This window comes from Nicotiana tomentosiformis, chromosome 10, assembly GCF_000390325.3.
Source record: "Nicotiana tomentosiformis chromosome 10, ASM39032v3, whole genome shotgun sequence".
Lineage (NCBI taxonomy): Eukaryota > Viridiplantae > Streptophyta > Magnoliopsida > Solanales > Solanaceae > Nicotiana > Nicotiana tomentosiformis.
The window spans coordinates 24123342-24195430 of record NC_090821.1 but is presented as its reverse complement, the minus strand read 5'-3'; the positions used below and the strand labels follow the sequence as shown (position 1 = coordinate 24195430).

Genomic DNA, 72089 nt, shown 5'->3' with positions numbered 1-72089 from the left:
ATAATGAGTTACAGAGTGGTTCGCTCGGGCCAGTACGGCACCGGGTGCCAGCCACGCCTCCCCAAGTTTGGGGCGTGACAAAGTGGTATCAGAGCGAGTCGTGTCCTAGGGAGTCTACAAAGCCGTGCCTAGTAGAGTCTCACTTATGGGTGTGTTGCGTGCCACATTTATAATTGAGAGGTTATAGGGCATTTAGGAAATATTACCCTTCTTCTGTTTCCAGATCGTGCCATAGAGCTGAGTCGTAAGAAGTCAGTATGAAGCTTTTGCCAGGTTTTGTATGCACCAGAGGTGTAGGTATTACAGTAGAGCCTTAAGGCGTAATTTGCACTTATATGGAAGGGAAGTTATGAAAGAAACAGAAGATACGATGCAAGATTGAAAGATTGAAAGGTAAGTAAGTTAAATGTGAAGAAGATACGAGATACTCAAGTACAAAAGGTTGTGAATAGTCGAGACTTCAGATAGAGGTTGAGTTTTAGTTTAGTTAGAGAGGAAACCCAAGTGAAAATTTTGTAAATCCCTAAAAGTTAACATTCGAGGACGAATGTTCTAAAGTGGGAAAGGATGTTGCATCCCGTACTTTTCTACAGAGGATTTGTGACCATAAGACCCTGTAAGTTTAACAACCTTGATACCGTTAGATATATTTTGATATGGTATTTATATTGAGTGGAACATTTTTGTTAAAAGTTTGGAAAATATGATTGTATATAGTTAATATTACTACTTTCGAATATATTTTAAATTATACACATAATATGAGGAAGTTTATGAGATTTTCTTTATTGTAAAGATAGAAATTATTTTCTCACAAGAAAACAAGGTTATCTTTTTACCATTTTAAGAATTAAGCGTAAATTTTTCTATTTGTATGAGATTAGGAAAATTAGAAGTTGAGAAAATATATATATTTTTACACGGATATTTTAATAAAATAATAGTGTATGTATTTATTTTATATGGTACCATATGACCATAATAGTATGATGTATAAAGTATATCAAAAATAAGTAAAATTTTAAGTAATTTGAGATAATTCTTAATTATGCGGGTAATTAGTTAATTACCGTATAACGGGGCACTACCTAATTACCTAATTAGTGGATAAAGATTTAAAATCCCCACCCACCCCCCACGTGGCAGCAAGCCACTACTAAGACATATGACTCTTACTCATATTGTCTTAGGTGGCCATCTAAAGTAAGACTCATTAACAAGTCTACTTACGTGTAATAGTAGTCTCTTAGTCATAAGTGTAGTCTCTTAGTCATAAGTGTACTTCATGTAAGACATTACAATTTGGTTTCACTTGGACATTGAATAATCAAGTGAGAATCATATACCTTTTTTCTAAATCAAATTCAAAACGTTCTCAAACCAGACACTTCATTTCTTAAAAATTTCCTACAAACGTGAGCTTTGCACATTAACTACGAGACACTACAATTCAGATGTGAGCTTTGCACATTAGCAAGGTAAATGCTTACAAATTCCTACAATTTCTTATACACCCTATAATTAGAAGTGAGAAGTTAGCAATTCTTATAAGTTTATGATTATGTGAGAACGTGATTTGTGATTCTTATAAGTCTTATAGGTCATTTTTGATTAGATCAAAACGTTAGCAATTTATCACTTCCTACAAATTTTCAACAAAGCTCCTTGCAACCAAATAATTTCAACGAGAATTATTAGCACATAAGCAACGTGAGATTTTGTGATTCTAAAGGAGTACGGTGCAACTTTTTCTAAAAATATCATACGGATTTTTCCCCTACTCCAGGTATGTTAAGGCTATCCCTTATTTCTTTTGGCATGATCCATACGACACAAACGAAACAAGAAAATACACAATTTCCATACATGACTCTATTCATAGAAATATTAGAGATGCTTATATTCTTGATTGCCCACGTATTATATTATTTTACCATCTGTTCATGGGTCTCAAAAATACGTAAGTTGGTAAAGTTTATTTCATGATATTAATCAGAGGCATAATGGTCTTATGACGTATCGAGAGATTTTATTATCGTATTTCATATGCATTTCATGCATTAATACATGCACATTGGCCCATGACCAGATGGCGTTATATGCGCTATATATATATATATATATATATATATATATATATATATATATATATATATATATATATATATATATATATATGTATATGGGATATGGGAATGGTTATGGTGTTATATACGCCCCACCACCTGATCAGCTGGTATACGTTGATAATTTTGCCCACAGTGGCCGAGATGATATGATGGGATGCCCTCAGAGGCCTGATGATGTTATAAAATATGTACCTATGCACGACATGACAATCATACGCATATGCATGACACTATAATTATTTCATTATTTATAGTGTTATCCAGACCTACAGGTTGAGTCATTTACTCTATATTTCTTCCGCATCTGTTATGTACTTATTTATGTGCCTTACATACTCGGTACATTATTCGTACTGACATCTCTTTTGCCTGGGGACACTGCGTTTCATGCCCGTAGGTCTCGATAGACAGGTCGAGAGTCCTCCAAGTAGGCGATCAGCTCAGCGGAAGATGTTGGTGCACTCCATTTGCTCCGGAGTTGCTTGTTTGGTTAGTATAATTTAGACGTGTGTTGTTTGGTATGGTGGGGCTCTGTCCCGACCCTTACGAAGATTATGTATTCTTATAGGCTTTGTAGATAGAGGTTCATTTTGTACAGTATGTCAGAGGGCTTAACGGCCCATATGTATTCATATTTTAAGAAAAATGGTTAAGTGATACAGTGTTACCCACTTATAGTTATACATTATGAGTTGTGGCCATGTTGGCCCATGATAGTTACAAAAGGAATGATTTCAGCCAACTCGACCTATGTATGTTCTAGTTTTGGTCTAATGATAATGAGTTACAGAGTGGTTCGCTCGGGCCATTATGACATTGGGTGCCAGCCACGCCTCCCCAGGTTTGGGGCATGATACCCGGATCGTAAATCAATTTTGGAGAAGTATTTAGCACCCTGTAACTAATGAAACAAATCATCTATTCTTGGTAGTGGGTATTTATTTTTGATTGTGACTTTGTTGAGCTACCGGTAGTCAATGCATGTCCTCTGTGATCTATCTATTCTTATTCCTCACAAAGAGAACCGGTGCGCCCCAAGGCGACACACTCGTTCGGATGAAATCCTTTTCTAACAAATCCTTCAACTGTTCCTTTAGTTCCTTCAATTCTGATGGTGCCATTCTGTAGGACGTAATAGATATAGGCTACGTGCCTGGCATCATATCAATCCCAAAATCAATCTCTTTATTTGGCGAAATCCTAGGGAGCTTATCAAGAAAGACTTTCGAAAATTCTTTCACAACTGGCACTGACTCGAGTGTAGGTGCCTCAGCATCGGTGTCTGTAACCCGGACCAAGTGATAGATACACCCCTTGTTAATCATCTTCGTGACCTTAAGGTAAGAAATAAACCTACCATTCGATACCACATTATCCCCCTTCCACTCAACAACTGGCTCACTTGGAAATTCAAACCTCACAGTTCTAGTTCGGCAGTCGAGCTTAGCAAAACATGAATAAAGCCAATCTATCCCCATAATTACATCAAAATCAACCATCTCCAATTCAATGAGATCGGCCACGGTGTCCCGACCACGCACCGTGACAACACAACCCTTATAAACTCATGCGGCCACAATAGACTCGCCAACCAGAGTAGATACAGAGAACGGCTCAGGAAGTAGTTTCGGTTCTATCCCAAATTCCATAGCAACATAAGGGGTAACATAGGATAAGGTGGAATCGGGATCAATAAGAGCATATACATCATGAGTTTGGACAATCAATATACCTGTGACAACATCTAGAGAAGCCTTTGCATTCTGGCAACCGCTCATAGCATAGAAACGGATGGGTCCTCTTGAACTCTACGCACCACCCCTAGCTGCACCATGCCCTGCTGGTGCCGGAGGGCCTCGAGCTAGAGAGGGTGCGAAAGATGTAGCAGCTCCAGAACTGGATGGTTGTGTTGTTCCCTTGCCCGCACCCTGGCGGGATGAATGACACTACCTTTGAATATGACCCCTCAATCCACACCCGTAACATATAGGTAAGTCCATGTAGCAAATCCCCGAGTTCATCTTCCCACACCTGGGGCATAGGGGGCTCCGCTGCTGTGGGAACCTCCCTCCTGATCGGCCCTGATAATGGGGTCCCCTACTGCCCTGATTAGGCCTGAAGTGACTCCCTTGCTGCTGACTGTGCCCCGTTGGCTGTGCACTGGCTGAAGACTGAGCATGAGACTGGGTTGGCCCTGATGACCCTCCCCTTAAAGCTGATCTCCCCCCACCAAATGACTCCCCAAAGTTACCCGCGGACCGAGCCTTGCTGGCACCCTCTCGCTCCCTCCTATTCTTCAACTTGTGGTCCTCTGTAGCTTGAGCAAATGCTACCATTTTCCCATAGTTCAAGTCTGAATTCAAGGCAGTTGTAGCAGCCTCATTGATAACCAAGGGGCTAAGGCCCTGCACAAACCGGCGCACTCTAGCCTCCATAGTAGGCAACATGAGAATGGCATATTTTGACAGGCGTGCGAACTCCATGTGATACTCCCAGACACTCCTACTCCCTTGCTTAAGATTCTCAAACTCTGTGGCACAGGATGCCCTAGTCTCGACAGGCAAGAAATGGTCTATAAAGGCATCATCAAACTTACTCCATCTCGCTGGAGGGCTCCCCTCCTCCCGAGAGTCCTCCCACATCTCAAACCAAGAATAGGCCACTCCTTTCAGGTGGTAGGCGGCCAACTCCACTCCCTCCGTCTCAGTAGCGTGCATAACCCGGAGAGTCTTATGCATCTCATCAATGAAGTCTTGTGGGTCCTCCTCGAGATAAGCACCCGTGAACACCGGAGGATCCAACTGCAGAAACCTGTTCACCCTGGAACCACTAGAACCCCCTTGCTGGCTAGAGGATATAGGTGCAACATTCGACCTTTGGGCCTGAGAAGCCACTATCTGAGTCAACATCTGAATAGCTCCCCTAAGCTCCCTCAGTAGGTGTAGGAACTGGTGTCAGGTGGAGGAACCGTCGGAATGTCAGGTGGAGGAACCGTCGGAACTGATCATCGGAAGCTGGGGCTGGAGGTGGAATCGGAATGTCAGGTGGAGGAACCGTCGCACCAGAAATAAAAACTCAATTATCACCAGAAAATTCCGTAAACATGATAAGAACGATAATTTAAACAGCACCAGTATAACACGTAGCAATTTGGTATAGGAATAAGACAATATAAGAAAAACAGGGAAACATGAAAAACAAGTAAATTGGCGGCGCATAAGTACTCGTCACCTCACATATATGCCGCTCACATGAATTTCACTTAGCAAATAATCTAAGGTCCCTAATTCCCTCAAGTCAGGGTTAGACACAACACTTACCTCGCTCAGAAGGCTACTTAATTCTCAATCACAGCTTTTCCTTTGGAATTCACCTCCAAACCACTCGTATCTATTCAAAAATGACTCAATAATATCAAATATTGCTAAAGGAATCAATTATATTACATAAATTAAATTTTTCAATTATTCCTCCAAAAAGTCGAAATATCGACTCAGGGCCCGCTTGGTCAAAACCCGAGGTTCGGACCAAAATATTTTTACCCATTCACCCCCGAACCCGAATATGTAATTAGTTTTGGAATCCGACCTCAAATTAAGATCTAAATCCCCAAATTCCCGAAATTCCTATTTTCTACCCTAACACCTAATTCTACCATGAAAACTCTAGCTTTTTGGTTGAAAATTCAAGAAATGTAATGGGTAATTGAAAGAAAATGGTTTAGAATCACTTACCAACAATTTGGGGAAGGACTGACTCTTGAATAATCGCCCCTCACCGTTTGGGTTTTGAGAAAAATGAGTTTTTTGGCAAAAATCCCGTTTTGGATTCTGTTAAGTGCTGGGCGACAGTGTTCATCGCGTTCGCGGAGCACTGTCGCGTTCGCAAGATGTATGGGCTTCCAAGCCTTCTCGTTCGTGAGGTAGTGCTCACGTTTGTGTAGGCTACCCTTCCCTGGTCTTCGCGTTCGCGAGACATTGCTCGCGTTCACGGTGAAGAAAAGGCTGACTCCCCCTCCCCAGTGCCTAACGCTAAGCGTTCGCGATGGGTTTGTCGTGTTCGCGAAGGGTAACGCCCACATCACTTCGCGCTCGTGACCAAGCCTTCGCGTTCGCAAAGAAGAAATCCTCAACTGCCCAGTTTACTCTTCGCGTTCGCGAAGAAGAAATCCTCAGCTGCCCAGTTTACTCTTCATGTTCGCGAGAGTACCTTCGCGAACGCGAAGAAGGACATGCCAGAATACAGATTCTGTAGAAAAACCAGATTTTCAAAGTCCAAAACATCCTGTGGCCTATCCAAAACACACCTGAGCCCTTGGGGCTCCAAACCAAACATGCACACAAGTCTAAAAATATCATACAAACTTGCTCGCGCGATCAAATCGCCAAAATAACACCTAGAACTCTAAATTTAGCACCAATTCAAATGAAATTCTCAAGAACACTTTAAAACTTCTAATTTCTCAACTGGACGTCCGAATCACGTCAAATCAACTTCACTTCTCACCAAATTTCACAGACATGTCTTGAATATCATAATGAACCTGTACCGGGCTCCGGAACCAAAATACGGACCTGATACTAACAATGCCAAATATCAATCAATTCTTAGAAACAAATAATTTCCAAGCTTTTAATTTTCATCAAAACTTCATAACTCAAGCTAGGGACCTCCAAAATTCGACTCTGGGCATACGCCCAGGTCCCATAATTCGATACGGACGTACCGGGACTGTCAAAGCACGGATCCGGGCCCATTTATCAAAAATATTGACCGAAGTTAACTAAAATTAACTTTTAAGGCAAAAATTCTTATTTTCTTTAGTTTTCAACATAAAAGCTTTTCGAAAACTTGCCCGGACTATGCACGCAAATCGAGGAGGGTAAAAATGAGATTTTTAAGGCTTAAGAGCACAGATTCGAGTTCTAAAACATAAGATAACCTTTTGGGTCATCACATTCTCCACCTCTAAAATAACCGTTAGTCCTCGAACGGACATAGAAAAATACCTGGGCTGGTGAAAAGGTGGGGATATCTACTCCGCATATCGGACTCGGACTCCCAAGTAGTTGCCTCAATAGGCAGACCTCTCCACTGCACTCGAACTGAAGGGTAACTCTTTGACCTCAACTGACGAACCTATCGGTCTAGAATGGCCACCGACTTCTCTTTGTAAGTCAAATCCTTGTCCAACTGGACAGAGCTGAAATCTAACACGTGGGACGGGTCACTATGATATTTCTGGAGTATAGACACATGGAATATCGGATGAACTGAGGATAACCCTAGAGGCAACGCAAGTCTATAAGCTACCTCTCCCACTCTCTCGAGGATCTTAAATGGGCCGATATACCTATGGCTCAACTTGCCCTTCTTCCCAAATCTCATAACACCCTTCATAGGCGATACCCGAAGCAATATTCTTTCTCCAACCATGAATGCAATATCACAAACTTTACGGTCAGCATAACTCTTTTGCCCGGATTGAGTTGTACGAAGTCAATCCTGTATAATCTTGACCTTGTCCAAGGCCTCCTGAACTAAATCTGTACCCAATAACCGAGCCTTCCCTGGCTCGAACCACCCAACTGGCGACCTACACCGTCTACCATATAATGCATCATAGGGAGCCATCTGAATGCTCGACTGGTAGTTGTTATTGTAGAAAAACTCCGCTAACGGCAAAAACTGATCCCAAGAACCTCCAAAGTCAATAACACAGGCGCAGAGCATATCCTCCAAGATCTGAATAGTACGCTCGGATTGCCCGTCCATCTGAGGATGAAATGCTATGCTCAACTTAACCCGCGTACCCAACTCACGCTGAACTGCCCTCCAAAAGTTCGAGGTAAACTGCGTACCTCGATCAGAAATGATAGACATGGGCACACCGTGAAGACGGACGATCTCACGAATATAAATCTCTGCCAACTGCTCTGAGGAATAGGTAACTTCCACAGGAATGAAATGCGCTGACTTAGTCAGCCTGTCCACAATGACCCAAATTGCATCGAACTTCCTCTGAGTCCGTGGGAGTCAAACAACAAAGTCCATAGTGATACGTTCCCACTTCCACTCAGGAATATCTAACCTCTAAAGTAAACCACCAGGTCTCTGATGCTCACACTTTACCTGCTGGCAATTTAGGCACCAAGCTACATAGGCAACTATGTCCTTCTTCATTCGCCTCCACCAATAATGCTGCCTCAAGTCCTGATACATCTTGGCGGTGCCCGGATGAATAGAATACCGGGAACTGTGGGACTGCTCAAGGATAAACTCACAAAGTCTATCCACATTAGGCACACAAATATGACCCTGCATCCTCAAAACTCCGTCATATCCAACAGTAACCTGCTTGGCACCACCGTGCTGCACTGTGTCTCTAAGGATAAGTAAATAAGGATTGTCATCCTGTCGATCTCTGATGCACTCAAATAAAGAAGACCGAGCAACTGTACAAGTTAGAATATGGCTGGGCTCAGAAACATCTAACCTCACGAATTGGTTGGCCAAGGACTGAACATCCAATGCAAGCAGTCTCTCACCAACTAGAATATATGCAAGGCTACCCATACTAACTGACTTTCTACTCAAAGCATTGGCCACCACATTGGCCTTCCCGGGATGATACAATATTGTGATATCATAGTCTTTCAATAGCTCCAGCCACCTCCTCTGCCTCAAATTGAGTTCCTTCATCTTGAACAAATACTGCAAGCTCCGATGATCAGTGAATACCTCACATGGCACGCCGTAAATATAGTGCCTCCAAATCTTCAGCGCGTGAACGATGGCTGCCAGCTCTAGATCATGAACAGGGTAATTCTTCTCGTGAACCTTCAGCTGCCGTGAAGCATATGCAATAACCTTGCCACCCTGCATCAATACCGCACCCAGACCAATACGAGATGCATCACAATATACTGTATAAGATCCTAAACCTGTGGGTAACACCAATACCGGTGCAGTAGTCAAAGCTGTCTTGAGCTTCTGAAAGCTCACTTCACACTCGTCTGACCACCTGAATGGGGCACCCTTCTGGGTCAATCTGGTCAATGGGGCTGCTATGGATGAAAACCCCTCCACAAATCGACGGTAATAGCCCTCCAAACCCAGGAAACTACGGATCTCTGTAGCTGATGTGGGTCTAGGCCAATTCTGGACTACCTCAATCTTCTTAGAATCTACCTAAATACCCTCTGCTGATATAACGTGACCCAAGAAAGCAACTGAACTCAACCAAAACTCGCATTATGAGAACTTAGCATATAACTAGCTGTCTTTCAGAGTCTCAAGATTGATCTGAAGGTGCTGCTTATGCTCCTCTCGACTGTGGGAGTAGATCAAGATATCATCAATAAACACAACCACAAAGGAATCCAGGTAGTGTTTGAACACCCGGTTCATCAAATCCATGAATGATGCCGGGGTATTTGTCAGCCCAAATGACATTACTAGAAACTCATAATGCCCATACCGATTCCGAAAAGCTATCTTAGGAACATCGGATGCCCTAATCCTCAACTGATGGTAGCCAGATCTCAAATCAATCTTTGAAAACACCTTGGCACCCTGAAGCTGATCAAATAAATCATCAATCCTCGGCAATGGATACTTGTTCTTGACGGTGACTTTGTTCAACTGCCGATAGTCTATACACATCCTCATCGATCCATCTTTCTTCTTCACAAACAACACAGGTGCACCCCAGGGCGAGACACTAGGTCTAATGAAGACCTTATCAAGCAGATCTTGCAACTGCTCCTTCAATTCTTTTAACTCTGGCGGGGCCATGCGGTATGGCGGAATGGAAATGGGCTGAGTGCCCAGAGCCAAATCAATACAGAAATCAATATCCCTGTCGGGTGGCATCCCCGGCAGGTTTGCAGGAAACACCTATGGAAACTCACGAACAACCGGCACTGAATCCATGGAAGGAACCTCCGCACTAGAATCGCGGACATAAGCCAAATAAGCTAGACACCCCTTCTCGACCATATGCCGAGCCTTCACATAAGAGATAACCATGCTGATAGAATGGCCAAGATTCCCTCTCTACTCTAATCGAGGCAACCCCTGCAAGGCTAAGGTCACCGTCTTGGCGTGACTATCTAATATAGCATGATAAGGTGACAGCCAATCCATACCCAGTATAACATCAAAATCAACCATGTCGAGAAGTAGAAGATATACACGAGTATCAAGACTCCCAATGCTGACCATTCACGAATGATAAACACGATCTACCACAATAACATCTCCCACTGGTGTGGACACATACACAGGAGCACTCAAAGAATCACGGGGCACAACCAAATAGGAAGTAAAATAGGAGATCCCGGATCAAATAGAATTGAAGCATCTCTACTGCAAACTGAAACAGTACCTGTGATAACAGCATCAGATGACTCAGCCTCAGGCCTGGCTGGGAAAGCATAACACCGGGGCTAGGCCCCACCACCCTGAACTACGTCCCTGGGACAGCCTCTAGCTGGCTGGTCTCCATCTCTGACGGCCTGACCTCCACCTCTAACTGTCTGGCCCCTACCTCTAGCTGGCTGACCCCTGCCTCTAGCTGGCTGAGCAGGTGGTGCAGCAAGTGGTGCCGGAACCATGGCCTGAGCTACCCGTTGCCCGAGGGCAAAATCTAGCAATGTGCCTCGGATCACCATAAGTATAACATAACCTCGGCTGCTGTGACTGCTGACCCTGAAACTGACCTTGTCGACCTGAATAACCACCCTGATAACTCTGGAGTGGAGGTGCACTAATAGGAGCTGGTGGTGCACTGTAGGCTAGCTGGTCGGAATAATGCATCTGAGGGCCACGACTACCTGAGGTACCGTAGGATGCCTGGAGCGCTGAATGAAATAGTCTGGGAGGATGGCCTCTACCAAAAGTACTCCTGCCTCTAGATGAGGCACCGCTGAACTCACCGGAATGACGAGGCCTCTTGTCAGACCCCTGACCTCCCTGAGTAAGAACCATCTCAACTCGTCTGGCGAAATTAGCAGCCGCCTGAAAAGAAATCTCACTCCCAGTCTCCTTAGCCATCTGCAATATGATAGGCTCAGCAAGTCCATCAATAAACCTCCTCACCCTCTCTCTCTCTCTCGGTGGGAAGCAGAAGAATAGCATGAAGGGCCAAATCCACAAAACGGGTCTCATACTGAGTAACAGTCATACTGCCCTGCTGGAGACGCTCAAACTGACGGCGACGCTCCTCTCCCAATGTGATAGGCAGAAATTTCTCTATGAAGAGCTGAGAGAACTGGTCCCAAGTAAGAGCAGGCGACCCAGCTGTTCTGGTCAACAAGTAATCTCTCCACCATTTCTTGGCGGAACCAGCCATCTTAAATGCAGCAAAATCGACCCCATTGGTCTCCACTATACCCATGTTCCGTAAAACCTCGTGACAGCTGTCAAGATACTCCTGGGGGTCCTCTGAAGGAGCACCACTGAAGTGAAGAGGAAAGAGCTTGGTAAACCTGTCCAATCTCTATAAAGCCTCAAAAGACATGGCTGGCCCATCTCCGACCTGTGCCGCAATAACCGGCTGATCAAATCCGACTGGCTAAGCTGCTGGATCCTGATACTGGGGAGCTATCTGCTCCGGAGCGGGAGTGGTAGGAGTCTGGGCCCCTCCTCCAGCCTGAGAGACTACTGGTGCCATAGGAAATGCGCTAGTCTGGGCCACACTCTCCATAAAGCCCACCAAACGGACCAAAGCGTCCTGAAGTACTGGGGTAGCAATGAACCCCTCTGGAACCTGAGCTGGTCCGACAGGAACAGTCTAGGCTGGAACCTCCTCATCAATCTCTATCTGAGGCTCCACTGTTGGGGTTGCTGCTCGAGCCCTAGGCTGAGCCCTGCCCCTGCCTCGGCCTCGACCTCTTCCCCGCGTAGGAGCTATCACTGGAGGCTCTGGCTACTGCTCAATTGAGGAAGCGGTACGTGTTCTCTCCATCTGCAAGAGAATAAGAGTAGAAGAGTTCAATCAGTTTTGAGAAAGCAAAATCGCACGACAGAGAAGAATAGAAGTGAAACTTGTTCCTAAACTTCATAGCCTCTGGAATATAAGCACAGACGTCTCCGTACCGATCCTCCAGACTCTGCTAAGCTTGCTCGTGAATCGTGAGACCTAGGCAACCTAGTGCTCTGATACCAACTGTCACGACCCGAAATTTTCCACCGACGGGACCGTGATGACGCCTAACATTGCACTTGCCAGGCCACCCAATGTTAGAGAATCATTAAACCAATTCCTTATTTTCATTCAGTAAATAACAATAATTAACTAAAATAAAATATAATAAGTGCGGAATATAATAAAACTGTATTAATTACTACCACCCGGATCTGAAGTCACAATTCACGAGCATTCTAAAATTTACTACAAGAAATAATCTGAAAAAAATATAACTGTCTGAATGAAAGAAAATAGTAGGACATAAAAAGATAGACGGGGACTTCAAGGTCTGTGAACGCCGACAGATCTACCTTGAGTCTTCGGACAGCGGACCAATAGCAAATCTCGACCAACCTGAGCCGGTATCAAAATCTGCACAGAAAGTGCAGAGTGCAGCATCAGTACAACCGACCCCATGTACTGGTAAGTGTCGAGCCTAACCTCGACGAAGTAGTGACGAGGCTAAAGCAAGGCTCCTATAATCAATATGTACAATTTTATAGTGTATACGCAAATAACAGGAATGAAGAACTAAACAGGAAATGTCGGGAGGGGAGACATACTGAGGGGAATACAGATAAATAACTACAACAGAATGATCACCGGAGTAGTCAATATACCATGAATCAAAAGGAATAGTGAATACAGTAAAGAAAAATATACGGTATCACCCTTCGTGCTTTTACTCTCAATCTCACCATAAAATTAATAGAAATGGCACGGCATCACCCTTCGTGCTTTTGCTCTCATATCATGGCACGGCATCACCCTTCGTGCATTAACACTTACAATATGGCACGGCATCACCCTTCGTGCATTAATACTCATAATATGGCACGGCATCACCCTTCGTGCATTAACACTCACAATATGGCACGGCATCACCCTTCGTGCATTAACACTCACAATATGGTACGGCATCACCCTTCGTGCATAAACACTCACAATATTGTACGACATCACCCTTCGTGCATTAACACTCTCCCTTATCATAATACAATGCATAAATAACAACAGGGAGATAGAATAACAAGTACAAACCTTACTTCAACATTTGGTTCCATAATATCAATATCAACTTTGAAATAAAAACTCAATTATCACCAGAAAATTCCGTAAACATGATAAGAACGACAATTTGAACAGCACCAGTATAACACGTAGCAATTTGGTATAGGAATAATACAGTATAAGAAAAACAGGGAAACATGGAAAACAAGTAAATTGGCGGCGCATAAGTACTCGTCACCTCACATATACGCCGCTCACATGAATTTCACTTAGCAAATAATCTAAGGTCCCTAATTCCCTCAAGTCAGGGTTAGACACAATACTTACCTCGCTCCGAAGGCTACTTAATTCTCAATCACAGCTTTTCCGTTGGAATTCACCTCCAAACCACTCGTATCTATTCAAAAATGACTCAATAATATCAAATATTGCTAAAGGAATCTATTATATTGCATAAATTAAATTTTCTAATTTTTCCTCCAAAAAGTCAAAAACTTGACCCCGGTCCCGCTTGGTCAAAACCCGAGGTTCGGACCAAAATCTTTTTACCCATTCACCCCCGAACCTGAATATGTAACTAGTTTTGGAATCCGACCTCAAATTGAGGTCTAAATCCCCAAATTTCCGAAATCTCTATTTTCTACCCTAACCCTTAATTCTACCATGAAAACTCTAGCTTTTTGGTTGAAAATTCAAGAAATATAATGGGTAATTGAAAGAAAATGATTTAGAATCACTTACCAACAATTTGGGGAAGGAATGACTCTGGAATAATCGCCCATCACCGTTTGGTTTTTGAGAAAAATGAGTTTTTTGGCAAAAATCCCGTTTTGGATTCTGTTAAGTGCTGGGCGACAGTGTTCATCGCGTTCGCGAAGTGTATGGGCTTCCAAGCCTTCTCGTTTGCGAGGTAGTGCTCGCGTTCGCGTAGGCTATCCTTCCCTGGTCTTCGCATTTGCGAGACATTGCTCGCGTTCGCGGTGAAGAAAAGGCTGACTCCCCCTCCCCAGTGCCTAACGCTACACGTTCGCGATGGGCTTGTCGCGTTCGCGAAGGGTAACGCCCCCATCGCTTCGTGTTCATGACCAAACTTTCGCGTTCGCGAAGAAGAAATCCTTAGCTGCCCAGTTTACTCTTCGCGTTCGCGAGAGTACCTTCGCGAATGCGAAGAAGGACATGCCAGAACACAGATTCTGCAGAAAAACCAGATTTCCAAAGTCCAAAACATCCCGTGGCCTATCCGAAACTCACCCGAGCCCTCGGGGCTCCAAACCAAACATGCACACAAGTCTAAAAATATCATACGAACTTGCTCGCATGATCAAATCGCCAAAATAATACTTAGAACTCTAAATTTAGCACCAATTCAAATGAAATTCTCAAGAACACTTTAAAACTTCTAATTTCTCAACTGGACGTCCGAATCACGTCAAATCAACTCCATTTCTCACCAAATTTCACAGACATATCTTAAATATCATAATGAACCTGTACCAGGCTCCGGAACTAAAATACGGACCTAATACTAACAATAAAAAGGGTATTTAAGGAATTGCAGGCGGTGAAGGAGGGGGTTGCAGGGGGTTTGGTGGAGAAGCAGCAGAAGATGGGTTCAATGCTGGTGATGTTATATCTGCTTAATCTGGGTTCCTCTGATAAGAAGAGCGAATGGTTAGTTAAAGCAAATTAAAGGGTAAATTATGTTCTCTCTCTTTTCTGAGTAAGTCAATTATGTAATATCTCTCTTAACACAGAAAATACAGGGGTACACGATTTGTAAAACGTCCTCTCGAGGCCAATTACTCCTATTCCTGTTCAGGCCGAGTACGATCGAGACCTCCTAAGGCCCGGTACGACTGAGTCCTCTATGAGGCCGGGTATGGAGTGGTATGTAAAGTGAGGCTACCGAATCCTTTGGAGGCCGGTTATGTCGAGTGTTACTGAGATCGGGTATAGCCAAGACCTCTTGAGGCCGTACGATCGAGTCCTCTATGAGGTGGGGTATAGAGCGAAATATGATAATATCCCCCAAAGAGTGGCGGAATGTATCCACACACACACACACACACACATATATATATATATATATATATATATATATATATATATATATATATATATATATATATATATATATATATAACGGTCCCAAATAGTGGCTTGATTTTACGAAAGCTTGCATACATTCATGACTCGTGGTTATAGAGTGTATATCCCCGGTGGTTTGTCTACGGTGTTAACGTTAAAGCTTGTGCAATTCTATCTCTTATGCTATGCCCTTGGTTTACATACGTTATCCGTTTTCCATACTCAGTACATCTTTCGTACTGATGCCCTTTTCTTTGGGCGATGTGTTCATTACTACAGGTACAGATAGACCCGGTGACGTCCCTCCCTAGTAGGGTGCCCATTCCACCTGTTGGTCGATGCACTCCCCTCCGTCAGAGTAGCTTTTTAGAAGTCTATAGGTACTGAAGTATATGTTCTAAATATTTTAATACGATGGGGCCCTATCCCGACCAAGATTGTGTATATGTGTATTCTCTTGGCACTCTTAGAGACTTGAAGACAAGTGTTTGGTTGTATCTAAGAATGAGTTATGATCATGTTGGTAATAGTTGTGAAGTTGTGTAAATATTAATGTCCCTTTCCAGTCAGTTGTAGGTTCTATGGACAAGGTATTGCAGGAGAGCATGAGAGGTTTACAAGTTCTAAAGCATAAGATAACCTGGTATTTGGTTGTAACTGTTTGCTATGGATTGCTACATGAGTTATGTTGACTTTCATGTTTGCTGTTAAGAATTTGACTCCTTATGTTTTTATTTTCTTTTCACACGAACCTTTTTATTACAAAAAAAGTCTCTATACGTGCCTTGCACGTAACACTTTAGAACGGAAAAGAATTAGATGAAAAAATAAAAGAGCAATATAAGAGAATACATAGTACAATGATAAACGCGAATAATAATTAACGAAATATGTGTTATATACGGATTCTTGTTACAAAAAAAAAAAAAAAAAAAGAGTTGATTTCATGCAGCTTATGATAATATCACTCTTTTAGCTAATTCATAGCATGAACTTTTCATTGTAACTTTTACTTTTTAGTTACTTATATAAATAAAGTGGATAAGGAAGACTTTTATGAGCATATAAAAAAAATTGACATATTGAATCATATACTTTGGTTTTTGAATATGTCAACGATGTTAACCTTGCAACTAATCTACAAGTGTTATACTATTCATACTCTTATAGTTAATTTCATCTTTTTTCTCTTTCTTCTTTTCCTTCTTCTTTTTGTGTTTTTTTCCTTTTCCTCCCTCTTGTATAATATTAAGATTTGTGTGTTAGCAAATTGGTCTCCGTTAATATCATTAATTATTTAACGTTTTTAGTGGTTAATATCCATTGTGGCACAACATTAGTTCCGTTCCTTTAGTTATCTAATATCCATTGTGGCACTTGGTTAGTTCTTTTTACTCTATAGTATCTTTAAAAACATTAATGTCCTTGTATGGGATGTATTTTTATTCTATGCTTTCGAGAAAAAAAAGATTGAGAAAGTGTATTGAGACCAGTGGCGGACCCAAAATTTTATGCAAGCGGGTTCAAATATATACTAAATCCTCGGTAGCAGTCAATAGTAAAAGCGACACTAAGTTAACATACAAGGTTTACCTTGCTCCCTTTATTTTGGTTGTTAAAAAAACGTTAAAAAGAATTGCTCGCTACTTTTTATTTCGTTTCGAAGTCGCCTTGTTTTAATTTTGTTTAAACAATTACCTAGATTTTAACAGCAGATCTATTTATCTTATAAATTTTATAATTTATTAGAGCTTATTTTATAAATTTTACCTGAACAAATATCAATTTGATCTATATTAAAATATTAAACTCATAATTTATTTTGCGCTAACTATAAATCAAAAATAATATAAGAGAGCTATAAACTAAGTTAAATTAATAATTTCAATATAAAAAGTTCCAAAACTATGAAAAGAAATTAATATAAAATAAATAATAAGAGAAATAAGAACAAGCAGCAGCGATGCAATTCGATAATAAAGAGGCAAGTAAAGTAGTTTAAAATAATATGAAATGTTTCATAAAAAAAGATTGTCAAGTTTGGATTAGAATAATATTTGAAGGAAAAATCAAAAATGAAAATCATTATGTATATATACATTTATATAAATTGAATAATTTATGTATCTTGGGGTCCTTTAAAATATTCTTCTCAATAGCTCCATTCTTAAACCAAAAAACACATGAAAAATCACGATATAATTCTTTTAAATAATTACGGAAATAGAATGTTAAAGTGGTGTATTGTCACAACCCAAAATCTAACCATGATCGTGATGGCGCCTATCATATTACAAGGCAAGTCTATTCCCCAAAATATTACTACTAAACCGATTATAAGAATTTAATAAAGCATTTCAACATTTGAATTTCTCATAAACTAAATCAACTTTAAATATAATTTTAGAAATACGAAAACGAACCCCAAACATCGGGGTGTCACTAAGTCATGAGCGTCTAAATATATGAACTAAGAAATGAAACTGTCTAACTGTCAATACAATCCAAAAGAAGAAATGATAAAAGGAGTAACAAGGTCATGCGGACGCTAGCAGCTACCTTGCAATCTCCACAGATAGCCGGCCTGAACTCAACGATCGCCGCGCTCTAACTCACCTGAATCTGCACATAAAGTGCAGGGTGTAGCATGAGTACAACCACCTCAGCAAGTAACAGAAATAACTAAGGAACTGAGCAATAATGACGAGCTAAGTAAAACAGTCCAATTATTTATTTTCACAATTTAAAAATAAACAGAAATAAACAGGTAAATTCCATAACTCAGTAAATGCCACAAAGAAGTTTAACAGATAAATGCAGTAACAACACAAATAAATACAATCTCACAGCAGTGTCACTCCATCACTCATCACTCGCACTCAATACTCAAAACACTCAACACTCTGCGCTCACTGGGGTGTGTACAGACTCTGGAGGGGCTCGCAAAGCCCAAGCGCTAAGCACGGACAACTCACGTGCCATCATATCAATACCTGGATCCACACGGTCAACTCACGTGCTACGCGGATAACTCACGCGCTATGGTATCAATACATGGACCCGCACGGTCAACTCACGTGCTACACGGACAACTCACGCGCTATGGTATTAATATCCTCACAACCAGGCCCTCGGCCATCTCAACTTGATCATGTACCTCACTAGCCCCATCATCACCAACAAATAAGGGAACACAACCCACATCAAGTATCACCGCATATTAGCAAATAATAGAGACTGAGGTAAACAGGTACAATACTTTCTATGACTGAGTACAAATAGTGTAAGCATGAATAAAGCCTAAGCATGATCTCTAACATGAAGGCAAACAAGTTCAACAACAAATAAACACATAACCACAGATAATAGCCATTAGGCCTCACAGCCTCACGGGACGGACCAAGTCTCAATTTCTCGCGGTGCACGCCCACACGCTCGTCACCTAGCGTGGGTATCACTTCTAAACCATCGCGTGATGTCAAATCTCCGGATTTATACCCTCAAACCAAGAGTTTAAACTGTTACTTACCTTAACAGCGTAAAGATCCTACTCTGGGATACCCTCGTCTCTGGACTCAGTCTCCAAATACTCTGAATCTATTCACAATCAGTACAATACCATCAATATACGCTAATAGAATGAATTCCGCAAGAAAAACTATCAAATTATGCCAAAAATCTAAAACCGACCAAAACCCGACCCCCGGGCCCACGTCTCAAAATTAGTCAAAAATGGCAGAATAATAAACCCTGACCTCTCCCGAGTCTAACCACACCAAATTCATCAAAATCCGACATTATTTGGTCCTTCAAATCCTTAAATTACTCTCCAAATCACATTTCGAACGTGCTACTAAGTCCAAAATCACCTAACGGAGCTAACAGAACCATCAAAATTCAAATCCGAGGTCGTTTACACATATAACCATATCCGGTCCACTTTTCTAACGTAAATTTTTAAATTATGAGATAAAGTGTCTCATTTCACTCCAAGTTCCTTCCGGACCCGAACCAACTAACCCGATAAGGCATAAATCAATTACAAGACATAAATTGTGCAGTAAAAGGGGGAACGGGGTTATAATATTTAAAACTACTGGCCGGGTCATTACATTCTCCCCCTCTTAAACAAACGTTCGTCCTCAAACGAGTCTAACAAAAGAACATACCTGAAATCACAGCATCTGAAGCAATAGCATCTGGCCTGGCTGGGAGGGCATAGAAACGGGCCTGACCACCCCCTGATCTGCCTCCCCCTCTCGGGTGACCCATAGCTGATTGGGCTCCGCCCCTAGCTGGCTGAACTCCACCCCTAGCTGGTTGGGCGGGTGGTGAGGTAACTGGTGCTGTAATCTGAGGCTTAGTACTCCGCTGCGGAGTCCCACCCAACATCCTAGGACAATATCTCGCAATGTGACCAAAATTCCCGCACTCGAAACAAACCCTCCTCTGACGAAACTGTTGCTCCTGATGCCCAAAAGAATTACCCGACGATACCTGAGCGGGCATGGCATAATGAGAACCCTGTGCTGGCAATGCACTGAATGATGACTGACTCTGCTGAAATTGGCCTTCCTGAGGAGCACCACTGGAACCACCCTGACCACGAGGTCTCTTAGCCTCCCTCTCAGTCCTCTCCTGACCTCGAACCATCTCAATCTGTCGAGCAATGTTGACAACCTCATCAAAGGTAACCCCAGATACTCTCTCTCCCTGGTCATAAGCAATCGAAGCTGAAAACTGAGGCCATCTATAAACCTCCTGATCCTCTCTCGGTCTGTGGGAACCAACCAGACTGCATGACGAGCTAACTCGGAGAACCGCATCTCATACTGTGTAACAGACATCTCACCCTGGCGAAGTTGCTCAAACTGCCTGCGCAGCTCCTCTCTGCGGGACTCAAGTACAAACTTCTCCAGAAAGAGAACAGAGAATTGTTTCCAAGTAAGGGGTGCTGCGCCAACAGGCCTACATCTCTTGTAAGTCTCCCACCATCTGAGTGCAGCCCCAGAAAACTGAAAGGTAGTGAATGAGACCCCACAAGTCTCTAGAATACCAGCAGTACGGAGTATCCTCTGACACCTGTCCAAGAAATCCTGAGTGTCCTCTCTCTCTGTGCCACAGAAAGGTGGTGGCTGGAGTCTCCCAAACCTCTCTAACCTACGCTGATCATCATCAGGCATAGCAAGAACCACATAATCCTGTGCAGCTACAACCGGCTGGGCTAGTGGTGCCTCCGGTGTCTGAAGTCCCTGAATAACTGGCTCGAGTGTGCGAGCGATGGGAGTCTGAGTGCCTCCCCCAGCCTGAGAAGTGGCTGTGGCCGTCGAAATAGAGACCGCCTGAGCAAGGCCAGTACATGCTGTTAGAATCTGAGGCAGGGCCTCCTGAAGGCCTGGAATCACAATAGGCACAGGTGGTGCCTAAGCTGGTGCATCAACAACTGGAATCTGGTCCTGTTCTGGGACAACCGGTGGATCTACAGGTACTGCCCCAGCTATTGTACGGGCTGCACCTCTGCCCCTACCGCGGCCTCTACCGCGGCCTCGGCCTCTTGCGGCCCGAACTGGTGGCTGACCCTCTTGACCGGTAGCACGAGTCCTCACCATCTGTGAGAGAATGAAATACAGATGTTTAGTTACTAGAATATACAAAACGCACGATAAGAATCCAAGAATGTGAAATTTTCCTAAAGGTTCTGCAGCCTCTCGAAGATAAGTACAGACGTCTCTGTACCGATCCTCAAGACTCTACTAAACCCGCTCATGACTCGTGAGACCTATGTAACCTAGGCTCTGATACCAACTTGTCACGACCTAAAATCTAACCATGGTCGTGATGGCGCCTATCGCATTACAAGGCAAGCCTATTCCCCAAAATATTACTACTAAACCGATTATAAGAATTTAACAAAGCATTTCAACATTTGAATTTCTCATAAACTAAATCAACTTTAAATATCATTTTAGAAATACGGAAACGAGCCCCAAATATCGGGGTGTCATTAAGTCATGAGTGTCTAAATCTATGAACTAATAAATGAAACTGTCTAACAGTCAATACAATCCAAAAGAAGAAATGATAAAAGGAATAACAAGGTCCTGCGGATGCTAGCAGCTACCTTGCAATCTCCACAGATAGTCGGCATGAACTCAACGATCACTGCGCTCTAACTCACCAGAATCTGTACATAAAGTGCATGGTGTAGCATGAGTACAACCACCTAAGCAAGTAACAGAAATAATTAAGGAACTGAACAATAGTGACGAGCTAAGTAAAACAGTCCAATTATTTATTTTCACAATTTAAAAATAAATAAGTAAATTCCATAACTCAGTAAATGCCACAAAGAAGTTTAACAGATAAATACAGCAACAACACAAATAAATACAACCTCACAGCAGTGTCACTCCATCACTCATCACTCGCACTCAATACTCAAAACACTCAACACTCTGCGCTCACTGGGGGTGTGTACAGACTCTGGAGGGGCTCCCAAAGCCCAAGCGCTAAGCACGGACAGCTCACGTGACATCATATCAATACCTAGATCTGCACGGTCAACTCACGTGCTACGCGGATAACTCACGTGCTATGGTATCAATACCTGGACCCGCATGATCAACTCACGTGCTACGCGGATAACTCTCGCGCTATGGTATTAATATCCTCACAACCAGGCCCTCGGCCATCTCAACTTGATCATATACCTCACTAGCCTCATCATCACCAACAAATAAGGGAACACAGCCCACATCAAGTATCACCGCATATTAGCAAATAATAGAGACTGAGGTAACCAGGTACAATAATTTCTATGACTGAGTACAAATAGTGTGAGCATGAATAAAGCTTAAGCATGATCTCAAACATGAAGGCAAACAAGTTCAACAACAAATAAACACATAACTACAGATAATAGCCATTAGGCCTCACAACCTCACGGGACGGACCAAGTCTCAATCCCTCGCGGTGCACACCCACACGCTCGTCACCTAGCATGGGTATCGCTTCCAAACCATCACGTGATGTCAAATCTCTGAGTTTATACCCTCAAAGCCAGAGTTATAAATTTTACTTACCTTAACAGCGTAAAGATCCTACTCCGGGATGCCCTCGTCTCTGGACTCGGTCTCCAAATACTCTGAATCTATTCACAATCAGTACAATACCATCAATATATGCTAATGGAATGAATTCCGCAAGAAAAACTATCAAATTATGCCAAAAATCCGAAACCGACCAAAAACCGACCCCCGGGCCCACATCTCGAAATCAGTCAAAAATGGCAGAATAATAAGCCTTGACCTCTCCCGAGTCTAACCATACCAAATTCATCAAAATCCGACATCGTTTGGTCCTTCAGATCCTTAAATTACTCTCCAATAATTCCAAGCCATATCCCCTCATTTTCACTAATTACCATGGTTAAACAATGGAAAATCACCATATATACAATTATTAGGTCTCAAGTAACTTACCGCAACAAAATTCCCTTGATTCCCTCTTCAAATATCTCTCAAAAGCTCCAAGAACCGAATAGAAATGGTGAAGAATGCACCAAAATCGCGAAGCGTTCTATTTATGGTTTCTGCCCAGGTTTTTCGCACCTGCGGCTATTTTCTTGCACCCGCGCTATCGCTTCTGCGGTCCAAGGAGCTGCACTTGTGCAACTCACTTAATTCCCCAGCTTCCACACCTGCGGACACATTTCTCGCACCTGCGGACTCGCATATGCGATCCCAGGTGCGCATCTGCGAAACCAGCCCAAAATCCTCATCTCTGCATCTACGCTCAAGGCCTCGCACCTGCAGGCTCGCAGATGCGGCCATTCTTCGCACCTGCGTTCCCAGCCTTGGCCCAGTGTCGCCCGCACCTGCGCACTCCCCAAGCACACCACCGGCCTCGCACCTGCGAGGATTTCTTCCGCAGGTGCGAAAATAGCAGTAGCAGCAGCTCCAGCTGCAAATTCCAACTTCGACAAATTCATTAATCACCCGGAATCACCCTGAGGCCCTCGGGACCTCAACCAAAAATACCAACAAGTCATATATCAACATACCAACTTAGTCGAACAATCGAATTACTCAAAACAATATCAAATCATCAAATTACCCTCGGATTCAAGCCTAAGAACTTCTAAATTTTTAAATTCGGCAACCGATGCCGAAACCAACCAAACCACGTCCGAAGGACCTCACATTTTGCACACACATCACAAATGACATTACGAACCTACTCCAACTTTCAGAATTCCATCCAGACCCCGATATCAAATTTTCCACTGCCGACCAAAATCGTAAAATTTTTCAATTTCACCAATTCAAGCCTAATTCTACCAAGGACCTCCAAATCACATTCCGGACGCGCTCCTAAGTCCAAAATCACCTAACAGAACTAACAAAACTATCAGAATTCAAATTCGAGGTCGTTTGCACATAGATCCATATCCGGTCCACTTTTCTAACGTAAATTTTTAAATTATGAGACTAAGTGTCTCATTTCACTCCGAGTTCCTTCCGGACCTGAACCAACTAACCCGATAAGTCATAAATCAATTTCAAGACATAAATTATGCAGTAAATGGGGAAACGGGGTTATAATATTCAAAACGACTAGCCGGGTCGTTACATGTATAATGGGATCGGATCCCCTTTAGTACTATTTTTGTCCATTAATTTTCAATAGAGTATTTGATATGTGCCACATGGACAAAAGATAATTAATGGTTTGGATTTTATTTTATTATTCATGGCCCCTTAATCCTCTCTGTTAATGCAACAAAAAAATCAAAAATTATATTCTAACAAAGTGAAGGAATAGTATAATATCGTCCTTACTTTATATAAAACACGGAAGGCAAACTTAAACTTTAAATGACAAGAATGCTAATTTAATTTTTATTTCTTTTATAATGCATTACCAAGTATTTTTTTAATTATAATTTAGTTGTATAATTAAAATGGACGCCTCCTAAAATAACATGTGATTTCTTGATGTACTGATGGGGTATAGTTTTATTCTGATTAACTTTAATGCTTTTGAATTTATTGGTAAGTAATGAAGTTCATTATTTGGTTAAATTTTCAGTCGGAAAAGAGAATTTTAGATGAATTTTGACATTATTAAAATAAAAAAATAAAGTATTGAAAATGGCCCAATAAATAAAGAATTAGGGTAAAGTGGAATAGAATCCGGTAACTTCCGTGGTATGAAATTTAAAGGAATATTTACACTAAAAAAATTATCCTGAATAATTAAACAAAATCCAAACCATTGATTATCTTTTGTCCACATGGCACATATCAAACACTCTATTGAAGATAATACTGGAGGGGATCCAATGGTGTTTATGACTTTATGTGGCTTTCCTTTGTTTAGCACATGCGAATACAAAGAAACAAAAAGGACAAAAAAGTCATGAAAAAGTACATAGACAAGAACAATACGAGACCCAGTTTCGATCTTGCGACTATCTACATATTATGAACCCGCTTGAACCATCTGAGCAAGAAACTACCTTTGTCAAGCGGGTTCAACAGCCTTTGATTTATACGAGTTAATTTCTAAGAAAAATAATTTCCACATAAAAAAAACTAAAATATTATACGAAGCGGGTTCAATTGACCCCACTTTAACCAACGTGGGTCCGCCCCTGCCAGCAGTCCCATATTTGACTAACTCCCTAAATTTTCAAATATTTCGCCAGAGTTTCCCTTGTAACTAGGCCTATCCACCTGTCAGAGAGCCCCAGAAACACATCCTAACAGCACATACATAATCCAATGACGTAACATAATACAAGACAACACCAACTGTAGCCTCACAAATAATTATATTACCAGAACGGAACACCCTTAACATCAAATGTACAAATCATACATAATTCATAGAAAGCAACTCTTAGAATGTTTTTTTTCATAGATCACAACTTTATAAATACATGGTCATTCAAACAAATAAGGATACTTTTTCTTCATTTCTTCCTCGGCCTCCCAAGTAGCCTCTTCAACCTGTTGGTTTCGCCATAGCACTTTTACGGATGTAATTTCTTTATTTCTCAACTTTCGGACTTGTCTATCAAGAATGGCAACTGGAATTTCTTCATAAGTCAATTTCTCATTTACCTCAATAGTCTCAACCGGAACAATGAGTGGATCTCCAACTACTTTCTTCAATATAGACACATGAAACACCAGGTGTACTAATGACATCTCAGGTGGTAGTTCAAGCTTGTATGCCACCTCACCGATCTTCTGAATGATTTTGTACGATCCGACATACCTCGGACTCAATTTCCCTTTCTTACCAAATCGCATTACACCCTTCATGGGGGAAACTTTCAAGAATACCCAATCATCTTCTTTGAACTCCAAATCCCTACGACGAACATCCGAATAGGATTTCTGACGACTCTGAGCGGTCTTCAACTGCTCCTTAATGATTTTAACTTTTTTCATAGCCTGATGCACGAGGTCTGGCCTTATCAACTCTGCTTCCCCAATTTCGAACCACCCAATGGGAGATTTACATCTCCTACTATATAAAGCCTCGACCGGTGCTATCTGAATGCTAGCATGATAGCTATTATTATATGCAAATTCTATGAGTGGTAAATGATCATCCCAGCTACCTTTGAAGTCTATAACACAAGCACGCAATATATCCTCAAGCGTCTGAATAGTCCGCTCTGCTTGCCCGTCAGTCTGTGGGTGAAAGGTTGTACTAAGATTCACCTGAGTACCCAAACCTTGCTGAACCTTCTTCCAAAAATTAGTAGTGAATTGTGCCCCCCGATCAAAAATGATGGAAACTGGGGTGCCATGCAACCTGACTATTTCTTTGATATACAACTGAGAATACTGCTCCACTGTGTCGGTAGACTTAACCGGCAAAAAGTGTGCTGATTTCGTGAGTCGGTCCACAATCACCCAAATTGAGTCAAGCTTGTGCGGAGTTCGCTGTAATCCTACCACAAAGTCCATATTAATTATTTTCCACTTTCACATTGGAATTTTTATGTGCTGTGCCAACCCATCGGGCCTTTGGTGTTCGGCCTTTACTTGCTGACAATTTGGACATCTTGCCATAAAATCCGCCACATTGCTCTTCATATCATTCCACCAATAGACTTCCTTAAGATCATGATACATTTTCATAGAACCTGGGTGCACGGAATACCTAGAAGTGTGAGCTTCAGTCATAATTCTTTCCCGGAGACCATCCACATTTGGAACACAGAGTCGCCTTTGCTACCTTAGTGTACCATCATCCATGCCAAGAGAAAAGGCCATGGTCTTATGTTTATTAATCCCCTCTTTCAATTGCTCCAACAATGGATCGTTGTATTGCTTCTCTTTGACTTTCACAACAAGCGATGATTTAGCCCTATTTTGCGCAATTACCCCTCCTTCACTAGAGTCCGTAAGATGAACTCCCAAACTAGCCAATCGATGGACTTCCTTGGCTAATGGCCTTTGATATGCCTCCAAGTATACTAAGTTACCCATAGATTTTTGACTAAGAGCATCCGCCATAACATTAGCTTTTCCCGGATGGTATAAAATATCAATATCATAATCCTTGAGTAATTCAAGCCATCTTCTCTGCCTCAGTTTCAGTTCCTTCTGTTTGAAAATATATAGAAGGCTCTTATGGTCCGTGAATATATCCACATGGACCCCATTTAAATAATGACGCCAAATTTTCAATGCAAATACCACCGCCGCAAGTTCTAAATTATGTGTTGGATAGTTCTTTTCATGATTCTTGAGTTGCCTAGAGGCATAAATGATCATCTTACCATATTGCATTATTAGTGGAACATCTATATCAGATTTCTCTTTCATATGACCTCCTAGGAATTTAGGTCTCATTTATCACGTCAATGCCTCTTTGGAGGTGGGCAATCACTTCTAGTACTCTTCTCATATAAAGTATACTCATGGTACTATATACATTGTCTCATATGGCCATACCATTCATTCACCATGATACATATGCCATTTGTTTAATATTCAAGCCTTTACCCTTTCGTCATGTCACATGACAACATTACTTGAAATAAACCAAAAGAGTATTTAAACTTACCTTGAACCTCAACGCATGAGTTGGAGGAAGAACAATTTCACAATCAGTTTCATCGCACGATTCAGAATATCGAAGAAGGGTATTATTCCTAAATGTCCAAGTAGCATCCTAGTTATAGATGTGGTCGACAACACACCGATAATAAGGACTCTACTAGACACGGCTCCAAAAAATCCTAGGATACTTTAAAACCTTAGTTTCTGATACCAAGTTTGTCACGCCCCAAAATCGAGGAGCGCGACCGGCGCTCAACCGAGTGAACCCGACCGAGCAAGCCTATTAGATTCCTTCTACCCAAACTCATTCATGAATAAAGAGAATATATGTTTTCCCTAATTAAACAATAAAGTGCTCATGTCTGCAATTACCAATTTCTTACCAAAAGTTTAACCATTTTTAAAGTCTCAAATGGACAAGTAATACAACCACAACATAGCATAGTTTGTCTTTCCCAGCACCAATACACAACCCACACTATGTCTACAGAGCCTCTATAGATAAAGATGAGTGCAATGATAATGCCGGCAACAAGGCCCCGACTATACCTCAAACAGAATACACAAAGAACAAAAGATACATGACTCCGGGATGAAGTGGGGCTCACCAAGTCAGCTGGGAAGAATGTGTGCTGCTATCATTGCTCAATATCTCCTGCTATGGAATCATATGTATCCATTTAAAAGATGTAGCGCCCCCAGCAAAAGGGACGTTAGTACCATCGAATAGTACTAGTATGAAAACTAAACACTAATTTAAGAATTCAGAAATACAAGATGAATATGATGAACCAGTGCAGCAATAGAATAATATAGATAACCGTTTAAACCATAGCAAGCTTATTAAAAGCTATAATTAACATTTATAGGATTTAAGATGAGATCCTCTGTAACCATCTTCACACAAAGCGGCCCCGCCGCCTCACCCGATGTATGCAGGTGGAGGTGTAAGTATAATACCACAACTCTACTCAAGCGGCCCTGCCGCCTCACCCCAATGTATGCAGGTGGATGTATAACCACAGTACCAAGAACCTATACTAGCAGTTATGCCGCCTCACCCCAATGTTTGCAGGTGGAAATGCATCAACGATACCAATACCAACACAAAGCGGCTATGCCGCCTCACCCCAATTTATGCGGGTGGTGGTACCACAACAATACCAAAACTAGACACAAAGCGATCGTACCGCCTCATCCCAATATAAGAAGGTAGAGGTGCAGTCCCACAATACCATAATCCATACACAAAGCGGTCATGCCGCCTCACCCCAATATATATGCGAGTGGAGGTGTATCACAATCATATTCTCTATACCATAATCCCCACACAAAGCGGTCATGCCGCCTCACCCCAATGTATGTGGGTGGAGGTGTATCACAATCACAATCTCTACACAGCTTGGCATAATAACTTTCACATAAATCACGACTAGAAATTATAACGTGTGGATACATAATCCATAGTTTGGGACACATCCTCAATTTATAATACAATATGATAAGAGCATTTGAAACCTGAATTGAACATATATCTTCATCACAAAACTTATCGGAATACTCCATTTATAATCAATATCTCGAAACTTACAAGGATATTGGGAATTCCAATTCTTAAAGAAGAGTTTAGCCAACATACCTCACTTGAGCTTCCTTACACTCTAAATGTTCCAAAATTCTTAGCAACTTCAATCTATTTTAGAAATATAACAAATTGAACTAAAATTAGGAAGATGATTATGATTCTAGCTCATTTAAGTATTTTATCAAATACTAGGTGTGCATTAAGGTTTCAAAGTTCTTTTATGAAGGATTCCATCATCCCACAATCCAATATTTACCATGCTTAGTTCAACAATCGTCCTACACCCCTTGATATCACATGCATGTAAAATAAATAACTCTTATGTCCAAAAATTATCTTGCTAATTACCCATTTTCAGATAATTTTAAAATTAGGGTTTAGGGTGTAGAATATTATCTCTAGGATGAAGACCTAGTGAGCTTCCCTTCTTAATCTTCCAAAACTTGAGCAAGAATTGAAGAACAATAATTGAAGAACACCTTCTCACTCTAGGGTACTCTCTCTCACTCTAAAATATCATATTATAGCTAAAAAATATCCCAAAGAGTGTATTTAACGAAATAGGGTCGGATTTTAAAAACCCAAAAATGGAGCTCCGGAACAAGGTATGCGATCGCATAACCGATATGCGAACCACATACTGGTCGCATAATTGGTTACAAAATAGCGAAAAGAACTGTCTGTGTATGCGGTCACTATGCGGTCCGCATAACTGTTATGCGGTCGCATAATGCACCGCATAATAGTTATGCGATCGCATAGTCGACCGCATAGCTGCTTCCAGAATGGCCCTCTCCTGCTCACTTCTGCGTCCATTATGCGGCCCGCAGAGTGATTATGCAGTCGCATAATGGACCGCATAAACGCACTTTTCCGGCAAAAATTTTCCTTTACTTTTCCGTGTACTGTTCAACCCAAAAAGTCCGAGTCGCGGCGAGCAAGCTCGCCGCGAAGAATTTCTATAATCCTCAACACGTAAAAACCATTCGGCACCACGAAACATTATTTTCTTTTGCGAAATTTTACGGGGCCTTACACTTCAGCTCCTAGAATGCTGAAGTTCAGCAATTACAAAACAAACTCCAGCTCCTAGAATGCTAAAGTTCAGCAATTATAAAACAAAAATTTCAGCCAAAATATGTTGTAGTTTTATTGAGCTGAAGTTTGCCATTGCACTATGAATTGAAGTTTGCGTGATTGCCTTTGCAAGTCAGGCCAAACTTCAGGCAAAAATATCTAAAGTTTTGTTACACTTCAGGCAAAACATTCTGAAATTCAAACTTCAGACATAAATTTTTACTACTTCAGGCCCGTATGTCTGAAGTTACCCGAAAAGTGAGTACGCTTGTAATTATTTTTTGCAAAGCGGGTATAAGTTAAAAGTTGACCCAAAGACTGGGTATAGATAAAAATGTCCCTTGACAAAGTTAGCCTCTCCGCAAAAACTATAAACAGATGCTAGCCCACAATTGCACATTATAATTTGTAGCCAAAAACAAATAAATTATGTTAACTATTGTGCCACCCCGAGCCTTAGCTTTCTTATACAAAATTATAATTTACCGTTACGATAATTTCATAGATTGACATCCCTTATACTAGTTTTTAATATTACGTTTACTTTATTTATTTTAATTTTTTGTGTAATAATTCTTCTAACTTATTTTTTAGTAATGCAGATAAATAGGAGTATAAGATAAATGTGCCATTTTCTATATTAAACTCTTGCAATTGATAAATTCTATCAAACTAACGTATTTAACAAATTCTTTAAGAATAACAATCACAGTAACGGTCCAATCTATCAATAGTCAATATCGGTCACCCACCTACGACCACCCCGCCACCAAGAAAAGAGGAGAAAACAAAACCCAACAAACAAAAACATAAATTTATGGAACGTAAAGATCTGAACTCTTGAATCTTTTTCTATATAAGGGAGAGAATTTATACGTATAATTATATAAAATAGACTGTCACTATACAATTTATATACAATAGACTGTCACTATACAAAATATATACTAAATAGACTGTCACTATACAAAATTATACAAAATAGACTGTCACTATACAATTTATATACAATAGACTGTCACTATATAAAATATATACAAATAGACTATCATTATACAAAAAATATACTAAATAGACTGTCATTATATAAAATATATACAAAATAGACTGTCACTATATAAAATATATACTAAATAGACTATCACTATACAATTTATATACAATAGACTATTACTATACAAGATATATACAAAATAGACTGTCACTATACAAAACATATACTAAATAGACTGTCAGTATACAAAATATATACAAAATAGACTGTCAGTATACAAAATATATACAAAATAGACTGTCACTATACAAAATAGACTGCCACTATACAAAAAATATACAAAATAGACATTTCGGGCTATTAGATATAATATGTTTGGGTCGGAGGGACATTTCATGTCAATGGAAAAAAACATGGGCTATTAAAATTTTGGAATTTTTACCTTACTATATTATATTAGAAACTTATTAACTACTTTTCTTTATGTTCCTTAAAAATTACATTGTGTATCTATATTTACTATTTATGTACAAAATCATGATAAAAGAAAGATCTCTTAAATATAGGGATTAATTTGTAACTGTATCCCCCCATCCCCATCTATCGGCTTAATTAGCCTCCTACAATCACGATTTTCTTCCCAATTTTAAAAGATTTTAAAGTCATTCTCTCTTTCATACAAATCAACCAATCTCTCTCTCTTTCATACAAATCAAACTATTATCTCTCTAAATTATAGCATCATATATTTTTCTGAATCAATTCCACCAACAACCATTAAAAAGTTTCAGCTATTGACAAATCCATCGACATTATCTCTGAAATTGCAGGTAGAGGGGTATGCCATTGACATACCATTAAAAAGCTTCGAAGCTTTGAATTAGATATTTGGATTTTACAAATTTGTGATTTCTTTGGATTGAGTGTTCTTGAAAACGATTGAAAATATTCTTTAGGGTTTATATCTCGATTTTAAGGGAGATTGGTTAAGTTTTATGTTGGTTTTAGATAGATTTTTATATTGAAACTCGAGGAAGAAGAAGTTTCGGAATTGTATTACGATTGTATGATAAATGTATCATAATTGTATCTGAATTGTATTTTATACATCAATACCTAAGACAATTCTGATACAACACTAATACTATTATAATACAATATTGTATCATAATTTAAGTTTAGAGTTGGTTCTAGGTGGATGTTTTAGATTGAAACTTGAAAAAGATGAAGAATAAAATTGTATCATAATTAAGAATTGTATCACGATTGTATCATAATTGTATCACAGTTTGTACCTAAAACAATACATGATACAATACTAATTGAGATAACCCAAATTGTCATCTTTAAATTTAATAAGTAATTCTGTATTTTAAGACCTTAAAAAGTATCATGTATCATTCCTCGACTTGCGTGCGCAGTCGGTAAAATTTTTCGGAAAGTTTTCATGTGAAAAACGGATTAAAATGTGAAATAGAGCTTTAAAACTCAACTAAGTTGACTTTGGTCAACATTTTTAGCAAACGGACCCAGATCAGTATTTTGATAATTCCGGTAGGTCCGTATCGTAATTGAGGACTTAGGCGTAAGCCCGGAATCAAATTCCGAGATCCCTAGCCCGAGATATGGAATTTTGATGAAAAATTAGAAGCTTGAAAGCTTAATGATTTTTAAGAAATTACTGATGTTGGATTTATTAACTTCGGGTCCGTATTTTGGTTTCGGAGTCTGGTATAGGTCCACTATAATATTTATGACTTGTCTGCCGAATTTGGTGAGAATCGGAGTTGATTTGACGTGATTCGGATGTTCGGTTGTAAAAATATAAGTTTTAAAGTTTCTTGAAAATTTTCTTTGATTTGGTATCCGATTCGTAGTTCAAGGTGTTATTTTGGCGATTTGATCGCGCGAGCAAGTTCGTATGATATTTTAGGGCTTGTGTGCATGTTTGGTTTGGAGCCCCGAGGGCTCGGGTGAGTTTCGGATAGGCTACGGGATGATTTTGAACTTAGAAAATTTGATTTTTGAGTTTCTGCTATCATCTTGTGCATTGTGCTTCGCGATCGCGAAGCCATTCCTACGATCGCGAAGAGTAAATTGTAAGTAGTAAGTTTTACCCTTCGCGTTCGCGAATATAGGCACGTGATCGCGGAAAGTAAACTCCCAATGCACTGCGAACGCAAGGGACCAGATGCGATCGCGTAGAAGGAAGGAAGGCAGGAGCTAGGCCCATCAATTGTGCTCCGCGATCGCATGAGCATTTACGCGATCGCGTAGAGTTAAAAGTCTGGGCAGCCAAAATGTGCTTCGCGATCGCAAAGTCATTCCCGCGATCGCGAAGAGTAAAATGAACCTGGGCAAAAGTTGTTCTTCGCGATCACGAACGAATTTCTGTGATCGCGATGAGTAAAAATCCCAGAAACAGAACTTAAGTTCTGGAAATGGGGTTTCGACCCATTTTCAACTCTTTTCCATTTTTGAGCACGGGTAAGGCGATTCTTGGGTGATTTTTACGGGAAAATATTGGGGTAAGTGTTCTTTATCCTATATTGATTATATTTCATGATTTTATACTCATTTATATCATGAATCCGTGAATTTATGGAAGAAAAATCAGATTTTTATAAAATCTTCCAAAAACGAAAAATTAAGATTTGAAGGTCCACTTGATATCAGAATTGGACAATTTTTGTATGGTTGAACTCGTAGCGGAACGGGTGTTCGGATTTCACGAGTTTTTTCGGAATTTGAGACGTGGGTCCCACTGTCAAATATTTAAATAAATTTTAGATTTTTATCCGGAAAATTTGTAAATTCATATGGAATTAATTCCTATGATTAGTATTGAATATATCGAATTGTTTGTGAATAGATTTGAAGCTTTCGGAGACAAATTTAAAAGGAAAAGTTGTGGTTGAGTAATTGATTGGAATTTGCAAAGCGAGGTAAGTGTCGTGGTTAACCTTGACTTGAGGAAATAGAACCCTTAAACTATTTGTTATGTGTATTGCATGTGAACGACGTATAGGCGAGGTGACGAGTGTCTATACGTCGTCAAATTAATTATTTGCCTGCTTACTTAAAAAATCATAAATTATTTTAAATCATAAATTAATTATTATAATAATTATTTCTCTCCTATTCTTTGTCAAATATTAATTCTTGAATTCCTGCATTAATTGTTACATGCTATTTGAATTATGTGTTTTAACTATTATTTGACATTTAGCATATTAAATATTAAACTGCCTATTTTCTCCCTGATTTCTATAATAATTTGTTATTTGTCATTGTTTTGTTTCATAATTAAATCATAATTGTTGTATGCTTGTTGTCTTATAATTTTATATTAATTATTGCATTTATTGAAAAAATATCTTCTATAAGAATTGATTGAAATGGATATATTGGAGGATCGGGTTGCACGCCACAACAGACTTATTAAAAGTCAATATTGGAGGATCGGGTTGCACGCCGCAACAGACTTATTAAAAGTCAATATTGGAGGATCGGGTTGCACGCCGCAACAGACTTATTAAAAAGTCGATATTGGAGGATCAGGTTGCACGCCGCAACAGACTTATTAAAAGTCAATATTGGGGGATCGGATTGCACGCCGCAGTAGACTTATTGAAAAGTCAATATTGGGGGATCGGATTGCACGCCGCAACAGACCTATTTAAAAGTCTATATATATACTTGATTGAAATAAATATATGACAGACTTGATTAAAAGGAAAATATTGGGAGAGCGGGTTGCACGCTGCAACAGAATTGAATGTGAATATATTGTGAGAGCGGGTTGCACGCTGCAACAGAATTGGTTGAAATGACAATGAATTATGATTGTCGGGTTGGCTTCAATTATTATAAATGAGTTACCTGATTTATTTCTATTTATTTGTTGTTGTTACTAATATTGCGTACAGGTAATGTAAGTGACCCGCCTTAGCTTCGTCACTACTTCGTCGAGGTTAGGCCCAGCACTTACCAGTACATGGGGTCGGTTGTACTGATACTACACTCTGCACTTCTTGTGTAGATTTCTGAGTTGGTCCCAGCGGCGTGCCATAGACTTGCTCGGATTTCAGCTACTCGGAGGAGACTTGAGGTATAACTGCATAGCGTCTGCAGTTCTGAAGTCCCCGTCTATTTTACTTTAGCTGTGTGTTTATTTCCAGACAGCTTTATTTTATTTAGACCTTTATTTGTATTTATTCTAGAAACTCGTGCACTTGTGACACCAATTCTGGGATGGTATTTAGACTTTACTTCCGTATTTTTTCTTTGTTATTAACAAATTCAAAAATTATTTTAAAAATGGATAATATTATTCTAACGTTGGCTTGCCTAGCAAGTGAAATGTTAGGTGTCATCACGGTCCGAAGGTGTAAATTTCGGGTCGTGACATTAATACAATTATAATACGATATTGTATCAGTTTCAGTTTATAGTTGGTTTTAAGTTGTATCGTAATTGTATCATAATTGTGTAAGAACTTTTTTAGGATTGTATCTGAATTGTATTTGATGCATCAATACATGAAAGAATACTTGATACAACACTGATACAAGTACAATACAATCTTGTGTCAGAATTATATTAGTTTTTAGAGTAGTAACGTGTATAGGTAGAAAATTTTCAGATTTCCTATAATTACTGTGATGGATCTTCAAAATTGTATAGGATCGAAAATGTTACCATACAAAAAAAATCCATTTCTTTGGTTCAAGACTTTTTTTGTCTATTTGTATTTTTCTTGTGGCTTCTTATACCAGAAGCGAGTATCTTGTATAGAGTTTTCGAGAAATTGAAAGAAAAAATTTGGTGAAATAATATTGGAAGAAGAAGCTGCTTCCAGACATGCTTAGAAGAAAAGGGAGGGAGAGGAGTAGAGAAAAAAGGAAAGGATATAATTCAATCCCTTAATTGAAGGTGCTAATAATGGGGTGAGAGCTTTTTAAGGGGGAATACATACAGTTTGTAAAAAAAAAATAGATACTTTTTGAAAACTACAAAACTTAGAGAAAATAGATAAATAAGTTTCTATTATAGTATACATAGGAAAAACTCCCTAAAATTTTGAGGGGCTATAGAGGGTCATTTTCTCTATATCCAAGGAGTCCTGCAATGGGCCTTGATTTGACTGCTGTTGTGGCTCTTATCGTTGCTCAAATAATTGTCAATATTGCAACTGGATGTATATGTTGCCGGAAAGGCCCGCATCAATCAAGATCTAATTGGACACTACTGATATACAAGTTCATCAGTTCAGTATTTCGGTGCATTCTAGATCAATAGAGGGCTGCATTGTTGTACTGTGGCTTTTTAAGAAATCCTGCCTCCTTTTGTTTAGGAAATGGAAGCCTATACCTCTGAGTCATGACTGTAGACATTAGCTACTGCACCAGTATGAAGTAATTATTAGACCTAATAAAGCAGAATAGATATAGATGACTCATATGAAGATGGATTGATTCTTTTTCTGTGACATGTACAGTATTTGTCTTTGGTCATATCTCAGTATCTCACATGCATTGAAATGTTATTTCTCTTACTGGACACATATTACCATCTGAAGAAGCTTTATCGAGAGTTGCCTCTTATGCAGGTTCAAGCTTTTCTACTATGCTAACGGCTGCAGCACTGAATGATCAGCAGAGTATATTACCTTGGAAACTACTATTGCTATGTTGTAAAACCTGGAGTTTTTGTCCCTTGCTAGTGTTGCTCTTGGAATTGTCTATTATCTTTCCTTCAACTCCGGGACAAACAGTAACGATCCATGGCATCCACCAGCGCCAAGTTAATGGCATTGCAATGGGACTTGATCGCCCTGCAAGCTTTTGTGCATGAAGATACTTACATGAGAAGGCTGTCTACTTGATCGCCCTGCAAGAACACAGAGACATGTTTAGAACACACACAGTTTCTGTTAGCAGCAATTGCTCTATTTGTCAACTCTAACATAAAATTTCTTGTTTGTTCTTTTTTCTTTTTTTTCTTCTTTTTCTTTTTCAATTGCATCAGTAGTGATAGCATTTTTGTTAAAAATATGGCGGTCTATAGCATGTATCTTAAGTTTTCGGGTGTATAAAACATCCTTTTTGTCAGACTCTTGTATTTTATATCATAATACCTGCTCTTTTCTTTCTTTTCTAGTTTTTGAATTTTGTTTTACATGGAAACAACCTCTCTTCCCTCTCGGGGTAAGATGTGCGTACACACTATCCTCTCCAAACCCAACTTGTGGAAACTCACTAGGGTTTTTTTTGTTGTTTTACGTATCAATGTGTAAATAGAGAGAACGTATCAATGTGTCATATTATAAGATACCTGAATCTGTAGAAGAAATTTAAGAGAATCCTTTGGTAAATAGAGGAGTTGAACCAAGGATTCATATGTACCACGAGCAAAAAAACATACTTCTGAATCCATTAGGACGTACATCAATGTTTCCACCAACAAACAAAATGATCTATGCACAACCGGCCAATACCTGCATATATTACACTACTCTCAATGGCTGTAAACTACTAAGCCAATTAAAATCTGTTGAATCCTCTATGGATCTACAAACCCCAAGCTGGAACTATAACCCGTACACTGTAGATATATTCCCTACATTAGGATCTAAATACTCTACATCCAGTCAATCCTTCCCTTGGAAGATGAGCCAATGTTCCATGAAAGAGTGGTGTTATCTACTGTGAGAAAATTTTGAGAACTAAAATAAAAAACTAGGATCAGCTGGACAGGATCGTTCATGATAACAAACGCCATGAATGCAAACCACCTATTGGGTATTAATGGAATCAAATTAGCTTCTGCCCAAACTCTCCATTTCATGAATCCACCATTTCGTCTTGTATCTCATTCGGTGCGATAAGCCCTGGAATGGAAAGCATCCTTTGTCGCTCCGTCTCTCTCTGTGCAGCAACTTCCTCAGCATAAAGGTCCTTGTTGTCCTGCAGATCAAGTCAACATATTGAAGAAACTAGAACATCAGGAATCCAAAAAAGTAAAACAGAAGACCAAAAAGGAAAAGAGAGATAAAAGTAGAGGTCCAAAACAGAACAGCTAGAGATTTAACAGCTTCGTTGCTACTAAGTTAATATGGAATAGCTTGACAGGCTTATTCCATCCCTCGAGGTCGAGGAAGCAATACATGTCCCACAATTTTGCAACCCCAAAAAGGAGAAGGAATAAGACTACACAAACAAAATCAAGTACCAAATGTGGTTTTCGCAGTTAACATTAATTGCTAGAGATTGAAAACAACACACACCAGCCAAACACAAATTTCAATCACTAGATTAATGGCATATACGTATTTAGTAATGAATTTACTGGAAGAGGATAGCAAAATGGAAGACAACCCCACCACACAAAACCCCGCCAGAAACTAAGGGTGATTGGAAGCTTAAAGGTCTCCATGAAATAATAACCTGGGCAGAGAATTCTTTGGACTGAACAAGGAAATCTCTTATGTGATTCTTGAATGTGGGCAGGTCATTCGTCGATTCAAATAGCCCACTCACAAATTGGGTAACCTGAAAAGGAACAGAAGTTCTAAAATTTAGGGCATAACGTACACCACAAAATATATGAGAAACATCATCTAAAAGGTTTTACTCACCTCGGCTGATGTCATGTTTGGAAATGATGAACTAAGAAGTTTAATGGTGTATTCACGGACAAATGCCGCATTATTTGGATAAGGAAAAGGCACTGTTGATGCATCCCATAGAGGCTCAGTCAACATGCCAGACTCAACCTGTAACCAGAACACTACTAATGTGACGCACATGCTAGTGCAACTGGGCAGAGCACTTTGTCAGGCAGATACATACCAGGCAAAATAAATGCTGTAGCACCAATACATGCAGTTTAAACCCAGGTTTATGAAATGTGTCCGTCAGCACAGCGAAAATCTCTTGCTCGATTGTCAAATAGTAAGTCCTGTAAAACTGGTTAGCGAACTCGGATACCTGCCAAGAGATAGAAAATGGTTACACCACCCAGTCACAGAGAACGAAAAATCATTATAGATGGGCCAATAATCAGGAAGCACCTGAAAATTCTTGAGCATCTCCAATAAAAGGTTAAGCCCAGTTTCAGCAATGTTCCTCTCAGTGTGCCGGAAGGCCCATACAATAGAGTCCATAACAAGCTTTACTTGCTGATCATCAATCAGGAAAAAACATCAAAATCCAGCATAAGCTCAAATAAACTTAGAGAAAGAAATGACAGCCATATCAATGTATTTCTGAAAAGTGCTTTGAATATACAAAAAAGGTGCTTTAAATACACTACACCAAGAACTAGCCATGGGATCGCATACCTCACTTGATAGTCGTATTAAAGCAGGAAAACAATGTGTAGCAATTGCCTGAAGTAACGAAAAGAACTTGAGCCGATGTTCTGGATAATCTTCAAAGTTCTTCGTGATCATCTGTTGTCCAGTAAACCAATTGATCAAACTGATAATTCCCTAATAGTTATCACAAAAATCACATTATCTATAAAGCAACTAGATAGCCTTGTGCTGGTGGGGCACATTATATCCTTACAACTTGCCATTTAGTTCAAGGGACACAACTAACTTAACTAAGAAAATCATGATGATATGACCAGTTAAATACTCCCAAAAAAGGGGGAAAAAAAGAAAAAAAAAGAGAGATCAGCTCTTCTTAGGTGTATGTGAACTCTATGAGCCAGTAATGGAAAACCATTTGGACTATGGGAACGAACGGAGTTGCAATAGGCCAAAAAATAATCAGTTGGTAGACATGTCTGTCATCTATGCATATATCTCTGCAGAAAAACTTCAATGGCTCCGTGCTAGTCATATATCCTAAATAAAATCAACCGATGAAGCAGCAGTTGAAGACAAAGCAAGCAATTGATAAATAAGAAAGATTGTGAATATGAGCAGTATCACTCCAATTAATGCACATAGAGGTATCAATAAAATCATACATCTGTAAACTCTCTCATTGTTCCGCAACAAAAATCAGCCAACAGAAAGCTCATATAGCTTCAAATAGCACTTTGTAGCTTAATGTAATGCTTCAGTACTCCTCGATGTAAAGACAAACACTACATACAAATTTACCGCACAATTCACTAACCTCCAGAGTACACTGGAATACAGCTTCAAATATCCGAGGCACATCCTCTATCATAGCACCCTTGTACCTACACAAGGAAGAAAATAGAGAAGCAAATTTAGCATAGTTTGCCATTACTGACAAAAATAGTATAAAGCAGTAACTCATGGACATCACTTCTGTTCAGTGTGACTTGAAAAGCTGCAGGTAATTCATATGGGAGCAAACCACCACATTTAACATTTGGGGTGGGAAGGTTCATTCTAATAAGGTAGATTCAATTTTCTATTGTTAATCTTTCTGCGCTATAAAGTGCCAATTGGAAGGAGAAAGAGTAGCTTACTTGTTTATAATTGTAGCAAAAAGAGAGAGAACTTCAGATTCCCTGGCATCAGGAACATTTCTCGTATAGTCACCTAAAACTGGATCCATCATGGGCGGCACAAATTGCTTTCCAATATGTGGTTGATCTTCAGCCTTGTCCAGAAATGTCTCAATAAGCTTTAACGTTTCCCTCTTTACTGAGCTGTCTCTCATCAAAACCCAAAGTGAGATGCATGACAAAAAGTTGGATAAAAAAGGAACAAACTAAATAAATAGACCATACCGCAAAAGTTTCACAATGGATGTCCTAGATGCATAGGGCCCTCCTTGTGCAATGCTTGTTGATATCAGCTCACTGTACATTCTGCAGTTATAAAAGCTCGCCATTAAAAACCAACGACTAAAACCTCACTAAGTGAAGCAGCAACATGAACATTGAAACACCAAATTAGGGCCCACATCATATAACATAGAATAACCAAACAAGATAAAGGAAGAGGGACACAACCAATGATGTACCTGTAAACATTGAGCATGTCCAGAAATATGAGAGTAATTTGAGGCAAGAAATATGTCCCAAGGGAGCTAGCAGCACTGGTATTTGTCTGCACAGGTAAGAGAAAAAACACGGAAGCAAATGCTCAGAATAAGAGATTTCAAACAGAAGGAAGTTTGGTTCTTACCAAAATCGTTAAATATGAAATAGAAAATGTGAAGATCGATTCTTAAAATAATATTAACCAATCCAACAACTATAAAAGCAACTACGATTTTTTCTTTTTTAAAGATAAAGATTTTATTAATAAATGTGCCAAGGAGGTACACAAAAGTACAAAACAAACATCCTCTACAAATTTGGACTCAGGAATACTGCTTGCTTTGAGAACAAAAAGAAACATATTTCCAGAATTAAGAACCTTTGTTTACACAAATTTCGGAAAAAAATGAAAAGGAGCATGTAAGTACTAAAAAAGGCCAGCATTAGTAATCATAATGTAGAACTTATATTGTGTTCAATACAATCCATTAGATTCCCATAGAGCCTAATGTGTCAAAAGTGCACTACATTTTTGTGCTTACCACATAACCAAGGTAGAACTTGAATGAGATGTTAAATTGAAACTGGCATGAGGATCACTTGCTACATAGATGTTTGAGAATGAATTAGAGGTCTTTATGCATCATTCACTGGAAATACACTACCAGTCATTCTGCAGAACATATAACACGGAAGGAGAAAATGGACGTTCTCTATACACAACTTTTACAATTCAAATCCCATACTGAATGCTGAAAAAAGGGGAATATCAGTTTTAAGAAAATGCAATCAGCAAAACGCGCCACTATGGCAACTGATACATATTGAGAAGGAACCACATTTTTTAACTTCTATAAGAAACATACCTGCAATATATTTAACACTGCTCTAATAACATCTTGATCTTTCAGGTAATCAACACTTTGCCGTGCCTGTCCTATAATTTCGGCCCATTTCTAGCCCAGAGAAAAGGTATTCATAAGTGATAAAGAAGTGTAAACTCCAAGAATATTTAAAGTACAGCCATAAATTTAGCACATTGTCAACACATAAAAAACACAGAGAGCATTTGAAGCCAACTCCCAATCTGAATCATATTGTGTGGGTCTTGCCTGATTCGGAAGCTCCATTAACCTCTGCAAATACTCATCTCTTTTTTGGGGATCTGATTCTGCTTGAATCATCTGACCAACCTAAACAAATGACAGTGATACACCCGATCATTACAAAATAAGCAATTTTATATGAATAAGGGATCAAACGAGCAAAAGCTTATCACGAGAACTTCAATTCTAGAATGAAGTCCTTACGGATTCGTAAAAGGTATGAATCTGATGAGGCGCCAAATCTACAATTGTTGTTGGAAGAGTAGTTAAGAGTTCAGAAACAAATGGCTCATTTTCTCCAACCTGGAAACAAGGAAAGAAAACATTATAATATCTATTCCTCAGATTCTAAGAAAAATGATACATGAGACAATATTCTTACCTGAACAATAACAAATTTGCGCTTGCACTTCTGGACTATTTTCAAAAATGTATCACATGCCATATCCTATGGAATAAGAGAGAGTCAAGATCCAAAATACCAGAAATGATGCTATCTCAGTAACCCATAGGTAAAATTAAAAAGCATATGAAAAGAAATAGTTGGTTTCAATCCTGTGTTAGACCACATGGTGATATAAAAACCCACCATGCAAGCCACCCTCCCCTCCACCATAAACAGGACAGACAGATCAGTGCCTGACACATTCCATCACTTAATTAATAACCAAATTCTAATTGGGGCATCAAATTCCTGATACCATCTCTGTATTATTGCATTAGATGCTTCAGGATTACCCCTTAACAGGCACTACCACAACAATCATTGTGAACCAACCACTCAACCATTGTGCAATTTAAAGTATTACAAAAGACTTAAGAGTCTAAGAACAACAAAAAGACTACAACTAGCAAATGAGGGAATCCTTAAGTTATCAAATTTGCTAGTATAGAATAGAAGAGAAGACTCCAGCAAGGAGGAATCACAAAGAAGTAGAAAGCCAACTGAATTGATTCAAAAGAAGCCAAACAAAACCTGCACTCCAGGATGTGATTCATGCATGAATTCAAACAGTTTGTTCACAACCGTCTTCAAAAACTTCCAGTGAGCCCTCAAAAATCTTGGATATTGCCCAACAACATACCTGGCAATGGACCAATGAAGGTCATGAACCATGCACCATATAGCAGAAAGAATTCAGGCTACTGATAGGCCACAAACACTATCAAAATTAAGGATAAACCACATTGTGAGCAAAAGTTACATTTGTAACTGCTAAGTAACCACATAAAGCAAGTGACAATTGGAACTTTATTCTTACATTATATTACTAGCAATTACAGCTTTGTTGTCTTTTCCTTTGGTAATTTCACAGAGATTTAACAAATCACGTATCACCATCACCAGAAACCTGTTCTCCTGTCAATAGATAACTCAACAGAAGTAGTGAAGAAGAGACATCTTAGTATAGGAAAAGGTATGACATAAAAGGGTGAAATCCTATCAATCAATCAAATGAAAGATGCCAAATAAGAGTCAATAAAGGTATTGAAGGGCAACCAAACGAATAAACCAAATTCTACACGTGCTATACTGCTATTACAGTTTTTTCAGCCAAATTGTTGCCTGTATAATGTGCACAGACTGATATTATTTGGAAAAGCATTTCAAATGGACGCTAAAATCGAACGTTTACAATCATTACTAATTACAAGCCTCAAACATTTTAAAATAACACTAAAACTGAAGGTTTGCACTCATTACTAGTTACAACCTTCTGTTACGAAGAAAAGGAAAGATGATAAGAGCACCTACCATTAAATAAGGTTGAATTCAAAGGCCAATCAGACATTCTCATTCTAACTGAATTAACTTAACTCTTGTACAACCACAAAAAACAAACAAACAAAAGGGATATGATAAAAAAGAGGTTGCTTGTCCAAAAGTAAAAATAGAAATCCACCAATGAAAATCATATGACTGAGGTCTGAAACCAGTGAAACTCATATAATACAGTTCTGACTCAAAGTGAAAAACTAATAAGGTGTACCTGCTCATCCATCATAGACCCAGAGATGGATCCTATTGCCCAGCACAATGTATTTAGATTGTTCCATGACCAGTCCTCACCATTGAGTTGTTTGCTAAGTTTCTTCAACATCTGATGCAATACAAACATATTAGAACCTTATGAATCCAGAATCACAGAGCACAGTCACATCACATGACAAGACAAAATTTCATGAAACCCTAACCTACAAAAAACAGCAATGATAATAAGCATAAGAGAACATTATGAATCCCAAAACAGAACAGATCTATAATTAACATCTCAGAAAAAGCCACTAATTTTTTTTGTTTTTGAAATGGTAAAGGAGCCACTAATTAGATCAAACACTTCAAATTAAAGGCTGATTAAGTCTACAGCATTTAGCTCTTGTCAATTAAATTGTGCTGAATTTTAAGGAATAAACATCTCAAAAACTATAACTAAATTGCAAAAATAAGAAAACAAATTACAGATAAGTTATTGGAACAAATCAGACCTGTTTTCCAACACAAAGTAGTCGGTAAACAATGATGCGTTCATTTGCTGAGTAATTTTACTCATCATTGGATAATACCATTCATCTAAAGGTCATTTGGTTGGCCACGTAAAAGAATAATTACAGCATAGAATGTCATATAAGATAAATTATTGGATTTGTGACGTAAAATTTCCATAATAATACAACAACTGATTTCTGGTCAACTGCATATTTACTGCAACAATTGGTTTACAGTATTAAACTGCACATTAATAGGGCCCGTTTGTCTTTATTAAGATGTATGAACCTGAATATATCCTTGATTATAAAGACATTGTATCTAGATTTGAACATTGGACAATTAAAACTGCTTGTTTTCTCAAAATCTGAATGTGTCTATTGTTTAGAAACTAATAAATATAGAATTCAAATAAGTTAATAATAAATATTATATCCACAAAATACTAGAGAAACTACAAAATTTACGTGTTGTTATATAAATTGTTTCTTTGATGAATCACACTCTAAAAGCTGGGTAATTGGCGATGATGGTCGTAAGGTGATGGTTGGCAGTGGTCATAGTTGGTGGAGATGGTTAGGAGCTGTGGTTGTGCAATGGTGGCTAGAGGTGATAGATGTATCCTGGTGGCTAATGGTGGTGGTTGGTAGTAAAGGTGGATAGTGGTGCTGGCGGTCGGAGGTGGGTGGTGGTGGTCAGAGTTGCCTGGTGGTGGAAATGGTTTGCTAGTGGTGGTTGAAAATAATGGCAGGTTGTAGAGGTGGCTGGTGGTGGAAGAGGTCAGCGAGGGTGGTTGGGTGGGGGTGGCCGACAGTGGCGATGGTGGTGGTGATTGATGGTGGTAATAAATATAGTAAAAGATTACATCAACAAGAATGTTTAAGTACACATCTTAACGATTTTAAGACTTTGTACAAGATATGAATGATTTGAACCTTCACAAGCTAATAAGTGATTGTGGAAGGATAAAAATAAATGCACTTAATAGACTGAGATTTGCATAATTCAGATTCCGACACCCGTTAAGTGAACAAATGGTGCTTACTACTTATGTGGGAGCCTATTTAATAGTTAATGCAAGACGGAATATTGGAACAAGAATACATGTATTAGCAATAAATGCCCCTTAAGTATGCAATCCCTACATAACACAATCTCAATATCATTACTCACTATAGAACAAAACCTACATTATTATTCGTCGTACCACAATCTGCACATTGTTTGCCCGCGCATCACAATCCTTATAAATAATCCCTACATAACTAGTCCTTAAACAAAACGACTGTAGCAGGTCATTTGGTTCACATACTAGTTATGTGGGGATCATAATGCAAGGATCATTTATGCGATGATTAATAATAAAGAATTTGTTTTTATAAAGTAATGATGAAGAAACTGCTATGCGGTGATTAATAATGAACAGATTGTTATACATAAATAACTTATTTTAAAAGGGCATTTTTGTTTATAAATAGCTTAATCCTGGCATTGCTAATACACATATCCTTATTTCACATTCTATCGTGCACAGAATAATACATAGATTCTTTAATATTGTAAACCAAACGGTGCATTAAAGTTATGCGGCGATTATTTTTCCTTATACGGCAAACTAACACTGTATTCTTATGAAGAATTTTATACTGAAATTAATTATTCCAATACATCAACCAAATGACGCCCGGAGCTTTAGGGTAGCTATTGAACCCACCTCCACAATGAACAATTAATAGCACTCAACTGGAAATTAACCTTTCTCAAATTACAAGTGATTATGCTTTTGAGAAATTTCAGCATGCCAAAGACAAGTTTAATACTTCAAAGAAGATAGTTTTAAGGGAAGCACACCTGCTTTTCGGTATCTTCGTGATCAAGATGTGACAAATAGATCAATGTTTCCCTCATGATCTGCAGCATTAGACATTGTTATGAATGAGAAACAAATAGAGAATACGCAACCCAAAAACGTGTAATAGCTCTGTACACTTTAGTCAATTATTGCAATACACCTCCTCCTCAAACCCGGCCCAGAAAAAATAACAGGTACAGAAACACAGTTTCCAAAAAGAATTTTTCAATTTCACTAATTTATCAGCAAAAAAGATAGATTTTGATACAAATTAGAATGCAGAAATTAAAGAAACGAGGATAAAAGGATAGAAATTGAGAATAGACCCAACAGTAGCAATTAAGAAACAATTGATAAAGACCAACCACTAATTAGCAAAACAAAGTGAACCTAATCTAGAGGACACCTTCAAGTGGAAGAAATCCACTTGAAAACACCCTTGCAAGTTGTGTTCAACAACGACCATCACCATTTCACTCTCTCAAAGAGAATACATTATCAAACAAAAAGTAGTCTCACTAAAAAATGAAGGCCTTAAGGGCTATTTATACTAGGGAGGGTATTTAGCTAACAAGAGACCTAAATACCCTTAAGCTAAAGACCTAGGAATCTAAGTAGTCACTTATTACAAATATAGCCTCCAACTACATGTAGTCTTCAATTGATGGCCAAATTACACATGTAGCCGCCCAATTGCGGGAGCAGCCATCAATTGACATCTAAAGTGCATGAAGGCTATCTTGGCTCATATCAGATTTTCAATTATCATAATCCATACAATTTATAGAACCACATTTACAAATAGTTTAATCCGACGCATGCAACATCCTATGTGAGTTAACAGATTATTCTAAAAAGAGATAGAAGACCTTGTATTGCACGAGGACATCATTATCCTTCATTGTTTCACGGACAATGTTCCCATTTTCATCTTCAACAATGAGAACTTCTTCAGGTTTTGCCATCCGAGAGATCATAAGTAATCTCAACTTAGACATTGGACCAGCATAAAGTTGTCTCCTCTGCATAAGTTGTGCACCAAGTCCATCATCCATACCAGGAAGCATGGGTATCTGCTTATTCAACACAAAAACTAGCACATTAGCAGCTTTATAGAAACCGACATGCAACTATGAGAAATACACAACTAACAAGTAATAATCCAAATAGGCAATAGCAACCTATTCTTAGCAAAAAGTTTTAAGGAATCCTTCTTTCTTACTGTGCCAAAAAAGGGTTTTGAAGTATACTTAAAATGGCATCAAAGCTTTCCAACATAATACCAAGCTGTCAATAATAGCAAGCAAATCACCCACTTAATAACATATTTTTTTGTATAGACGCCATATGTTTTCCAAAAAGGAGGGAGTTGGATGAATAAGACTTGATCCAAGTATGACACTCTTGAGGACGACCAACAAACAGACAGATTAACAAGCCCATCCGGTGGGAAATTTTAATCCTATGAGATAAGGGCATTTAATCAAATTCATCCAAGTAAATGCATTTTGCTGGTAACCTATAGGTGTTCCTACCAAAGCACAACAAATGATATCCACTTATGTTCTTGATAATTAGGGTACATAACCTACGAGGCTAAATAGCCCTGAAGCACGTGCGTGCGCTCCATGAAGGCAAAAGGGATTCAAGTAACTTGTCATACCTGAAGCCCCATCAAACTTGCAGTCATAGCAGATTTGTCTAGATTATGATGTGCTTCAAATAATTCAAGAACCAAGGAATTCCAGTAATCCAAGCAAACCTGTGCAATTACAGCTTAACAATGAGACACGTATTAAGAGATATCTTATCAAGAACCAAAAGTAGATGTAATACCTTGAAAACCTCAGTGTCATCCACATATGAGATGTTAATTAGATACTCAAGCCCCAGTAGGAGGGCATTTACATTTTCTTGTGACGTTTCTAGCACCCGTATGTGAGACTGCACGTGAAGCAGCTCATTAGAGAATATGCTTACTAATATCTCTAAAGTAAAACTGGTAAAATCAAGGCTGCTATGCACCAAATCAAAAGGTGAAGAAACTTACCTTAAAGAATGATGTGAAAAACAGCGCCAGATTCTGAATAAATGCCTGGTTAAAAAGGAAAGAGAGATGAGGTTACGTGTGAATATCACAAGCTAAGTGACCAATCATTCGTTGCAACTAACAAACCTGCTCTTCATTGCTTCCATTTGCATATGCCTCAGGAATATTTGTATTGGGAGGAAGAATAGTCTAGATGGGAAGAAAAATCAACATATATGAGCACTATTATCACAGAAACAGATGGCTCAAACAAGGTATGGTGGAAAAAACTCTACAAACTACTAACAACAAGGACGGCAGAAAAATCAAGGTCATCCACACGCTAGGATGTTTATGTTCCAAGAAACTGAATCTTTACACAGTTTTGCCAACTCTAAAATCAAAATTAATGTAACTTTTGACATGTTAAATAGATCTGATTCAGATAAACTGACTGAAATGCAAGCTCAGACTCATCATAGCAACTACTCATGGACAAAGGGGACACAAGCAAGCATACAGAGAAGATATGTGTGAGAAAGTGAAGACAGCTCCAATTCAAATAACAAGTGAATGATGGCTTGTAGCCTTTGTGCTACCGCAGTACCACGTTTGACCTACACATAACTATAAAAAAATCTTTCTCATACTCAATTATCCTACCTCCCTCAAGATCCTCAACATTGTCCACTCTTCTAAACTGAAGTTTCTACTCCACACCATACAAGCTGAATGTTATCATTCAAACTTATTTACCAAAGGAGGGAGCATGGTACTCAGAAGAGGACGCAAATACCATGTGAAAGGAAATGTCAGGTTGTATTAAGAATGAATTTTTAGATGGGTCTTTAGGCCCAAGACGTCAGCCATAAGAAACATGTGGGGAATGAGGAGATGCCAAAAGTTATTAACGCCAAAAAGGAGTGTTATAAGAAATTACTAAAGGCAGAAGGCGCAAAAAACATTTGAAGATTATAAGAGGACCAAGAAAGAAGCTAGCAAGACTATTAGCAAAGTGCAAGGTGAAGCCCTAGATGGCTTTACCAAAAGCTGGTGACACAGGAAGGGAGAAGAAAATGTATAAATTAACAAGACTAAGAGATTAGGAATAAAGAGTTACCCGTTTAAATTTATAAAAGGCACTTCCCAACGAGTTTTGACAGGAGATAATGAGATCAAAGAGAGATAGAAAGGTCATTTTGATCAACCATTCAAACTCAAATATGAGGATAACTTTACAGGTCCCAATATGCCCATGCCTTTATGTCTGTGCAGAATCTTTAGCTACCATCGTAGAATCAAGCATGAAGAAGTAAACGCCTAAAGGGTGCAATGAAAAATTATGAGGGTTTAAGGGACTAAGGTCCAAATAGTAATCCTATATTGTACGAATGGTCTTGGAGAAGTTAGAATAATATGCTTTACCAAATTATTCAATGTTATATTGAGGAGCAGAAAAAAGCCAAACGAGTGGAGGAAGAGTAGTACCTTAATTCCAATAGATGAGAACAAAGAAAGATATTCAAAATGTTGCGAACTATCATGGAAAGAACTGATCAACGTCAAGAAAGTGTGGTAAAACATAAACTTGAGGATGACAGAGAACCGGTTTGATTTACAACAAATGCACCAGTTTGGCTCAGAATGTTGACACAAGTTTACAGTGAGAGGAAAGAGCAGTTACACTGTTAGAAGCAGTTCATGTATAGTGTCCCACATTGGTACAGAAGGCTTTAGGTATATGTAAACATTGTATATAAATAGGGCTATTGTAAAACACTTAACGAATATCGATAATATATTTTTCCCCGTGCTCTCACATGGTATCAGAGTAGTGGTGGTGAGACACATCCGGGAACAAGAATACAGAGCTAGAAGTCACCATGCCACAATTTTCCGGCGACTTTTCACGGTTGTCTTGCGTCATCTCTCTCTTCGTCAGTATTGTGCAAAATCCAACACTATCACAAGATCCGTCATCGTCCGGCGACCAAACCCCAATCAACCTCTCCGGTAGCAGCCGCCTTACGCGCCCTCACGCCCCGGCAGAAGCTAGGGTTCAGGCGAGCGCGTGAGCTCACGCGCCGGCGAGTACGACCACTTCCGGCCATTTTTTGAAAAAGTTCCTTCAGAACAGTTGGTTCACCTGCTATCCGACCTCACTTGTATTGTTTTTGTTTGTTTTCGTTTTATTCTGATCACTTTGAGTTTTTTTCGGCGAGCGACTATACTGCTTTTTCCTGCAACTACAGTAAATTTTTCAGCGACTACAGTGTTTCCTTCGTCTATTTCAGTGGGTTACAGTTAATTCTTTCTATTATTTGGTAATAATTTGCTAGACCTCTCTTCAATCCAACGATGTCTTTGGGATTTGATGTTTTGCGTCTAAAAACACGAGTTCTAGAAGTTCTACGTTATGATTACCTCGGAACCTTTAATGGGAAGTTCAAACTACTTAGCTTGGGCTTCGTTTGTCGAGTTGTGGTGTAAAGGTCAAGGTGTTCGAGATCATTTAACCAAAAAGGCTAGCGAAGGAGATGAAAAAGCCAAAGCACGTTGGGAGAAGATCGATGCTCAGTTATGTAGTATCCTGTGGCGATCTATTGATTCCAAGTTGATGCCCTTGTTTTGTCCATTCCAGACATGTTATTTAGTTTGGGAAAAGGCTCGCACTTTATATACTAATGACATATCTCGTTTCTATGATGTGATATAGCGGATGACAAATCTAAAGAAACAGGAATTAGATATGTCTACTTATTTGGGGCAAGTACAGGCAGTCATGGAGGAATTTGAGAAGTTGATGCTAATTTCTGCTAGTGTTAAAAAGCAACAAGAGCAACGACAAAAGATGTTTATAGTTCTTACCCTAGCTGAACTTCCTAATGATCTTGATTCAGTACGCGACCAGATTTTGGCTAGTCCGACTGTCCCCACAGTTGATGAATTATTCTCTCGATTACTTCGCCTTGTTGCAACGCCCAATCATACAGTGATCTCATCACAGATAGTTGACTCATCTGTTCTCGCATCCCAGACATTAGAAAATCGAGCATCTCATACTATGGATAATAGACGAGAAGGAGGTCGTTTTGGAAGAACTCGACCAAAGTGTTCTTATTGTAACAAGCTTGGGCACACACGTGAGATGTGTTACCCTTTGCATGGTCGACCACCTAGAAATGCTCATGTTGCTCAGACTGAGACTGCAGGTAGCTAGGGGTTTTCATTATCTGAAGGAGAATATAATGAGTTCCTTCCGTATCAAGCAACTAAGCAAACACCTCCATAAGTAGCCTCTGTCGCTCAAACTGATACTTCTACTGTTGGTAATTCCTTTGCTTGTGTTTCCTAGTCTACTACTCTTGGACCATGGGTCATGGACTCAGGCGCCTCTGATCATATTTCTGATAATAGGTCACTTTTGTCAAATATTGTTTATTCACAATCTCTTCTCAATGTTACTCTAGCCAATGGAGTCCAAACAAAAGCAAAAGGAGTTGGATAAGCTAATCCCATGTCCTCTATTCTGTTCTTTATGTCTCTCGTTGTCCTTTTAATCTCGCATTTGTTAGTCGTTTGACTCGTGCCCTCCATTGCGGTATATATTTTATTGATGATTCTTTTATTATGCAGGACTGCAGTACGGGACAGACGATTGGCACAGGGCGTGAATCACAAGGACTTTACTACCTTAAATCGCCAACTGTTCTACAGCATGTCCAACTACAGATCCTCCGGACCTAATTCACAGACATTTAGGACGTCCGAGTTTATCCAAGATGGTGCCTAGTTTGTCTAGTTTGTCTACATTAGATTGTGAGTCGTGTCAACTTGGAAAACATATTCGAGCTACATTTCCACATAGTGCTGAGAGTCGTGCAGAGTCTGTTTTTTCTTTAGTTGATTCTGACATATGGGGTCCTAGTCAGTGTTTTAAAAAGCGATCGCTTCGTCGCTTTAAGCGAGAAGCGACGCGAAGCGATGGCTGCTCGCTTTTCCATGCCTGAGGTGACTCGACCAGATGAAGCGCTCGCTTCAGTCGAAAAAGCGCGAAGCGACTTTGAAGCGTGAAGCGCAGAAGCGCTCGCTTCAGTCGAAAGGGGTCAGTTTGTTTAAAAAAAAAGTTTGGGTCTGTTTTTTTATTATACAAAACAGACCCCTAAGACCAAATTGATCGACCATTTCTCTCTTCTTCCCAAAATCAATTGCTGCTGCTAGGGTTTCATTCGCCAGAGACTTCCTCCAGGTAATTTTTCTTCTTTCTTCTTCTTGTCCTTTCTTCTTCTCCTTTTTTTCTTTCTTCTTTCTTCTTCCTTCTTTCTCCTTCTTGTTCCCATCCAGGCGTCTGCTCACCCTAAGGCATTTTATCTTTTTTTCTTTCTTCTTCCTTCTTTCTTCCTTCTTCTTCTTCTTCTCTTCTCTTTTCAGTTTTTTTCGTCCAGCGTCTGCACAGCTAGGGCAGGGTTTTCTTCTTTTTTTTTCCCTTTTATTCTTCTTATTTATTAATTTTAATATGTATTTTAGTTTATAAAATTAATTACTATTATATATATATATGTTATATTTTTCAGTTTATTTGATTTTTTTAATGTGTAGTTCTTTATAAAATTAATTATTATATATATGTTATATTTTCAGTTTATTTGATTAATTTTATATGTATTTCAGCTTAGAAAATTAATTTTATATATATATATATATATATATATATATGTTATATTTTAGTTTATTTAATTTTTTTAATGTGTATTTCAGTTTATAAAATTAATTATTAAGAATTGCGCTTCACTTCAATGAAGCGTGCGCTTCACTTTGCGCTTCGCTTTTGAAGCGAGGCGAGCCCCTGTCGCTTTTTTGCGCTTCTCGCTTTCAAAAACACTGGTCCTAGTAGAGTCAGTTCAACCTTAGAATTTCGTTATTTTGTTAGTTTCATTGATGATTACTCAAGATATACTTGAATTTCCTAATGAAAGATCATTCTGAGTTGTTCTCTATATTCCAGAGTTTTTGTGCTGAAATTAAAACTCAGTTTGGTGTTTATATTCGCACTTTTCATAGTGATAATGCCTTAGAATATTTATCCTCTCAATTTCAGCAGTTTATGACATCTCAGGGAATTATCCATCAAACATCTTGTATTATATATACTCAACAAAATAGGATAGCAGAGAGAAAGAATATGCATCTCATTAAAACTACTCACACACTTCTCATTCAATCCCATGTTCCGCTGCGTTTTTTGGGCGATGCAGTTCTTACAGCTTGTTACTTAATTAATCGAATGCCTTCATCTTCCATTCAGAATCAGATTCCACATTCAGTATCGGTCCCTAGGTCACCCGCATACTCTTTTCCTCCTCGTGTTTTTGGGAGTACTTGTTTTGTCCATAACTTAGCTCCCGGAAAAGATAAATTAGCTCTTCGTGCTCTCAAGTGTGTCTTTCTTGACTATTCTCGGGTTCAAATGTGGTATCAATGCTACTCACCTGATCTACGTACGTATCTTATGTCAGCAGATGTCACGCTCTTTGAGTCTCAACCTTACTTTACTTCATCTAATCATCTTGATATATCTGAGGTCTTACTTGTACCTACCTGTGAGGGATCTAGTGTTACTCCTCTTACATCCTCATCGACATCCACAGTACCACCACAACCGCTCCTACCTATACCGACTTCTGAGGAGTCTACGGTTGCCCCGCCTACATCTCCAGCCACAGGACCACCACTCTTGACTTATCATCGTCGGCCACATCCAGCATCAGGCCCAGATGATTCACGTCCTGCATCAGCTTCTGTACCTACTGCGGACTTAGCTCCTCCTAGTCCACCGATTGCACTTCAGAAAGGTGTACGATCCATACTTAATCCTAACCCCCATTATGTTGGTTTAAGTTATCACCGTCTGTCATCACCCCATTATGCTTTTGTATCATCTTTGTCCATTGTTTCCATTCCTAAGTCTAAAGGTGAGGCATTATCTCATCCAGGATGGCGACAAGCTATGATTGACGAGATGTCTGCTTTATATACGAGTGGTACTTGGGAGCTTGTTCCTCTACCTTCAGGTAAGTCTACCATTGGTTGTCGTTGGGTTTAGGCTGTCAAAGTCGGCCCGGATGGCCAAGTTGATTGGCTTAAAGCTCGTTTGGTTGCAAAAGAATATACTCAGATATTTGGGCTTGATTATAGTGACAATTTCTCTCCCGTGGCTAAAGTCACATATGTTTGCTTATTTCTGTCCATGGTGGTTGTTCGTCATTGACCTCTTTTATCAGTTGGACATTAAGAATGCCTTTCTCCACGGTGATCTCGAGGATGAAGTTTATATGGAGCAACCGCCTGGTTTTGTTGCTCAGGGGGAGTCTAGTGGTTTTGTATGTCGATTACACAAGTCACTCTATGGTTTGAAACAATCTCCTTGAGCCTGGTTTGGTAAGTTCAACACAGTTATTCAGGAGTTCGGCATGACTCGTGGTGAAGCTGATCACTCGGTCTTTTATCGGCATTCTACTCCTAATCTGTGTATTTATCTGGTGGTTTATTTTGATGTATTATTATTACTGCAATGTCAGGATGGCATTACTAGTCTGAAACAACATCTCTTTCAGCACTTCCAGACTAAGGATCTCGGCAGATTGAAGTACTTTCTAGGTATTGAGGTTGCTCAGTCTAGTTAAGGTATCGTTAATTCACAAAGAAAGTATGCTTTAGCCATTCTTGAGGAGACAGGAATGATGGGTTGCGGACATGTTAACACTCCTATGGATCTGAATGCTAAGCTTCTACCAAGACAAGGAGAGCCTCTTAGCGATCCTGCAAGATATAGGCGGTTGGTTGGCAAATTGAATTACCTCACAGTGACTAGACCTGACACTTCATTTCATGTGAGTGTTGTAAGTCAGTTTATGGACTCTCCCTGCGATAATCATTGGGATGCAGTTGTTCGCATTCTTCGGTATATAAAATCAGCTTCATGCAAAGGACTACTATTCGAGGATCGAGGCCATGAGCATATTGTTGGATACACAGATGCTGATTGGGCAGGGTCACCTTCTGATAGACGTTCCACATCTGGATATTGTGTCTTAGTAGGAGGTAATTTGGTGTCTTGGAAAATCAAAAAACAGAATGTAGTTGCTCGATCTAGCACAGAAGCAGAGTATCGAGTCATGGCTCTTGCAACATGTGAGCTAGTTTGGGTCAAATAGTTGCTCAAAGAATTAAAATTTGGAAAAATCGGTCAGATGAAACTCGTGTGTGATAATCAGGATGCCCTTTATATTGCATCAAATCCAGTGTTCTATGAGAGGACCGCACACATTGAGATTGGCTCACTTCATTAGAGAGAAGATTCTCTCAGAAGATATTGTTACAAAGTTTGTGAAGTCAAATGATCAACTTGCAGATATTTTCACCAAGTCCCTCACTGGTCCTCGTATTAGTCATATATGTAACAAGATCGGTACATATAATTTATATGCACCAGCTTGAGGACAAGTGTTAGAAGTAATTCATGTATAGTGTCCCAAATTAGTATAGAAGGCTTTAGGTATATGTAAACATTGTATATAAATAGGGCTATTGTAAAACACTTAACGAATATCAATAATATATTTTTTTCCCGTGGTTTCTCACATATACATCATATTCACTGATACAGGAAAAATGTACGACAAGGTACCAAGAAAGTTCCTATAGTGCCATGGTGGATGTTGGAGAAGAAAGGAATACATATCAAGTATATAAAGCTCATAACGGATATGTACGAAGACGTCATCACATGTAAAAATAGTAGTAGGAGATACATAGGAGTTCTCCATAGCTACAAGTTTACACTATGTATTTGCAATGAGCCAGTACCTATTTATCCTAGTTATGGATGCGCTAATGGATAGTATACATGATGAGAGCATGTATTGTACGCTACTGAAAACATTATTGTGTTAAATGATGAAACTTGCAAAAGTGTCAATCAAAAGCTTGAACTATGGAGCACCACTCTAGAAAGTAGGAGTTTTAGCATAAGTAGAAGTAAGAGAAAATATACACGTTGCATTTTCCACCAACATAAGAACAGGAGTATTGAGGTGAGATTAGATGAGATTCGCTGCCTAAATGCAAATAAATTCAGAACCTTGCTTTGCCTATCAAATCAGATCTAGGTTTTATACTCCAGGAGATGGTATGATGGATGAAGATGTAACATATATAATTAAAATAGGATGGTCTAGAGAAATGTTGCGGAAGTGTAAGTGATATAAGGAATCCTACAAAAGTGGAAAGCAAGTTCCATAGAACGATTGTAAGACCACCAATGCTATATGGGAGTATCGAGCTTCTAAGGAACAACTTATTCACAAAATGAGTGTTGCGAAAATGCAAATGCTAAAATTGATAAATCCATACAAGATCAGACAAGATTGGGAATGATCTAATCTGATATAAGGAAAAAAAATAGCATACACCTATAAAATGAGATGAGGTAAAAGAACAGGGCAGACCTAAAATCACATTATAGGAAGTTGCTTCAAAAGATCTTTAATCTCTAGCAATCCATGCAGATGTAACTAAAATATTATCAATGGAAACAAAAGAACCATTTAGGAAATACAAACTACTTGGAATTAACACTTAGTCATGATACTTTGTCCAATGATGTGTATGTCATAGGAAATTTAGAGTCTAGTGATGCAGAACCTCAAATTATTTAATATTCTCATGAAATATATCAAAATAGAGTGAAATAGATAGTGCAGACTCACATGTCAACGCCGACAAGCTTGGGAATGAAATGTAGTTGTCGGCGTTGCTTCAGATTGACATCCATCATCACTTAAAATTTTAACTTGTAGAATAGTATCGATTCAAGTAAAAAATATACAAATGTTTCTACAAAAAGAAAGGCAAGAAAGGCAAAGATAAACTTCACCTTCGGGAACTATCAGTGAAATTGAACTATAAAACCTGGGGTAAAAGAAAATACTAGAGCAAAATGCTGGTTTACTAAGCAAGAAAGGCAAGAAGCAAGGGCGCAAGAGCTGCACGAGAGTCATTGCTTGTAGCAGTACCATGTATGATTGCTTAGACAAATAGGAAGTGAAAGACATGTTTTCTCTTGCATAATCACACAAAAATAACAACGGTTCAATGCTTAAAAACCTTTGGAAAAATCTCCTACAGAACTTGGGCCAGAAAAAACCATGATTTCTTGTAAACTATAGTTAAGGAGGACAAATATAATAGAAATTTTTGTCTTTTTTTTTGGGTAAGTTAGAAAGAATAATCGTAGCTTTGGACAAAAACCACATAACCATGTAACCACGTTTTGCTTAAACAATTTGTAGAGTTGTCTATGTATTCCTATCAAGTCAGAAGAAAAACAAGGGAGAGGGAATGCTGAACACCTTGCTGCACATCATAGATTTCCTTCATTAATGCTACAGACAGACTTAGATCAATTAAAAATCATACAAGTAAATTCTACACTTCTTTTCACTCACCTGCAACTGCACCATGAATATATTGTACATTTTGACATACTGGACGTTATAAAAATCTCCAAAATTGAGGACAGCAACCTGTTAGATTTACAAACCAGCCAATAAGTGTCCTGAATCACTTCAGATCAAGCATCAGAAAAAGGAACTTTTCTGGAGATCCCCATGATATACCTCTGTTAAGCACTGAAGAGTGGGATTCCGATAAGCTGGCATAGGGAAAAATTTAAGCAGTGTTTCCAGCTGTAAAAACAAACAGGACAGACTTCAAAAAAAAAATTCCTCAGAGACATTCACATTACAACAGGTAACATATACAGTGATAAGCTTCAATCAATAAGATAAAGAATAAGTAGCAATGGAATACAAACCAATGGTGATTCAAATATATAGCCCACAGGAATCCATGAAAGGAAAGCATGTAATGTAGCAAGAGTAGCCCTGATAAGCTCGGTTCTCTGGGATGCTGATAGCACATACATGCATAACTCATGGATGAGTTGAAACTCACTGCGATCAGAAGAAAGAATCTATCAGTAAAATTTATCCCAAAATATATTGATATCAAAGAATATAAGCATTTTGTATTAAGCATATATAAAATAGAACTTTAATCCTATTTAATAGCAAGATAATAGTTATATTAAAGGATCAAGCAACTGAAATGATTAAAAATTGTATCAATCCTTTGAACGAATCTAAAATTCATTCATCAGTGTGCACCATCTTTCAATTCCTCATTACCATTGTTATTAGAATCCAAGAGGTCTCAAAACCAACCAATTGCAAAGCATAGTAAGAAAAGGAAAGCAGGTTCCAATGGCATCCAATTACAAAGAACACAAAACTAAAAAAGAGATCTAAACGGAAGAAGAAACACTGCATGTCAAAAAATTAGACCACATACCAAGCACAAGTCCAATTTCAAGAATCAGATACTACATATTCAATGAAAAGATTCAGCATGATTATGCTTAGTTCAGAAAGGAGAAAAAGGAGAGGAGAGGAAACTTTCTTCTATCTTTTGGTGGCAAAATGGCAAGAGAATGAAAAATATAGAGGACAAAACATCTCTTTCTAGGAATCACAAGCTTGTTCACAAAATGAGGAAAACTCTTATTCCCCATCTCACTTTCTATCCCAACCAAACCAAGGAAAGTTTTTAATATTCTCCACCTCCTCTTCCATTTTTCCTTTTCTTATTTTCTCTTCTTTTCTCTTTTATTCCCTAGATTCCAAAATTAAAACAAAACCAGCGCTGAAGAAATGTTCTCCTCTAACATATAATTCCTATGCTACAAAACATAAGCATGTGCAACCAGGTTTTCCAAGTTACACCCTGTAATCCACAATCTTATAATACAATACAATCAGCCAAATATTAAAATGAAAAATGTGCTAGATTGAAATAAACAAACGAGCTTTAATAATGGATAGAAAAACTAACGATTACACCAGGAACTACCTATTCAAAGATTGTTTAAGCTCTTTAATTTTCTGTTGAGTCATTTCGCCCCTTGAGAAATCAAATACCTCCTCACTAAGAAGCTGAAGAATAAAATTTTATGTCATCAGTGTGTACTTGATTGTTAAGTTTCACCAGAAGGAAGAAAAGAGGTGCGCAAAGACCTTCAATATGGCCATGCAATTTTCACATATAGTCTCACTTGTCTTTGCGGCTGCAACTAAATCTGGAACGAAGCTTCGCCATCTGGCTGGCCACTCATGCTTCAAAATCTGCAGATGCAAATATTCAAGAACAAAACCCCTTCTTTACAGCTTTTAAAATCATGTGTAGCTTGAGTGACAGTCACTCTCAGTATTTGCAATTTTTAAATTACCTGAATCAAAATTATATTTAGTTTGCTAACATATAGCTTTTCCCGCCTAAGTGATGCTTCATCACTTGAAAGCTGAGATCAAGACGATAATAAACATACATGAAATAGTTAACAGAATCAGTAGAAATGAGAAAATCCAACTCAACGTCCCCAATATGACAATCAATTTTGTAGTTATACCTTTACAATAACTTCAGAAATGTAATTTTTCATCCCATCTCGTTGCTCAACAGGTAATGCATTCCATCTATATTTTATAACACCTTCTAGAACCTGCAGGTATGAAGCCAATACAGTAATCCACTAATCCCGTCAAACAGTGACCAACAATTAATTTTAAATTTGGGCAAATACGGAGAACTTGTCGCCATATTCTGTTTTAGTGATGTCAATAAAATATCCATCTTCTCAAGACAATATTAAAGCATCCTTTAATAATTTCTTCCTCTACTTTGATTCAATTTTAAACTTATTGACATCCGAAGAATTCACAATTTAGGTTGTCTCACAGCCTACCTTTACCTTCACAATCAAAGAATGAACTCCAACCTTAGCTCTCATCTTAAATCATGCCAACTTAAACCAAGACAAACAACAAATAGAAGGAATATCAAATATCAATTACAAGAATACAACGAAACATCAAAATTTTGAATCGCTTCTAATACTCACTGTCCAACGACTTAAAATGCTAATGTCATTTGTCTTTTGTTCAAAACAACAATACATACTACACCAAGAAAAGTGATATAGTGCAAAATTGAATCTTTACATAACTATACCAAGAAAAGCAATACTCTTCATCAATGCTAAATTGAATATTTCCCTTTTATTAGATGTGATCAAATGTCAACTTCATTATACCTCTTTTCTTTTCTATTCTTAAAACAATCAAAAGGTAAATTTTATACTCACATGTCATTTTTAAAAGAAACACATTGTTAAAATCATCATAACAGTTAAGACATACTCTATAAAATATGAACATCCAATTTGGATCAAAGATTAGCACTCAGTTACGACTTTTCATACGTCTGTACTATATTAACGAAATCTAATATATTAAATATATTAAACATGCTCGCCCTAGTTATAAGCGTGAAATTGATATTAGTTAGAACATATACAAATGTTTAATTGCTGAGGTAAAGAGCCCATAAACACAGATGCAAGTAAAACTTATATATCCGAAATACTAATAGAATTACTTCCAAAAACTGACCTGCAAAGCAAAAAACTTGGTGTTCAGGCTTTGCGTGCTCGACAAAATGTGAACAACTTGAAGCCACATATCTGGGATATTTTGCAAGTCCCGCAAAATATGGTCTGCTGCAGCTCTCTACACAGCAAAATAGATAGAAGTGGGCGACAGCAAAGTAAAAATGGAGAACAAGAACAGCTTTAAAGCTAATTCTAGTTATCCTAAAAAATTTGTGTGATAATTAAACGGTATATGGAATCAATTAACAAGCTACACATATGATCTTTTTGGCCAATGAATCTTTTGTTGTTCATTCTTTTTCAGGAATCTATGAAATGCCTTTTATTCAAGCAAATATTAACTTTTTATCAGAAAATATATTAATTTATACTCTATATTGATATGGGAGTATGTATCCTTACAGTTTCTTGACTTCCAATAATTACTAAAAGTTGTGCGTGTGCATGTAAATGGTTGCTAAAAGAAAGTGGATATAATAGTCACTACATTACTAGGACTGAAACTTAGGTCAATTACCATAATTGTTATTCTAGTCAACTCATTCAGCCTAGTTGCTAATATGGCAAGATTTGCAAGCCAAAATTTTCCCATACTCAGCCTTCTAGCTAGACCATTCAGAGACATAACTGTTCCTATCCCCTTCATCCCATTCTGCTTCTTAACAGATATAATCTAAGATCATAAGTCTACTAAAGACAAAAAAAAATTACCGTGATATCAACTGATGTGTAGAAACAATAAGCTTCTAATGACATTCAAATCAAACAGGAAACATATCAAAACTTGAAAATTGACTTAGCATATCAATATAACGCCAAATGTCACCTTTCACTGGGTCCGACTACAACCCCCTGAACAAAAAATAGCCCAAATCTGTGATGCACGACAAGTAGACTTGCTTGGTCACATAATCATACATGTCTTTAGAGCAGCCGAGCCACTAATGAGCAAAATGCAATTCATGCTATGGACTGTAAACAGTTATTTTGCAAACCTCACCTAATACAGATAAAATAAACTATCCTCCAAATTTCAATCAAAGCCATAGCCCATAGGATGCGGAATACGTGAACGATTGGAATTGCAAGTACACTGATGTGTTCTAGCAACAAGTTGTCATTATACACCAACAACAACAATAATCCCACTAGTGGGGTCTGGGGAGGGTGGTGTGTACGCAGACCTTACCCCTACCCCGAAGAGGTAGAGAGGTTATTTCCGAAAGACCCTTGGCTCAAGAGGACAAAACCAAAACTCAGTTGGTGTCATTATACACCAACTGAGTAACTAATGCATACCCTAGAATTACCAAACCTAATTCTATACTTCTGAAAGAAGGTCCAGAACTAAATACTACAGATCTCAACCCTTCTTCTCTTTTAATCACTCTCCAAAATGGAGAATCTATTGCTGATATGTTCTTCCTTCTACTGTGTCTCTGAGTTCATATTCCTACATCTGTGTGTGTACACACACACACACACACATAAAGCTTCAGGCTGAACGAAGTTAAGGATCATGGCAACACATCATCAGAACCACATTCATGCAAAGCTTCCATTCTTCATTGCACGTCTGTGGACTACAATACCTCACCCGACTCTCCACAAACTTTAGTGGTCTTTTGCTTTTTCAGTTTTACTTTTTCCTTTTTTTTTGGAGGGGGTGGGGGGTGGGGGGCAGGGAGGGGAAGGTCAATAAGCAGCTTCTGAAACTCACGATTCTCAGGATGGTACAAACATTAGAGAATAACTTTTGAGACAAACGAACAATTATAAAACAAATCCAGAAAAAAATAAAGAAAGCATGCCCTATGAACCGCAGGGGTGAAAGGGGGGATACAGAGAGATAAACAGCTCCAAAAGAATACAAAACTCCTTGCCCTCAATCGGAAACAAAATGCAGAGCTAGCAGCGCAAAACAGAAAAATCAGTAAGAATTTCCAGTGAAATTTTTTTTTTCTGTGTTTAGATTTTGACAAAGGAAAGTACTTCCTAAGAAAGAGTAAAATGACTTCATTCACCTAGGGAAAGAAATCATTTTCTTTTATAAATATCCCAAACTCCTACTCCACATCACTTTCTTCAACTGACACAGACATTTTTGTCAACCCTCAAATAATCAATAATATCAGTGGAACACTATCCTTGTACCTCAAAACACTATCATTATACTCCATTGGCCAGCTTGTGCTAGCCTCGACTATTCCATTGGATATCTAGTTATCTACTACCTCACATCAACACAGGTACTGGGTAGCTCTGCCAACAAGGTTTAGGCGACAGGAATAAATCATCTAATGTTTTTTTTGCGTCCGTTGGGATTTAACATGAGACCTCATGGTTCTCCTCCCACTTCAGACCACTAGGCCACATCCTTGGGTGCTCATTATACCCAATCTTTCACCTTGTACAATTACCATACATCACAAACTTTTGTATCCAACCACCAATCCATAAAGTAAAACAATTTTCTACATACCAAACCATCCAAAACGTCTTCATTCCTCCCCGAAGTTTCAATTAACATGTGGCTAACTGTACTTAAATAAACTCAAGAAGTGACAAGTTTGGTGAGCAATTGGAAATTACAAATTGGAGAATTAAGCCACATTAGTGACACATAGCAAATGAAGTGGAGAATGAAGGCAATAAGAGGGTTAGCAAATGCATATGTTGTTACCTCTTCCTTAGATCCAGTTCCATAGAAAGCGGCAACAGTGGCATCAAGTAAGGCAACATCAATAGGCTGACTCAAATCCCTAAGCTTCTCCGCCGCCATGGAGAGAGAGATTTCAAAGAGTGATAAACCCTAGAAATTTACAAGTCCAAAAGTTTAAAAACTCCTAGGAACAGTACGGATGAAACCCTAGAGTGAAGGAGGCATGTATTCTCTCTATTGTATTGTATGTTTGAAGAACGGAGAAGGGGCGAAAAAAGACAGCTTCAATTTGAAGCAGAAAGCGAGGGGGTACTTTGAGGGGGGTGGGTGGGGTGGGGGACTTTGAAAATTGTTTAAACCCTTCCCTCCTCTTTTATAGAGTGGGTCTGTTAGCGAGCAGCGTTTTTGAGTTTAAATTATTACTTTAAAATCAATAATTGTTCGAGTTTTACTTAAATTTTACTAATATACTCATGTACTATAAGAAAATATTTAAATATATTCTTCGTTAGACTTTGAGTTCAAATATACCTCTGCCGTAATATTATTGATTCGATTATACCCCTCTTCTGTTAAGTTTGTCCCATGTGAACATTCAATCCTACGTGGCACTGATATGGATGTCACATAACATGTCACCTTAGCACCCCTAATCCATATATAAAAGATTAAAATTTGAAATATAATTTTTCATGGTACCGGTAATGGTGGAAATAGTAGTGGAGGGAAAAAAAATTTTAGTGGTGGTAAAAAAATAGAAGGGAGGGGTAAAATGGGTTAGGGGCGCTGAGGTGGCAAGTCACCTCATCAAATGTTAGTGCCACGTGGTATTGGATATCCACTTTGGACAAATTTAACAGAAAAGGGGTGTATTTGAACCAATAGTATAACGACAATAGTATATTTGGACTCAAAGTATAACGAGGGGTACATTTAAACCTTTTCTGATAGTACATGGGTATATTTGGCCCTTTTCCGTAAATTTTATTGTATTGTATCGTTAAATCCATTACATAACGACAAAAAGTGCAACTTATATAACTATGAATTTGGTGTGGTGGCGTCGTTACCTTATTTTTTTTTCCTCTCATCTTGCCATTCCTTATTATTAAATAATCATATTTTATATTTTATCTTATTTTTTATATAATAACTCTACTTTATATCCTTTTTTTGTAGTAATATTGTAAGTTTGATCTTAATATTATTGGTGTGTGACATCATGAAACGACAGTAAATAATAAAATTTATTCAAATATTATATTCATCAAACAATACAATACAATACAATCAGAGGCGGATCCATAATTTTGAAATCATGGGTGCACTACCTACTTTAACATAAATGTGGTGCTTGTCAATAATGACAATCGATGTGAAAATATTTGGTGATTTATAGCTTATTATTAATTTGAATATCATTCAAAGCGATATACAATTTATTTCTTAAACCATTCAATTCTTACCATTGATATTTAAGACAAAGAGGTAAAACAGACTGCTAATGACAATTTGATACAATAAAAATTGAAACTTGTGCAAAAAGAAGCACGGGATATATCAAAAAATTATTAATATATGACTAATTCTTTATATGAGAATTGCTTACAAAAATAAACTATATGCTATAATAGAATAATTATAGGCAAAAGTTCAATAATTTGATTCTAACCAAAATATTTAAGCAAGTTCATTGTATAATTTATTGTTCAGTCAATAATTTGCCACAACTAAAATATTAATTAAGAAACTATGCTAACAGTTCAAAATTCTTTGAGGTAAAAGCAATTAAAAACTAAGAAGCAAAAAGGATAAAGAGAAAATTATTTGAGAAATAGCAATTGTGATTTGGGTTGGCATAAATTGGGATTGGGGAGATAATAGATATTAGAAAAAGCTGAAAGAGAGAAATAAGGATTATTGAATAGCATGTGTGTTGGAAAACAAATGAAATGAAGTAATAAAGGAAAAAGAAAACTGTACTAGAACGAAGTACAAGTGGGATTCGATCCCTCGACCTTAGGGAAATAAAACCAACCACCCAACCGATGAACCACTAAGCACATTTAGAGCATGGGTGCTAGCAGATAATATTAGACAATTTCTTTGAATTATATACATGAAATATCTGATTTGTTGGGAAGACCATGGGTTCACGTGAACCCAATTTTATCAAGTAGATCCGCCCCTGAATGCAATACAACACGATACATTTGAATAGACATGTAGAAACCATCCAAACAAGTTGTAACCAAACACAAGGATATTAGTAATGGTACTTTATCACAACTACCTTTGCTTGTGTTTTGTATCAGTATGTGGCATTAGATTCTGATGGTTGTTCTAAAAAATGGATTTCATTATTTGAGAGCAAATTAATTTTGAATTTCTTATTTTACACTTAATTGCATGTTTTTATAATTACAAGAATATCATGACAGGTTTAAAATCACAAATTTAAAAAAAAAAGACTTAAAACTTGTATGGGATCAAACACGCCACATAACTTAGAACAAATATAACATAATACTATACTGCAATGTAAAAATTTTGAAGGAAAGTCCAACCCATTTTTTCCTTTCCATGCATTTAATACAAAAGTTTTAAAAAGTAGAATCAAGTAGTGAGTTGGAGGTTAATAAGGTCATACATTTGTACTTTATTTTAGAAAAATTTACCAAGCCATACTATAATAGAAACGTGTTCACCACTTTTGTTTAGATTCGTACTTAATTTCATTTTATATCTATATTTACTATTTATGTACAAAACTATAATAAATAAATAAAAAAGATTCCTTAAATTTAACATCTCATTCTCTCTCCTTCACCAACCTCCTCCGAAAAATTCGGATTTCATCTATTATTCAAAAGATTTCACATTCATTCTCTCTCCCTCATGCTTATCACCTAAAATCGGTACTTCTCTCACAATGCAGACGAAAATAGTAAAATTTTGTCTCTAAAATTATAGCAGCAAAGGATTCTCCATTGACATCCATTTAAAAGCTTTGAAACTTTGAATTCAACATTCAGAATTTACGAATTTGTTTGGATTGAGTGTTCTTGCAAGTGATGGAGACTATAACTTAGTTTATATCTCAATTTCGAGGGAAATTAGTTAAGTTTAGAGTTGATATTAAGTAAAATTTCAGTTTAAAACTCGAAGAAAACGAAGTTATAGGAATTATATGATAATGGTATGATAAATGTATCACAATTGTTTTAGAATTGTATCAAAATTGTCTGATACTTGTATCTACTACATCAATACCTAAACAATACCTGATATAATACTAATACAATTTTAATATAATATTATGTCAGATTTTAAGTTTAGAGTTGTGATTGAAACTTGAAGAGCACAATTATATCATAATTTTTTAGAAATGTATCGAAGTTTGTATCACAAATGTATGATAATTATATTATTATTGTATCAGATATTATTCTAGGTATTAATGTATTATGTACAAGTTAGATACAATTGTGATACAAGTATGATATATTTATGATACAATTATATTTTAGATATTGATGTATCATATACAAATATCATAAAATTCCTGCAACTTCTTCTTCTTCGAGTTTCAATCTAAATTTTCACCTAAAACCAACTCTATACTTAACCAATCTTCCTCAAAATTGAGATATAAACTTCAAAGGATATTCTTAATCACTTGCAAGAACACCCATTCCAAAACAAATTACAAAATCATAAAACCCGAATATCGAATTCAAAGCTTCAAAGCTTTTTAACTTTATGTTCAACAGTCATATTAATTTAAATTAATCAACTACTTATTTTTGTCATTAATTAAATATAGTACAGTAAATCTTATGTGTGTTGATGAGCGCCAAACATTATGTATGATTTTTGTCGTAGGAAGTGGAGACCATCATTAAGGTAAAAAGCTAAGTGAATTTGCAGTCAAATTTGCATAGAAGAAGAGGGGAAGAGGGAGAGAGGAGAGGAAAGAAAAAAGGAAAGGATATAACTGAATCGCTTAATTGAAGGTAATAATGGGGTGAGAACGTTTTAAGGGGGATCGTATATAAATTATTAAAAAAATTAAGGCATTTATTGAACTACGCTAGCTGGCATTTATTGAACTACGCTAGCTGGCATTAGTTCACCGCTCACTAAGTTCACACCAAGATTTCGTTATTCCTAATCCCACCTTTAAACCCTCTGTATTGATCTCTCATATACGTTAGGAGTAATGTTGTTCAACAACTACTTAAACATGTACCATTTTCCAAGTACTATACACTAAATAAGCATAGTCAATTAAGGGTACTTCAATCAACCACAATAATCACGTAGTCGAATAAGTAAAGAAAGTCCAATGGCAAACTTATATTAAACGCAACAAAAATTCATCCTCCAAGAGGTTCCATCAAGCCCTAGAATAAAGAGTTTAGCTATTCATAATTGTTTGCACAACTAAAATATAAGAATTCATCACCAATAATAGAAAAAAGAAGAAGAACGATAAAAACTCGTTTCTGAATCTTCCGCCTTGCTCCTTGCTTGTTCTTGCCTTCAAAGATTTGTCTAACCCTTAAAAGGTCATTCTTTGATGTATTTATATTACTTAGGGTTGACGAGGGGCGGAACTTTTCAATCTAACTTCGGATGGGAGAAGCTGGAATCCGCGTCTGCCTTCGCGCGTCGCGCGCCCATGGACGCGGATTCAACTTTTAAAAGTCTTCCATTTTGCGAAGCGATCCGCGCCTTTGCTTCACTTTGTTGTTTTGTTCCTTCATTTTTCTTCTTTTTTGCGTCCGTTTTTGTGCCACGCATGAGAATAGACGAGCTCCCAATCCTTCCATTTTTCTCTTTTTTTTTGCAATAATTTGATATCTTTTGCTCCATTATAATTCAAGCTCACTCCTACAAATAAGAAATATCTAATGAGTATAATTCACTTCAAATTTCATGTAATCTCCCTCAACTTACACGACAAATGAGATGAAAATACACTAAAAATCATGTATTTTTGGCCATTTATCATTACCCCACACTTAGACTTTTGCTCGTCCTCGAGCGAATAAAATTAAGCACATTGGCAAGAAATAAATTTTCAAACCTACTCAAGCCTCACGCCAATGACAATGGTTTATACCAACGCTTAGAATCTAGCATAAGCTTCTAATGACAATAAAGATTATTGAATAGCATATGTGTTGGAAAACAAATGAAAGGAAGAAATAAAGGAAAAAGAAAACTGTACTAGAACGAAGTACAAGTGGGATTCGATCCCTCGACCTTAGGGAAATAAAACCAACCACCCAACCGATGAACCACTAAGCCCATTTAGAGCATGGGTGCTAGCAGATAATATTAGACAATTTCTGTGAATTATATACATGAAATATCTGATTTGTTGGGAAGACCATGGGTTCACGTGAACCCAATTTTATCAAGTAGATCCGCCCCTGAATGCAATACAACACGATACATTTGAATAGACATGTAGAAACCATCCAAACAAGTTGTAACCAAACACAAGGATATTAGTAATGGTACTTTATCACAACTACCTTTGCTTGTGTTTTGTATCAGTATGTGGCATTAGATTCTGATGATTGTTCTAAAAAATGGATTTCGTTATTTGAGAGCAAATTAATTTTGAATTTCTTATTTTACACTTAATTGCATGTTTTTATAATTACAAGTATATCATGACAGGTTTAAAATCACAAATTTTAAAAAAAAGACTTAAAACTTGTATGGGATCAAACACGCCACATAACTTAGAACAAATATAACATAATACTATACTGCAATGTAAAAATTTTGAAGGAAAGTCCAACCCATTTTTTCCTTTCCATGCATTTAATACAAAAGTTTTAAAAAGTAGAATCAAGTAGTGAGTTGGAGGTTAATAAGGTCATACATTTGTACTTTATTTTAGAAAAATTTACCAAGCCATACTATAATAGAAACGTGTTCACCACTTTTGTTTAGATTCGTACTTAATTTCATTTTATATCTATATTTACTATTTATGTACAAAACTATAATAAATAAATAAAAAAGATTCCTTAAATTTAGCATCTCATTCTCTCTCCTTCACCAACCTCCTCCGAAAAATTCGGATTTCATCTATTATTCAAAAGATTTCACATTCATTCTCTCTCCCTCATGCTTATCACCTAAAATCGGTACTTCTCTCACAATGCAGACGAAAATAGTAAAATTTTGTCTCTAAAATTATAGCAGCAAAGGATTCTCCATTGACATCCATTTAAAAGCTTTGAAACTTTGAATTCAACATTCAGAATTTACGAATTTGTTTGGATTGAGTGTTCTTGCAAGTGATGGAGACTATAACTTAGTTTATATCTCAATTTCGAGGGAAATTAGTTAAGTTTAGAGTTGATATTAAGTAAAATTTCAGTTTAAAACTCGAAGAAAACGAAGTTATAGGAATTATATGATAATGGTATGATAAATGTATCACAATTGTTTTAGAATTGTATCAAAATTGTCTGATACTTGTATCTACTACATCAATACCTAAACAATACCTGATATAATACTAATACAATTTTAATATAATATTATGTCAGATTTTAAGTTTAGAGTTGTGATTGAAACTTGAAGAGCACAATTATATCATAATTTTTTAGAAATGTATCGAAGTTTGTATCACAAATGTATGATAATTATATTATTATTGTATCAGATATTATTCTAGGTATTAATGTATTATGTACAAGTTAGATACAATTGTGATACAAGTATGATATATTTATGATACAATTATATTTTAGGTATTGATGTATCATATACAAATATCATAAAATTCCTGCAACTTCTTCTTCTTCGAGTTTCAATCTAAATTTTCACCTAAAACCAACTCTATACTTAACCAATCTTCCTCAAAATTGAGATATAAACTTCAAAGGATATTCTTAATCACTTGCAAGAACACCCATTCCAAAACAAATTACAAAATCATAAAACCCGAATATCGAATTCAAAGCTTCAAAGCTTTTTAACTTTATGTTCAACAGTCATATTAATTTAAATTAATCAACTACTTATTTTTGTCATTAATTAAATATAGTACAGTAAATCTTATGTGTGTTGATGAGCGCCAAACATTATGTATGATTTTTGTCGTAGGAAGTGGAGACCATCATTAAGGTAAAAAGCTAAGTGAATTTGCAGTCAAATTTGCATAGAAGAAGAGGGGAAGAGGGAGAGAGGAGAGGAAAGAAAAAAGGAAAGGATATAACTGAATCGCTTAATTGAAGGTAATAATGGGGTGAGAACGTTTTAAGGGGGATCGTATATAAATTATTAAAAAAATTAAGTCATTTATTGAACTACGCTAGCTGGCATTTATTGAACTACGCTAGCTGGCATTAGTTCACCGCTCACTAAGTTCACACCAAGATTTCGTTATTCCTAATCCCACCTTTAAACCCTCTGTATTGATCTCTCATATACGTTAGGAGTAATGTTGTTCAACAACTACTTAAACATGTACCATTTTCCAAGTACTATACACTAAATAAGCATAGTCAATTAAGGGTACTTCAATCAACCACAATAATCACGTAGTCGAATAAGTAAAGAAAGTCCAATGGCAAACTTATATTAAACGCAACAAAAATTCATCCTCCAAGAGGTTCCATCAAGCCCTAGAATAAAGAGTTTAGCTATTCATAATTGTTTGCACAACTAAAATATAAGAATTCATCACCAATAATAGAAAAAAGAAGAAGAACGATAAAAACTCGTTTCTGAATCTTCCGCCTTGCTCCTTGCTTGTTCTTGCCTTCAAAGATTTGTCTAACCCTTAAAAGGTCATTCTTTGATGTATTTATATTACTTAGGGTTGACGAGGGGCGGAACTTTTCAATCTAACTTCGGATGGGAGAAGCTGGAATCCGCGTCTGCCTTCGCGCGTCGCGCGCCCATGGACGCGGATTCAACTTTTAAAAGTCTTCCATTTTGCGAAGCGATCCGCGCCTTTGCTTCACTTTGTTGTTTTGTTCCTTCATTTTTCTTCTTTTTTGCGTCCGTTTTTGTGCCACGCATGAGAATAGACGAGCTCCCAATCCTTCCATTTTTCTCTTTTTTTTTGCAATAATTTGATATCTTTTGCTCCATTATAATTCAAGCTCACTCCTACAAATAAGAAATATCTAATGAGTATAATTCACTTCAAATTTCATGTAATCTCCCTCAACTTACACGACAAATGAGATGAAAATACACTAAAAATCATGT

General features: G+C 38.0%; 1 protein-coding gene across 1 annotated transcript; it reads right to left on the bottom strand.

The window, feature by feature from the left end:
• Window positions 1-37546: 37546 nt before the first annotated feature.
• Window positions 37547-64177, bottom strand: LOC104113326 (protein EXPORTIN 1A-like). Its single transcript, XM_018776733.2, has 32 exons — window positions 63861-64177; window positions 61179-61295; window positions 60137-60229; window positions 59957-60028; window positions 59745-59852; window positions 59581-59663; window positions 58487-58625; window positions 58290-58358; window positions 58119-58196; window positions 48760-48822; window positions 48634-48678; window positions 48420-48527; window positions 48247-48345; window positions 47453-47656; window positions 46583-46642; window positions 44235-44345; window positions 43506-43603; window positions 43220-43328; window positions 42626-42691; window positions 42448-42546; window positions 42250-42330; window positions 42004-42093; window positions 41119-41204; window positions 40883-40963; window positions 40619-40801; window positions 40297-40363; window positions 39507-39617; window positions 39237-39344; window positions 39016-39153; window positions 38802-38939; window positions 38611-38715; window positions 37547-38130 (listed from the first exon to the last, which is right to left on the bottom strand). The coding sequence occupies exons 1-32, from the start codon at window positions 63957-63959 to the stop codon at window positions 38008-38010; spliced, it is 3231 nt and encodes a 1076-aa protein (XP_018632249.1). The 5' UTR covers window positions 63960-64177; the 3' UTR covers window positions 37547-38007.
• Between the last annotated feature and the right edge of the window lie 7912 nt (window positions 64178-72089).

What these genes read in the sequence shown, in the direction of transcription:
- LOC104113326 (XM_018776733.2), bottom strand. Translation starts at nt 63,959, where the DNA reads ATGGCGGCGGAGAAGCTTAGGGATTTGAGTCAGCCTATTGATGTTGCC. An exon ending in AATCACATCCTGGAGTGCAG is followed by an intron (nt 42,692 to 43,219) that starts GTTTTGTTTGGC and finishes CTTATTCCATAG; the next exon opens with GATATGGCATGTGATACATT. An exon ending in TAATGGAGCTTCCGAATCAG is followed by an intron (nt 42,094 to 42,249) that starts GCAAGACCCACA and finishes TCTCTGGGCTAG; the next exon opens with AAATGGGCCGAAATTATAGG.